This window comes from Perognathus longimembris, chromosome 12 (assembly GCF_023159225.1).
Source record: "Perognathus longimembris pacificus isolate PPM17 chromosome 12, ASM2315922v1, whole genome shotgun sequence".
Classification (NCBI taxonomy): domain Eukaryota; kingdom Metazoa; phylum Chordata; class Mammalia; order Rodentia; family Heteromyidae; genus Perognathus; species Perognathus longimembris.
The window spans coordinates 17735774-17807862 of NC_063172.1; the positions used below are offsets into that span (position 1 = coordinate 17735774).

Here is a 72089-nt window from a genome sequence, read left to right on the forward strand (position 1 = left end):
GTCAGGCTAGCCTCAGAGATGAGAAACATTTTGTTGCTCCCCTTAGGTCACAGAACTATGTTGAGCCACTATCTTGAGAAAGGGCCTCTACTTTCAGACTGAGCGAACATGAAGACTTTAAAAACAAGAATAATCACAATGTGAGTAGATATAAAAGAGAATAAGGAGTTTGAATTTGACCAAACAACTTTATACACATATATACAAATATATGTACAGGGCTGGGAATATGGCCTAGTGGTAAAGTGCTCGCCTCGTATACATGAAGCCCTGGGTTCGATTCCTCAACACCACATATATAGAAAAAAGCCAGAAGTGGCGCTGTGGCTCAAGAGGTAGAGTGCTAGCTTTGAGCAAAAAGCCAGGGACAGTGCCCAGGCCCTGAGTCCATGCCCCAGGACTGGCAACAAAAACAAAACAAATAAACAAATATATGTACAGCAAATAAAGACTATTGTTAAAACCCAAAACTAAGAAAATTAGCCGGGTGCTAGTGGTTCACACCTGTAATCCTAACTATTTGGAAAACTAAGATCTGAGAATCCAGTTCAAAGTTACCCCAGGCAGGGAATCCCTTAAAGTCTTACCTCCAATTAAGTCAAAAGTGGAGCTGTGGCTCAAGTGGTAGAGTGGTAGCCTTGAGCAAAAAAGCTCAACACGGGGCTGGGAATATGGCCTAGTGGTAAAATGCTCACCTCATGTACCTGAAGCCCTGGGTTCGATTCCTCAGCACCACATATATAGAAAAAAAATGCCAGAAGTGGTGCTGTGGCTCAAGAGGTAGAGTGCTAGCCTTGAGCAAAAAGAAGCCAGGGACAGTGCTCAGGCCCTGAGTCCACGCCCCAGGACTGGCAACAAAAACAAAAAAGCTCAACACCAGCACCTAGACCTCTAGTTCAAGCCCCAGGTATGTGTGTATGTGCGTGCGCGCACACACACACACACACACACACAAAAGATAAATGTAACAAACAATTGTGTAAATGCAGAAAGGTATGAGTTAACAACCAAGGACTTGATTTTTTTTCTTAAAAGAGATTAATATACATTAAATGTAGGATACAACAGAAAAAAATCAATATGAAGTTAGCCTATATTCCAATGGAATTAATATTTAGTAAATGCTTATTTTGCCCTGTGACGGGTTCTCCTATTGTATCATTAAAGATTTGAGATGAGGAAGACTCAGAGTCAGATCTGAGTCTCATCTGTTTTGAATAAAGGAAGCCATTTTCCATGTTAGGAAAGCATACATGGGCTTTTAAGCCTTCAGTGAAATAAATTATCTAAAGATAATGTTTACAGAATGTCCATTGCAGAACGTGCTTGATGGAGAATTTTGTGTTTATAGTTTGGTTTGAATTCTAAAAGGTGAGATTATTGCCATAAAGGGAAGTGCTTGAAGGGGACTTTCTCCTTCTCTTTTTAAACAGCTAACAAGTGCTCTTGAAAAGTATCTCTCATCATCTCAAGTCACTTCAGCCTGACAGTCTAATAACAGCATCAGCTCTTTGTGATAGGAGCTGATAAGTAATTGTTCTCTGCATCATCTCCCTGTTAAAAAATATTCCTGAATCCCATAAAGACAACTTCTTAAAGTAATATAAAATGTGAATTGCCTAATTAAATCCACAAGCAAACCACAATCTTTGTCAAAACTAATCTCAGACTAGAAGCAACGAAGTTTTGTTTTGCATTAGGGAGAAAAACTTTCATTCTACCCTGAATTAAGGACAACTGTATGAAACTCGAGTTCCATGAACTGTTCATTTAACAGCTAAGAACTAACTCCCAGATGTTTTGTGCTGTTCCAGGTGAAGGATTCATTGCCTCTAAACTACACTCAGAAAACTTCATAGTAAAAGTCTCATTGACACAAGTGAAATAAGAAAATCACTTGAAAGTCCATTTGTTTCCCTACATGGAAACCTTTGACTTCTGCAACAACAACAACAAAAGTACTAAGCTCTCCCATACATTTATGGATTCAACTATGTGCATTCAGACACCAATAATATATCTTAATGGAAACATTAATGCTAGAAGTTATTTCTGTCATTCTCTAAATCTACATTAGAAAAGAGAAAGGTTCCTTACACTATCCTTCATTTCATGAAACAAACCATTTGGTATCTATTGCCTGTATTTGCAACAAGTCATAAGAGTAATAAATGCAATCTGGATCTAGTTGTTAAACCATCCTAGAAGCGCTGGAATTATACACCTGAGGGAAGAAATGATGGTGGTCATTCTTACAAATTGATAGAACTTCTCTCTGCTTCTCTGGCCTCAACAGTTTTTTCCCCTCCTATCTCTTCATATCATTCATTTATACATTCAAGTTTCTAGAAACTGCTGGTTCCGCCTTATTACAGAATCACATTAAGTGATAGCAGATATTAACAAAGAAAAAAAGTACATAGTGAGAACTAATGTATATTCTTTACATGCATGAATTCATTCATTCTCTCAACAACCTTATGGCTTTGTTTTGTTATAGTCCTTTAAAAAGTACACACAAGAGCTGGGAAAATGGCCCAGTGATAGAGTGCTTGCTCCTATACATGAAACCCTAGGTTCAACTCCTCAGCACCACATATATAGAAAAGGCCAGAAGTAGTGGTGCTGTGGCTCAAGTGTTAGAGCACTAGCCTTGAGCAAAATGAAGTCAGGGACAGTGCTCAGGCTCTGAGTTCAAGCCCCAGGACTGGCAAAAAAAAAAAAAGCACACTCAAGTTAAAGAACCTTTCCACCCAACTAAAGGCAGTAATGCAACCAGGATTCCAAACTAGGCAACATTGCTTCAAAGCCAGGTCTAGATAGTGCCTTCCTAATTGTTCTTTTTGTGATTGTTGAGTGTCTGCAAAGTGTTCTAGGCCCTGGGAATATACAGCACGCATAAAAGAAATCATTTGCTAGTGTGTACCCAGGAGAGGATGAATCCATATAATAAACAAGGAAACACACGTTGTGGGGCAATAAATCTATCCTAATTTCCTCAGAAAGGTAAGGAAGATTAAATTACGCACAAAGAGTAATGTCACTTGGTTCATTAAACATAGTAGCCAGGAAAGACCTCCCTGATAAGGTGACATTTGAGAATAACCTGAAGAGAGTAAGAGTCCTGTTGATATCCCAAGTAGATGAATAACAAGCACAAAGACTTTGAGATACGTATTCTAGGAAGAATCAAAAGCAAGGAGGCTAAGGTGCCTCATATGGAATAAGTCAATAATATATTCCTTCTGGGGGAGGGAATACTAGGGCTTGAACTCAGAATCTAGCCCTCTCATTTGTTTTTGTCTTTTTATTTTCTTTCTCAAAGCTAGTTACTCTTCCACTTGAGCCACATGTCCACTTCTGGCTTTGGGGGTGATTAATTATAGATGAGTCTCAAGATCTTTTCTTTTTAGGCTGGCTTTGAACTGCTATTCTCAGGTCTCAGTCTCCCAAGTACCTAGGATTATAGATAAGTGACACCAGTGGCCAGCCGATAAGCCATTTCTGTTATGGTAAACCATGGCCATGCCAGGCAGATTTAGAGAACTCAGTTACTGATTCATGTTTTGTTTCCTACTTTTCTCCTCAGCCAAAATGTGCTCCATTGAAGCCTTAGATGAATTAACATATTGTATCTACAAAGCAATGTTTTCTTTCAATATCACTTTTGTTTCAGACAAAATTACTATTCTTAAAAAATTGTTTGTGAAAGAAGAGTATTATATTAAAGGAAAGTGTGTGTGAATTGCTATTCCATATAGAAATCAGCTGACTTTCTTACTTCAAGACTTTCTTACTTCAAAGTCAGCCTAATTATTATTCTCTTCCCTTAAGACCAGTCTCATTGATGAATCTCACACCTTGGACTCAGATTTTCTTTGACTCTAATAACTATGCTATTCTAGAGATGAATCTTGTTAAAATCCTCCAAAAGACAGAGTAAAATCATATTACTCATTAGCTTCACACACAAAAAAGTTACATCCAAGACAGATAAGTATTTTTAATTTCTTGTGAAAATAAATCTTTTTTAAAAGAACAGGGAAAACACTAAAGAGACAATAACATTGCTTGTAGCAAGAATAATATTTGACAGCAGAATAGCTTCAAGTATAGTGCCATTGATAGATCTATCCTTGCATTTCAAGTCAAAATCATATAAATAAGCTGGATAACATACGCTCATGCCTATAGTTCTAGCTATTCCGGAAACTGAATGCTAAAGATTGCAGTTCAAGCCAGCCCAGGCAGAAAAGTCCACAAGACAATATCTCCAATTAACTAGCAAAATGCTGGACTGTAGGCATGACTCAAGTGGTAGAGCACCTGCTACATGAGTATAAGGACTTGTAGGGCTGGGAATATGGTCTAGTGGCAAGAGTGTTTGCTTCATATACATGAAGCCCTGGGTTCGATTCCTCAGCACCACATATATACAAAACAGCCAGAAGTGGCACTGTGGCTCAAGTGGCAGAGTGCTAGCCTTGAGCAAAAAGAAGCCAGGGACAGTGCTCAGGCCCTGAGTTCAAGGCCCAAGACTGGCAAAAAATAATGATAATAAGGACTTGCATTCAATCCTCTGTACTGAAAGAAAAAACTTCTGAATATAAGCAAGGTATAGTTGCTGACACCTGTTATCAGAAGACTCAGATCCTCCAGCAAAAAGCCAATCTGTAGGTATGATGCAAGTGGTAGGGTACAAGCCATGAGTCCAAGTATTATAGGAGCTGTACATCAGGAAATGGGGACAAAACTTCAACATATATTTCAAAATACCACAGAAATGTATATATTCCTCTCCCAGAAGCTGAGAATAGTTAAAATTTTCTTAGTCTAATAACTCCTCCTTCCCAATCCGTCAGCATCATGGATTTTAGTGACTAAATATGTTTTCCAGCCCAGACCTTGTTCTGACATACTTTGCACCTGCTAAAATTTCTGCTATAGGAACTCCCAAAAGGCAATCTCGCATCTCAGTAGTTGAATATTTTGCATAATGCATCATGTATGATATTTAAAGCATTTTCAAGACATATACTGGGAAACTCTAAGTCACAAAAATCTGATGTTTGGTTTTTAAAACATTCATTGTAGGTTTACTGTGTACATTAGACACCAATCTTTCTGCTAAGTATGGCTTCTTTTCCTTTTTTGGATGACATTGTTGATGACTTCTGTGATCTGGGACAGCCAGTGGCTGCAAACCCAGCTATTGCTTGCCATCGTTGGAATGTTCTGTTGCCACAGCTAAACTCTTTCCATGTTTACCTGATTTGGGGATTCTTCTTGAGCTTTTGAAATTGAAAACATTTTTTAATCACAAAGAAATATGAGAGGAGAAAAATCTTCCCCATTTATTTAAACAATACCATATACATGAGGACAGACTCCTCTGAAGTAACAGAAAAACTCACAACAGAAAAATAAAATAATGGGATTCGAGATGAAGAGTTCCAGCATTATGTTTGATGGGATATCTGAAAGTTGCCAATACAAACTAATCAAATAATATGTGGGTTAATTATTTTGTACTTTTCACATTGTATTTTTCTACTTATCTAAAGAGTAATTCCACTATTTTTCAAAAATTAGCTCAGAAGGTACAAGCGAAGTAAAAAAAAAAAAACCCACCTCCATAGTACCAAGAAACTATCTGAAAGTTATTAAAAGAAGAGTCTATCTTGCAATCAAAGTCAACATTAAATCCCTGATCAAATGGAAACCTGGCCTTAAAACACAGAAAATGTCACCTTCAAGAGGCATTTTTATATTACTTAATATTCATTTGTTAGATTGAGATCAGAGATGGAGAAAAATGACAATAGTTGTTGCTACTATCAATAGAAATCATACTTTAAGACAATTATAGCACAAATTTGTTACATAAAGTATTACCCTAAATGCACTATACAGTAAATATGACCAAATAGGATAGCATCCAGGATGTACCAGGAAGATCAGACAGAAGAACTTAGGTAAAGGGAGTGGAGTATGGGGTTGGAGAATAACCTTGTTTTGTGCAGTGAGGCATGTAAAAGATAGGGGAAAAAAAAACTTTAGGGGTGTGTACATGTGTCTGTTATTCCAGTTACTTGGGAGGAAAAGTAGAATTGTGTTCCAATGCCAGCCTAGGCAAAACCCTAGATCTTATCTGAAAAACCAACTAAGTGTGGAAGCACTAGGGATATGACTCAAATGGTAGAACAGTTGACTATCAAGCCCAAAGTCCTGACTTCAATTCTCAGTTCTGAAAAAGAAAGAAAGAGAGAATGAGAGAACAGGGGGAGAGAAAGAGAAGAAAGAGGAAAAGGAGAGACAAAGAAGAAGGAAAGGAGGGCTGGAAGAGAAAGCTTCTTACTTGGATATCCTACTTGGATCTGGAGTCTCCTTTTGGGGCTATAGGATTTCCAGAAAGGCCCAGATTATGCATATGTGACTTGTAAATGAATTCTGTAGTCTTTCACATTGGCATAAAGTTGATAATTAAATATTAATTGTATTAAATAGCTAACATTAATTGATGGAAAATTACTTAAACTGAGAGCCCTCACCTTTCCCCTGACAGCATTATGTTAGAACTGCCTTTCTCCCCTCCTTTACCATCTGCTGACTTCCCCCTAACCAAATACAGGGGTAGTTTTGGAAGAGAGTCTGAGACCAAGGCAACATCTGACACTGCTGCTCCTTGTGGAAACAGATGTTGTTGAAACTTTTAAGCCTTCTACTCAAGATTACTCTCCCTGAGATTGGGAATGTGGCCTAGTGGAAGAGTGTTTGCCTTGCATGCAGGAAGCCCTGGGTTCATGCTACTTCTTCCCCCCCCCCCCCCCCCCAGTCCTGGGCCTTGCACTCAGGGCCTGGGCACTGTCCCTGGCTTCTTTTTGCTCAAGGCTAGCACTCTGCCACTTGAGCCACAGCGCCACTTCTGGCCGTTTTCTGTATATGTGGTGCTGGGGAATCGAACCCAGGGCTTCATGTATACCAGGCAAACACTCTTGTCACTAGGCCATATTCCCAGCCCAAGCCCTGGGTTCAATTCCTCAGCACCCCACATACATAGAAAAAGCCAGAAGTGGCACTGTGGCTCAAGTGGTAGAGTGCTAGCCTTGAGCAAAAAGAAGCCAGTGACAGTGCTCAGGCCCTCAGCTCAAGCCCCAGGACTGGAAGAAAAAAAAAAGATTACTCTCCCACCTCAACTTCAGTCTCACCCCACTTCCATCTGCCCTGACTGAGTTTACTTTTTCCACCTAATAAAAAGGAATCCTAGTTGTAAGGAGGAGGGGAGTGCTCCATTTCCCCTTTTCCCCTTTTGCTGGGCTGTAGGAGATTTAGTTGCCCTTTCCAGGCTTTCCTCCCAAAGAAGACCTGTTGGTCTGTTGAGTTTTCCTTTCTGCTCTTTTTCTTTTCTTACATCAATGATGTGTGCTGAGTATAGATGTGTTGGGTAACTCTTTTATTTCTTTTTCTCTCAATGGTAAAATGATGCTTAAAACAGGAAGTACTACCTTCCAACCAGAAAACAAAACAATCTGACTGAAAAATGCAAATGGTATCTGTTTTCGAGGTTATTAATGAGCTGCTTCCTCCTGGTGAGGAGGAGCCAGGAGCTGATGGCTCATACCTGTAATCCGAACTACTCAAAAGTCTTCAGATCTGCACATGGCTGTTGAAAATTAGCCCAGTATAGGAAAATCCATGAAACCCTTATCTCCAACTCACCAATAAAACTCCAGAAGTGGAACAGTGGCTCAAATGATAGAACACTAGACTGGAGCAAAAAAGGTAAGGGACAGTGCCCATGTCACACCCCAGTCCTGGTACACAGGCGCATGCGCGCGCACACACACACACATACACACACACACACACACACACACAGAACTGGTCTACATATTAGCAGCTTTGTGATTACCTGGAAACTGTTTAAAATAATAGTAGACTTTCTGGTTTGACTCAAAATATTGAACTCAATGTAATTTATACAGGATCATAGCGTATATTGGGATGTGAAGTCATCAGCTTTAGGAAAGCCAGCAATAGGGGTCAGTTTCCTTACCCTGATTATTCCCCGGCATGTTAAATGTCATGTAGATCTAGCAACCTGAGATGAAAATTCTTTTCTGGGCTTTTAGTTCCACCCCATCCCTGGACAACATACTCAGACTTCTAGGGTTAGGCAATGCACTGAATATCATTCTTAGTTGTCACAACGCCATACTCCAGAGAATGTCAATATCATTTTGAAGGGACTCAGCTACTGTGAAGGTGCCCAGAAGAACCCTCTAACATCCTCAAGTCAATGTGGAGCTTAGTATCCTTGAAAGGAAAAAGAGGAAACTCTGGACTGACAAATGATGGGGAGATAGGAACTGACTATCATTGGGATTGTCTGTAGTCAGGTACAGGACAGTCAGAGTGTTAAACTGGGCTTCCATTACAATGTAAGGCCTATGTGTGTTCACTTCTTCAGCAATGTTGTTCCAGAGAATGGGTCTCTTGATATCATTCTTCAGTGAGAAATGTATACTCGGAATTCAGGTGAGGATAGGTATTGCTTCTTCCATATCTCAAGCCCAGAAAGATGAATTAATCCTTTAAGAGAATGACACTGAGACTTGTTTCAAAATTAGATGCTTTCATTAAGCAAAACATAACAGTTAAAAACAAGGACAAGGGGAAAAAGTGGGAGAAAATGAGAGAGGGGATAACACTGTTCAAAAATAAATGCACTCTTTACCTGACTTATGAAGCTGTAACCCCTCTGTACATCACCTTTATAATAAAATTTAAATTAAAAAAGTACTGTGCATACTGCCCATGTGCTTATATTATCCTTTAGCCCCAATTACCAATAGGAGCTGTGTCTTTACCCATGCTATGTCTTTTAAATACTTACTGTGGTAGTTTCTCCATAAATTATTCTAGTTTCTCATAATTTAGCAACTACAACATTGCCTCCCATGAAGCATCTTCACATTTTCATAGTAAGAATACTGTATTTACTAGATTATTTCCTCAATGTTTGATTTCACACTTTTTACAAGTCTGCAGGGATTTTTACTCACCTTGTTTGAATTTTTGTTAACTATATTGGTTTTGAGAGTTCTGCATTACGCAGGTGCTGGTGGTTCACACCTGTGAGCCTAGCTACTCAGGAATCTGAGGTCTAAGGTCTGAGGATCACAGTTTAAAGCCAGCCCAGGCAGGAAAGTCCCTGAAACTCTTCTCTCCAATTAACCACCAGAAAACTGGAAGTGGAGCTGTGGCCCAAAGTGGTAGAATGCTAGCCTTGAGTGGAAAGAGCTCAGAGACAGTGACTAGGCCCTGAGTTCAAGACCCAGGACCGGCCAAAGAACAACAAAAACAAGAGTTCTACCGTAATCATATTTTCATGAGCTTATCTAATAAATTTTCTAAACCATTTTGCAGAATGAAGGATCGGTGTGTACCATATCAAAAGCAGTTATCAAACACCTACATTCTGGAATGAATGCTCAGAGGGCCTCAGGGCAAACAACTATCAATCTATACGTACATATTAAATATCTATCACTGTCAAAGATTCAGTTCTATTATAGAAGAAAAACTGGGCACGAATGAAGAGGAAATATATTAAAATGGTCACTGGCAAAAATTCCCACCTGAATAGCTGAAAATGCTCCTAGAATTAAAAAGTCATCAGCATCATGAAGTTTTCTGAGCCAAATCCAAGTAATCAACATGAAGCCTGATCAAGCTTCCCTCTCTGAGGTGTGCCATGTTCACCTCAGTCTTTGACCAGCTACCTGAGAAAACCATTCCTTTCCCAACCTTTACTGGGCCCAGATATCAACATTAAAAGCTCCTGCCCCTGGGGGAATATTTCTAAGCGAGTTCTAAGGAGGTAATAATGACCCTGACTACAACTCTATTTATTTTTTTAATTTAATTTTATTGTCAGGGTGATGTACAGAGGGGTTAAGCTGTTTAACAACTCTATTTCATCTTTCCCGTCCTTGGCAGAGTAGAGGCTCCATTCCATTGTTATCAGCCTTTCCTGATGTTCACTTTTCCTCCTCTGTCCAATGGCTGAATTCCTAACCTGAGATCCTTCCTGCACCTAGATGGTATTGTCTTCAGGGCTAAGAGGCAGAAACTAGACCCAAATGCAAATCATTCCTCCATCTACATCACTTCTTCATATCCTGTTGCATTCGTTATCTTATCCCAAAGCCTAGCTGGCACATGTTGTGGCAGACAGAAGATGTTTTGTAAGTTAAGTATTGATTGACTAAATCAACGAGCTCTGGGATTTCACTGAGCTACTTTAAGGTTTTCATGCCTCTTTCGTGCTATAAAGTCATTAAAACTAATTTCTGCGTCGGGTGAACACAACGGCAGCCCTTTTCTTTAAAACCAGCGCAAGAATAAAACTAAGTCTAATATTCACTCTACTATTCAACAATGCGCCTGCGCTACTCGACCACAACACCCCGCCCCCCGGTCCCCCCCACCCCCCTCGGGAAAGCCTCTCGCCAGAGCAGCACCTTTCGCGCCTGCTCAGTTCCGGGCTCCTCAGCTAGGGGAAGAGCGGAGCCCAGCCAAAAGGAAGTGATCATTGCGCATGCGTCCCTCCTCCCGGAGGCTCCGGCAGGCCGCGCAGGCGCACAGGAACCATTTTGACCGTAAACATCCTGCCGATTTGAACCGAGGATTTGGGCGGCCGGAAGAGTCGCGGCGTAACGGCAGCCATCTTGTTTGTTTGAGTGAATCGGAAAGGAGGCGGCGGCTGAAGCGGCGGCGGGAGCGGCTCCGAGGCTTCACTTCTCAAGAGTTTCCCCCTTTCCCCGCCCCCTCCCCCCGACCCTTTTCCCCCTTCCCCGGGCCACCCAGCCCGCGCCGATCAGCGCGGAGAACCCGGTAAGCGGCTCTGCCGACCCCCTGTTTTTGCTCCGGCTCCGTCCCCCCCCAACCCCTTCCCGCCGTCGGGGCGGCCGACTCGGGGGTCCGGGCGGGCGGGCGGGCGCCTGGAGGGCGGCCCTCGCCGCGCCCCCCGCGTGCGCCGCCCAGGGTCTCCTCCGCCCCGGGCCCGCCCTCTGTCCTCCCGCCCGCCCGCGGCCGGACTCACGCCGGCGGGGCCCGCACCTTCGCCGCTCGGGGTCGGAACGGTTCCCGGGGCCTTCGGAGGTGGGTGGGAGGCGGCCGTGGGGGCGGCCGGGCCCCGCTCGGCTGTCCGGGAGGAGCCGCGGGGAGGGAGGAGGTTTGAACGAGCCCGCTCTGGCGACCGGGCCGCCTACTCCACGGGTGAAAATGGCTGTCGGCGCGGACGCGGGATCCCGGGCGGGAGCGGGCGGCGATGGCCTGGCGCCGCCGGCGGGCGGGCCAGCCCGGCGTCCGCGGGGCGCAGGGGTCGGGAACGCGCGGGCTCGGCCCTGGTGGGACCGGAGCGGGTGGGCGCCGCGCCCCAGCCACTGGCTGCGGCTTCCCACCCACTTTTTTTTTTTTTTAATTCTTAGGTTGGACATTAATGGATAGGCCAGTAGAAAAGGAGACGAGAACTTAGTTCTGATTTTCGCAAAACATGAGTGTAACTAGTTTTCAGCTTAAGTTTTCTAGACCTCTTTTTTATTTTATTTTAACTCATTCAGGGTGTGGAGTGCAGTGGAGACGATTTCTTGCGGGGGCCAGAGATGGGGGGGTGGGGAGTGCTTTTTCGTCGCGGAGGGCTTTGGGAATGACACTGTCCTATGACGGTGCGAGACTTGGTGGCCTTCAAACTTGGAAGAAGGAAAGGGGTTGGTTTGGTCACTCTTGATTTAGATCCCTCTGATTCGTTAGGCTGCCTTCCACCTTCCAAACGCATTGGTGTTGTGAAGGACTCCAGTGGCAAAGGCTTGTATGGAGTTGTGAGTGTGTAAGTACGTATATGTGTATCTATATACACATACACATGCATATAGCCACTACACAAGAGAAAGTTAATATTGGCTCTCACCAGACTTGGAATACAGTAGCCACTGGGATCCAGTAACCATTGGTTTTCAGGGAGGGAAAATCCTATTTTTCTTGAAATGAAAATAACTGCCAGAGACAAGCCGAAGAAACTTTCCTAAGTAGTAGAAGTCACTAAATACCTTCGTTTAATGTTGGAAGCAACAAAATGTTTTTGAGAAGTTATTGGTAAGAATGAAAGCAGTAGCCAGTGGTTAATTTGACAGTGCTGAAGAGGTGACAACAATGAATAACTAATAGACATAGGGCGTTCTGTGCTCGCATCATTTAAGTAGAGCATAATCTCTGCTATTGCTGTATTTTTAAAGGCAATATATTAGTGTGCCTAGAACTACGTTGTCTACTTAGGATGATATATAGGGTAGAGATTCTTGAGACATAGTCATGTAACAGACATGATTGTGCTGGCTGAGTTACTATGTGCATCAACTGTATCACTAGTTAGATATGCTGTGCCTTCATAATTATTCTTAATAAATATTGCCACTTTTTAGAGGAGAAAGCTAAAAATTCAGATTTTAGTATTTTGTTATTTAGTATTTTAGTGTTGTGTTTTGAGATAGGAGACAGTCTCACTTTGTAGCCCAGGCTGGCCCCTAGCCACCCCTTCTGCTTTGGCCTCCTGATTGCTAAAGTTTCTAACCTGTTAAGCCTAGCCTCAAATTGAGACATTAAATAACATCATTGCAAACAGTCATGTGAAGAAAGAGCTTAATTTAAATCTAGGCCTGTCTTAATTGTAAAAATCTTGGGTCTAATATTAGGTCTAAAAGGGAGGGCAGCCATATTGTGAAAGTTTAGAAAAGCCTGCTTACTCTTCCTCCCTCTGCATCCTAAAGAGCCTCATTTTTATGTAAGTTAACTTGATCCAAGGTTAGGAAATTACCAAATGTCATTCTTTTGTATAGGTTAAATGTGTAACTTGCTAGCTGAGGGCAACGCAGATTTTGTTTTGATTGCCAGTGTGGTCACTACTACTTTGACTAGGTGATTACATATGCCCAAGTTACTTTATTGGATACTTTTTTTTTGCCAGTCCTGGGCCTTGGACTCAGGGCCTGAGCACTGTCCCTGGCTTCTTCCAGCTCAAGGCTAGCACTCTGCCACTTGAGCCACAGCGCCGCTTCTGGCCGTTTTCTGTATATGTGGTGCTGGGGAATCGAACCTAGGGCCTCCTGTATCTGAGGCAGGCACTCTTGCCGCTAGGCTATATCCCAGCCCCTATTGGATACTTTTGATCAAGGTGCTTGCACTGTGTGTGTGTGTGTACGTATATATGTCAGGCAATATGAAAAGGTACCTCACTTTCCCTGAAGATTTACTTTGCAGGAATGGATGATTGACACTGGGGTGTTGTGTGTGCACGCGCGTGTGTACTATACTTATTCTTGTTCAAGATGATTTTAAATGTATATATTGGCTCCAGGTTTATGGGGTTCTACATAGGTGGTGGAGTCAACCAATCACAAGTCAAAAATAAACCATATTTTATCATGGAGTAGGCCTCTTAGGGGCTATTGGATTTTTGTTTTTACCAAATGAAGGTTTGTCAGAACTCTGTTGTGCAAATTTGTAGCACCATTTTCCTGGCATTCAGATTATGATTGCCATTTCTTTAAGCAGTATTTCAAGCACATGTACTGGGAATCCAAAAAAAAAAAAAGAAAGTGTGCCTTTATTGTAGTAATCTAGAACCAAGCATGACATATCTTTGAGATGCATGTGTTCTGGTAAAAGTTGGGACCATTATCACTTAGCTGCAGAAGATTGGTCCTAGGGCATACCCCTCTGCCCATCCCCCTGCCATCACCAGAAGAATGTTCAAATATATTCAAGCCCCTTAGAGTGGTATAGTGTTCTGGAGCAATGTATATTCATCCTCCAGCATTCTTTATAACCTCTAGATTGCTTATAATATCTAATATGTAAATACTGTGTATCTGTTATGGTAATTGTGGTTTAGGGGATTAGGAAAAGGAAAACTGCATACTTGTTCAGTACAAACTTTCTTTTAAATCCACAAATTGGTGAATCTGAGGATGTGGAACCTGAAGATAAAGAGGATAACTATTTGTGTATATATTTGTAGTGAGAGCAGCAAAAGATTATCCATGCTCTCCCAACAATTTAGAATTTGTCCTAGAGATTCTTATGTTGGTGCACATTTTGAATCAGTGTTTAAGGCTGCCTTGTATTCTTTTGTATGCATTATTTTGAAGTCAGTAGTAATGAAGTAGCTCATTTCTAATGTTCTGATGTTAAGAGTTAGACGAGCAAGGCATCATAGTATTGTAGTTTGAGGTGTGAGCACTGAAGTTTAAACTCCATTTTTTTCTTTGCTGTTTTCTCATGCAAAATGGACCTGTAGGACACATATTAGGAAATTGGATGTGTAAAACATTCGGTGCTTAGTGTGTTTCTCTCCTCACTAGCTTACACAACTACTGTCCTAATAGAAAGCCTAAGTATTGATAATGGCTAACTTTGTAGAAGAAAAATAAGTTTCTATTTGATTTGGCTTCTTTGGAATCATCTTAAATTGGTCTTCCTCGAATTAGTATGTTCTAAAATGACCGTCCTCAGAACTTTTTCTCCCCTAAGGATTAATTGAAGAAGTTGCTTGTTGCCTTAGAAAATGATTGAGAACTCATGGAAATGCTTAGCTCTGCTGTGGTATCGAATTCAGGCTTTTCTGCCATGGCTTTGTAAAAGATTATCAGAATTTAGAATCTTCAAAAACTGTAGAGATTAACTCGCTTTTTAAAAAAAAATGTTGGATAAAGATTGGTATTACCAAGAAAAAATGAGTTTGCAAAGGCAACATTTTCTCTTTATTCAGATATAAGCCAATAGTTGATCCACCACTATTCCTTTAGTTTCCTTCAGTTATTTGAGTGATTTCCTCTTGCTAATCGTTTCCCAGATTTAATTTTAGCTGACTCTGCTTTACTTGTTCCCCACCCCCCAGTCCCATGCCAAGAAAGCATCTGTTTAGGAATCTGCCTGTTCATAGCTGGGATATTTAGGCCTGGTGCTCTGCCTAGCAGCTGAAATGTTGCTCACAAACTACTGACACCTGTTGAATAGTGTCAGTAGTTTTAATTTTTTATGTATGTTAAATTATGTGGTATGTCCTGTTTATGTACTTATTTAATGCATATTCATTGTCATGTGGCAAACAGGAATTTTTTTAATTTGGACGAAAGTTGTGTCTGTAAGGAAACTTGGGACTTTTATCACAGTGGCTATATTTCTAAGAAAACACCGCCATATTGGATTTGTATAAAATACTCTACATTTTTAGTACACTGCAGGGACAGCTTAGATTTTGCTTTAACAAGCTTTTTACGGCTTGAAGTAGAAACATTGATTTGAATATAGGAGACTTTTTTCTTTTGAAATCAGAAACATTTTATGTTGATCTCTAAAATATTAGGTAAATAAGGGACTCTAGGTCTTGCCATTTAATACTTTAGCCTGGGTGAGGAACTTTTTGTTCTCTGCCCAGGGTCACTTGCTCTTCATAACATTATTTGTGGGTCATAGAAAATTGTGAAAATAGGCTGACAGCCACAAGCAGCTGAAGAGAAGTGTATGGAAAGCATACATCTGTATTTATCCAGTCATGTGCCAAATGATTTCTCACCCCTGTCTTAAAGCATTTGATCCGATACTTTCTAGTATAGTAGTCCTATGTTTTTTACTTCAAATTTGGGAGAAAAAGGTGAGACAGTTAATATAGGGACCCCCTCTCCTTGGAGAAACTTATTATGAATTGATCTCTTAGGAGTCTTTGTTTCAGGACCTTTTGTTATTAGAATATAAAATACAATAAACATGGCTTGCTTGGTGTTGCTCTCTTTGCACTACATTTCACCTCCCCAGTTATTTTTACCATTCAAGAAATTGTTTGCCTATGATATGTTAAATTTTCTTTACATAGTTAGAAAGAATAGGCATACTTTAGTTGAAAGTATAATAAGCAAATCCTAATTTTAAGAACTGTAGTTACTCTGGGCTTTTTTATTTTATAAGCTAACCAAGAATTTTTTTATACCTACCAGTGATCTTAAGAGAGAGATTCTTAACAGCATTTATTACCTGTTTTTTATTTAAACTTCTGTAGTAAGAATCTGGTGCTAACTAATTAGACATCAGTCTGCATTTTCCTAATGGCTAGTCACATTAAATATCTTTTATGTTCTTGTTTGCCATGGATATAATGTCTGCAATGGCAATTTCTCTTCATTTCTTTTGCTCATTTTCTAACTTGATTATTTTGTGGGGGCCTTGAGATTTGTTTCCATATTTGAGTCCCAGTCAAATAAGTGGCTTGTCAGCACCAGTGACTTACCCCTGTAATCTTAGCTTAGGATGCTGAGGTCTGAGAATTCTTGTTCAAAGCCAGCCTGGGCAGAAAAGTCTGTGGCTGTCTTATTTCCAGTTAACTACCAAAACCTGAAAGTGGTGCCATCTTTGAGCAAAATGCTCAAGGACACAGTACCCAGGCCCTTAGCTCAAGCCTTAGTACCAGCCCTCCAAAAATGTCTGTGCACTTCTATATAATTCCAATCTGCAAGTTGTTTGGTCATTCTCTTAGAGCAAGAATTTCTAAATTTGACTAGCTTATTGACTAGTTTTCTATTATGGATTGTGTTTTGGGTATGTTATCTGGAAAAAAAATTTACCACATTACTAGTACCAAAAGATTTTTCCTTTATCTGAAAGTTTTGTAGTTTATATTTAAGTCAGTGGTCTAGTGTGAATTCTTACATAGCATGTAGGTTTGGTTTGAGATTCTTCTGTGTGGGCAGGATTTTGGATTATAGTCACTCCAACCCTCTGTTTGTTGGAAGCTTTTCTTTCTCCATTAAATTGCTTTTGTATTTTTTATTTTAAAAAATAGTTGAACTTATTTGTGAATGTTTCTGCCACCAAGTATTATAGGTAAGTCTTGAAATCAGGTGGGCTAATTGTCATCTTTGAAATAGTTGTAGCTTTTTTAGTTCTTTTTCTCCCCGTATTGGCTAATCTCGTCCAAAGAAAAATCTCAGAAGATCTTGTGTTTGTCTCTTTAAAATTTAACCTATACTTACCAAACTATCAGTATAGAATAAATTGCCCTAGAGAAAACTTAAGTTTATCATAAGTAATCAATATTTATGGCATCCTTATTATTTTAATAGCTAAAACTTAAATGTCTCTTTAGCAGATTAAAAGGTTAAACATACTGCAGTGTGTTACTTGTCTCACTGAATGCTGCATAGCAATAGGGTGGAACATGCTATTGATAAATGATGGATCTCAAGAATGTAAAACTCCATTTATATGACATGATTCAAAATACACAGAACAGTGCTATATGCCGAGGCTTACGAATGGTGGGAGGCAAGGGATGTGTATAACAGAACTTGATGGTGATGGAATAATTCTGAATGTTCCTTTACCTTGTTCTGGTCGTGGACGTTTTTTTGTTTTTTGTTTTTTGTTTTTGCTCAAGTCTAGCACTCTGCCACTTGAGCCACAGTACCTCTTCCGGCCGTTTTCTAGATATGTGGTGCTGGAGAATCGAACCCAGGGCTGCATGAATACGAGGCAAGCTCTCTTGCCACTAGGCCATATCCCCAGCCCTGGTCGTGGACATTTTAGACCGAACTTTATTTGGAAAAATAAGCTTTAAAAGGGAATTAATATAAAGGAAATAAAAGTTTGCATAGGTACTATAGTCTGTAAGGTTTACAGACAACCTTGTGTTGAAAGAAAAGTAAAGTTTCGGAAAAGTAAAGTCTCAGCAGACAAGTGCTCTTCAGTCTAAATAAAGCTTTGTGTGTGTATGAGACTCTTTACTTTTTTAAGCCTGGTTTTCTAAACCTGTAAAAATAGGACAGCATACTTGATTAACTTTGCTTAGTGAATTATGAAGTGCCTATCACAATGGTCTTTTAATCAGTCTCATTTTAGTAGTATTTTTAAACCCCATTGATACCTGTGCCTGAATCCTTTTCTTAGACTGACTTATTTTTATTGAACCCATGATCTCATACATACTAGGCTTAGACATTTTCCTCTTGTCACTCTAGCTACTCTAGGTTTTGTCCAGTAAGCTGACCATTTCTGTCAATAATCAGGATACAAATAAAATTAATACTGTATAGAACTTCTAAAAGAATTCTCTTAGCTTGTAACTCAATTATTTGGAGATTTTTTTTCTTGCCCTCAAAACAATACTGTAGTGTTTTGTTTCTTTTTTTTTTTGGCCAGTCCTGGGGCTTGAACTCAGAGCCTGGGCACTGTCCCTGAGCTTCTTTTGCTCAAGGCTAGCACTCTATCACAAGCCACAGCGCCACGTCTGGCTTTTTCTGTTCATGTGGCACTGAGGAACCCAGGGCTTCATGCATGCTAGGCAAGCACTCTCCCACTAAGCCACATTCCCAGCCCCAATACTGTGTTTTGTAAAACACATTTTATACTTTCAGGCCTTTGATTTTTTTCCATATTTGTTTGTTTTTTCTTCATAAATACCTAAGTTCTCATGTGTTACTTACACTTTTTCCTCCCGCAGGTTTCCTTGTTTCATAGAAAACCAGAACCATGTTCTACGCACATTTTGTTCTCAGTAAAAGAGGGCCTCTGGCCAAAATTTGGCTGGCAGCCCACTGGGATAAGAAGCTAACCAAAGCCCACGTGTTCGAGTGTAATTTAGAAAGCAGTGTGGAAAGTATCATCTCACCAAAGGTATGTTTGATGTTGGTATTTTTATCCACCTTATTGATATCTAAAGTAAAACTTACAAAAACAGTTCTTTCTATCTCTGTATATTGGAGGCAAGGAGAATGCATACGTTTTCCCATTTTTCTTCATTATTTTGTCTTTTATCACCTTTAGATGTGTTTGGATCCAGCAGTTTGATATTCTCTTAGAAGTTCTCAGATATTTTTATTTGCCTATTATAGTAACAAATAAGCATGAGATGGGGTGCACTCAATAATTTTTAAGTGCTTTGATACTTCTGTATAAGTGATACTCAATAATTTCTAAGTGCTTTGATACTTCTATATAAGTGATAAACATTCAAAATAAGGAACTTGTTAATTAACAGGAGTTTGGGGGCCACATCCAATGATCTTTTATTTATTTATTGTCAAACTGATGTACAGAGGGGTTACAGTTTCATATGTAAGGCAGTGGGTACATTTCTTGTATAACTTGTTACCTCCTCCCTCATTTCTCCCCTCCTCCCCCCTCACATCCAATGATCTTATCCAGCTTAGCAGACACTGTCCATTCCACTTGGTTTGCCTCAGCCTCACAGGTCTACTTGCCAGTTCTTAAGAGTGCTAATTTGTTTCCTCCTTGCAAAGCTTTTGCAGTTGCTGTGCCCTTTTGAAGGAACATCCACTAAATATTTGCTCCCTTATTTATGTTTGCCTCTCGCGAGGATAAAAGTTTCATAAATAACCTTACTTGATTTGATTTGTCTTGTTTACAAGTGTGTTTCGAGAGTTGTTACTAACATTCTCTGTAAGTTTTTAAGCAGTGATTTTCATACCTGTATTGTACAAACAGTATATTTACTATAATATGGAAACTTTGTCAAAAAAAGACCTTTAAAACTCTACCTTTACAATTGTCTAGTTGCCATTTTATTGATGGCTAAACTTGTTGAAATCACAAATATGTGAACCGAGCATGGTGTTTCCTCTGTAATCCCAACACTCAAGAGGCTGAGGCAGAGGATCCTGAGTTAGAGGCCAGTCCGGGCTACATAGTGAGACCCTGACTCCCCCCCCCAAAAAAAATTGAAGGATTAATTTCAAAGGAAAAACATTTAAATATAATTCCCATATATCTTTGTATTTGTGTTTTAAAGGTCCTTTCATGCACTATGTTTGCACCAAGAGTACTGTAACAAATTTCCAGATCATCAGCCTTAGAAAGCACTTTCTTAAAATTGTCAGTTTGGACCATGTTTGCATAATGTATTAAAGAATAACTATTTCTTAGAGTCAGAGAATCTTGGCTGTAAACTTGGGGATGTAGTAGAGACTTGTTCAGAAATGTGGAAATATATGTTTATAGGTCGAAGAAGTGAAAATTTGTACTTAGAATGAAAGGTTGTGGGCTTTTTTAACTGGTTCAGAGCTATACCTTACATAACTAGTTGATATTATGTTCATTTCTATCATATTCTTTGAGTCAGTACTAGTTTAAGAAACGTAATAAAATTAAAATACTTAGCAAATACCCAAAGAAAAAAATAGATGACCTTGGTCCTCTTATCTAGTGGAACCTTAAGTATTTTGCTATGCCTAGTAGAATTATGTGGTGCATCTATCATGCACATGATTTCTTTTGCATATAATTGTTGTATGTAGTATTATATAGTATGGTACATTGTATGTTATAGATACTGTATATTATAATATTTGTTAATTAGGCTGTATTTAGGAGTAGCTATGTTTATAGCTGTACCTCAAATTATGATTGCATAGCACCATAATTTGTCATCCACAGAACTTAAGTACAGAATTTGAAATAGACTTCGCCTGGATGAAGTGAAGTAACTCAAGTATTCCTATAGTCTTTATAGAATTACTAACATGTATGGTTATAGAGGAGGCTGTTAGATACTCTTTAGGATGTTGTAACATATGGCATATGTGCTGTATAATATCAGAAAGTGCTGGGTTTTGTTTTCGCACCATTGGAGTGTAAACTCAGGCCTTTTAATTGCTGGGTTTGTACTCTTAATACTGCACCAGGCCTCCTGCCCTGTTTTTCACTATTATTTTTAGGATAGGTTCTCAGTTCTCAATTAGGTATATATCTGAGCCCAAATCTGCCTTCTTAGGCTTCCTACTGGGATAATGATGTTCCCTGCAGAGTTTTCTGCCTAGGCTGGCCTCAAATCATGATCCTTAAGGATTCAGCCTTCTAATAGCTAAAATTACAGTTGTGAGCTATCGGTGCCTGTCTCAAAATGAGCCCTAGGATTTTATATACAGAGTCTCTGACTTATATATAGGCCATTGTTTTGGTTGAACATTATTGAGCCCTTCTTGTATAGTTTACATTATTTCTAATTTTTTGAAATTTAACTCTTCTGGTCCTATGCAATGAAAGTACAATGACACAAAAAGTTTTCAGCAAATTACAGTGGAACATCAACAGGCAGAAATGAATCTACATAAAGATCTTACTACTTTCCAAAAAATCAACAGTTGGGTCATACACATAATAAAACTGCTAGAAGATAACATAATGGAAAATCTGGGTGACCTGGGATTGTGGATATCTTTTTAAGACAACATCAAAACATGATCCATATAAGAAATTAATATTTAAAGCTTGGTTTTGTTTAAATGTTAACTTCTGGGGTATAAGGATATAGGTAGCTCATTGGTAGAAAATATACTACATAGCATGTGCAAGCCCTGCTTCTAAAAGAAAAACAATTGCTCTGTGAAAGACACATCAAGAAAATGAACAAATATTCCAGACTGGTAGAAAAATCATTATAGAAAATTTACATAACTGTTGAAAGACTTGTCCAAAGACACAAAGAACTCTTATATTAGAAAGTGTTCAATAGCATGTAACATAATGTCATCAAAGAAATGCAAATTAAAACAACCAAATGGCTGGACACCAGTGGCTCACTCCTATAATCCTAGCTACTCAGGAGGCCGAGATCTGAGGATTGAGCTTCAAAGCCAGCCCAGGCAGGATAGTCCATGAGACTCTTTAGTTCCAATTGACCAGCAGAAACCTGGAAGTGACACTGTGGCTCAAGTGTTAGAACACTAGTCTTGAACTAAAGAGCTCAGGGACAGTGCCCAGGCCCAGAATTCAAGCCTCATGACCTACCAAAAAAAAAAAGCCAGTACTTAAAAAATTCAAATGGCCAAAATAAAGTCCAAACACTTCTAATAACAAATGGTGGTAAAGATGGAACAAGAACTCCCATTCATTGTTAGAAGGAATGAGAAATGGTATGGCCATTTTAAGAGAGTTTGGCAGTTTCTTATGTTCACTGTTCTCATCAGACAGTTCATGTTCACTGTTCTCATCAGACAGTCCAGTGATCTTGTTCTTTAGTACTTAGAAATTAGTTGAAAACATAAGTCTTTTACAAGCACCTATAGCAGCTTTTTCATAATTGCCACAACTTGGAGGCAACTAAGATGTCCATCATGGATAAAATCAACTATAGTATTTCCAGAGAGTGAAATTATTGCTTTGTGCTTTAAAAAGATAAGCTATCATACCATGGGAAAACGTACTGTATGTATTAGGCAAAACGAGTCAATTTGAGAAGGCTTTATACTGTGTGATGCAGATAAAAGACAGTCTGGCTAAGGCAAATTTTTGAAGAAAGTAAAAAAGATAAGACTGGGGCAAGAGGAATGCGTTAAAGCAGAAAATGGGTTTGTTTTTTAGAGCAGTAGAAATTATTTGCCTTATAGTAAGTATCGTGGTGTGTCATTACTTGTTCAGATTTAAAGAATGTTGAACCAAAAGTGGATCTTAATGTAAACCATGGACTTGGGGTAATAGAAGTTATGTTGATGTAATTTTCCAATTAGAGTAAATGTACAACTGTGATAAACAATGTTGTAAAGGAGGCTATGCCTATGTTGGGAGTATATGGAAAATCTCTGTACCTCTTGACTCTGAAAAGACAGATATTTCAGCTGTAAACAGCCCTTCTTGAGTAGTCTTATAGCAATATATTTTTGTATGTATATATATAGATATGTATATAAGAAAAATTCACATGTACATATAACTCAATATATATGCACATTAAAACAAGCCTAGAATGCATGCCAAAACAAGTGTTAAGATTATGTTTTCTTTTTTAAAATAATCATTTAATAAACATTTCTTGTTAAATCAAGTCTTAAGATTGGCAGGAATATAATTGATGGGTGAAGAAAGATCTAATACATAGAAGAGTGGGAAATTGCACTTCTTGAAATTGAGTTCTTGCTACTCTATCTTTACCATCTATAAGCAAATATTGAGAATGTTTTAGTTGAGAAGGTAACATGTTTTGCTGAGTATATGCCCCACAAGGAGCATGGTAGAAGCATATGAGACAGTCTGATATGTGAGGGCGCACTACTACCAGGCATACAGTTCAAGAGTAACATAGAAGATTGTAACCACTTTATATTTTTAAGCATTTATAAATAGTCCTTTTTTTTCTTTGTATGATACTTGGGTTTGAATATAGGACTTTGCACTCCCTAGGCAAGTGCTGTTCCACTTAAGTCATGCTCTGGGCCCCTTTTGCTCTTAATTACTTTTAGAATAAGGTATTGCTTTTTTGCCCAGGGCAACTCAGTTGTCATTTATGTTTCCCATGTAAGGAGAATGACCTAGTTACCATATCCAGCTTTTTATTGGTTGCATAGGAGTCTCAAATTTTTCTTTACCCAGGCTGCCCATGAACTTCAGTCCTCTCAATGTATACTTACAAGCACCTAGTATTATTACTGTGCTCAACTTAATTTTTTTTCTTTATTGTAATAGTGTGTAAGGATAGTTTCACTTTCACTAAGTGATCTGTACCTGAAGATTTCTAATGTTTGTTTTGATGTGCAATTCCACTAGGGAAGTTTTGGCTTGCTTTGTTTATAACAAAGGTCAGACTTGTGGCTGAGGAGTTAAACTACAAGATTATGTGGTCATTCTTTTACCCATTAGAAGAGCCACTAACAACACCCTATGTGAAGCTATCTTTGAATATGTCTGGTTGTATTGTTTATTATGCATAAAATTTTTTAGCTTGGATTTCTTTTCCCTGCTCTAGAAGGAAAGCCTTTGCCAAATATCACTTTTTGGAAGTTGCTAATTATAGACAAGGGTAATAACTATATAAGACCACATGCAAGTACATTTTCCCTTAGAAGCAATGTCTTAATTGGAAATTATTGTTTGTGTCAGGAATTTATCCCAAGGTAAGTCCTAGACTTGACTTAAAAATGGTTAACATTTTTGATAGCTAAGAATTTATAGTAATAAAGTTCATAAATTATTCTATAAGTCATATAAAATAGCCATAAGTATGCAGACAGTATGAGAGTTTTAAGTAGAATCCTAAAGGAAATAAAACAATTTGGTTGCCTTAGAATTTTATATGTTTTGTGGTTTGGAAAGATTACGTGGAGAAATTTTGAGTTCCTATCACCTTATTCTCATTAAATGTTGCAAATATCCAGAAGAGTTTTCAGTACTTCTACTAGATTGCCCTATTTTCCCAATAATTACTTTTTGCTCCACAGTAGATATCTCAGTTAATATTGATCCATATCTACCTTGAAAGAAAGACCAAGTTGTATATTTTCTATGAAATAAAGATAGAATTGTAGGGGGCTGGGGATATGGCCTAGTGGCGAGAGAGCTTGCCTCGTATGCATGAGGCCCTGGGTTCGATTCCCCAGCACCACATATACAGAAAACGGCCAGAAGTGGCGCTGTGGCTCAAGTGGCAGAGTGCTAGCCTTGAGCAAAAAAAGAAGCCAGGGACAGTGCTCAGGCCATGAGTCCAAGGCCCAGGACTGGCAAAAAAAAAAAAAAAAAAAAAAAAAAAGATAGAATTGTAACATGTACTAGTTAGCATGTTTTCATTCAAATAATTGAAACTAATTCAGGTTGGAGGCATAGTTCAGTTGGTAGAACACCATTTAGTGAGCGAAAGCATCAGACACTTAAGTTTGAGTTCCAGAAAATAAACTAGTAAAAAAGCCACTTGAAAAGCAGCTTTTAGAGCGCTTCAAAGATGTTATCCAAGCTTTCTCTTATTCTCAGTTTGCTACCTTTTTGTCCTCATAATTATAGCATCTTGGTTACAAGGTGACTTGCAAGCAACTCCATGCCTTGTCCTACTCACAAAGCAAGAAAGAGGGAAGGAAAACAGACCTTTCTTTTATTTGGAAAATAAAATCTTTCTCAGACATTGTCCTGCAAACTTCACTCTTTTTTTTTCCCCCTGTGGCTGAATAGCAAGTATTAAGAGACAAGAATGAAACAGTCCTTTAAAGGGTGTAGACATCTTTTGAAACAAAGCCAGAACTCAGCATGGAGAAACGGCTCTGATTTGGAATCCAAAAGGCATGCTCTTTTTAATGTACCGCACTATCTTCATGCCTGTTTTAATGCATGAATTAGCAATGTTTGGGCTACTTTGGTGTGATATTCAAGGAATTTATAAATTGACAGTAAAATATAAACAATTTTATCAAGTAACTTTATTTTTTTTCAAATTTTTATTATCAAACTGATGTACAGAGAGGTTACAGTTTCATATGTTAGGCATTGGATACATTTCTTGTACTGTTTGTTACCTTGTCCCTCATACCCTCCTCCCCCTCAAGTAACTTTAAATGACAAAAGATACAAGAGAAAAAAAGTGAAAACTCATTATAAATAGCACAAAATGCAAGCTTTGATGTATACTGAAACAAATCTATAAATTAGATTAATATGTTTTATTCGAAGGTCAAGATGGCACTGCGAACATCAGGGCATCTCTTACTGGGAGTAGTTCGAATCTATCACAGGAAAGCCAAATACCTTCTTGCAGACTGTAATGAAGCATTCATTAAGATAAAGATGGCTTTTCGGCCAGGTATTGTTCATTCCTTCTTTCCTTCCCTCTTCCTCTTTCCTCTCCCCTCACCTCTCCACCCCCATTTCTTATACCTGTAAGGTCCCCATGCTTTGTGTGCAAAACTGCCACATACATATTCTAGATCACCGTGTTTTGTTTTCATTTCGGTGAATGGGAATATTCAACAATAGGACAGAGTCTCGGCATCTTCTTACTGGAGTGATTCTTTTGGCCCCTTTTTCAGCAACTTATAGAACTGAGTTAACAGTTTCAGATAATGAAAACTAATTGTTACGTGGTGAACTTTTAAAGATAGCTCAAATCTTCTTAGGATTTGGAGGTTTCTTTAAATAAGTTTAATGCTTGATTAAAATCAAATTAATTTAATTAGACTTTTCCTTAAATGGGTTTTGTAAATTTTTTGTTAATATTTGGCTCAGGTATTGATTTGTAATAGAATTGGACTTTACAACCAGTTGTAGGTAATTACTAGGATAGTTACCTGAACTTATACACTGTACTCCTTTGCAATCATTCCTGTTTGCCCCTCATGCTAAATTTGACATTTTAATGGTATTTAAAACTTAAAGCTTAATATATAATAAGCACTTTGACTTCTTTTATAAAGCAAGTAGTAATATGGCATATGATAATAGAAAACCAAGTACTACGTTTTACATGAGTTATCCACCTTTGTAGAATATAAATAGGAAATTTTTCCTGCTTTACTTCCCTTTGGTCCATTGATGATCTGATTTGTTGTAGGTAAGCCATCAAATTTAACATTTCTTTTCTAGGTGTTGTTGACCTGCCTGAGGAAAATCGAGAAGCAGCCTACAATGCCATTACTTTACCTGAAGAATTTCACGATTTTGATCAGCCATTGCCAGACTTAGAGTATGCTTGTCTTCCACTTTTTGTTACCTTAGTCTACAAAGAGCCTATACATTTGGCTTGCAAGTATATAGTTTTCCTTGGAAGGTTTTGGCATACAGTTAAGTAAAGGAAGAGCTGTCAAGATAGAATGGGAAAATTATGTACTTAACACAAAATGTGTATAAACTCAATTGTTATCTGGGTTCTTTACAGAAGGGCACCAGTAAACTTATAACTGTTGCATCAGGATATATTTTTCAAAGTGTACATATTAAAGTCACCTAATGATTATATTCTTCACTAAGCTACACTCGACGACATTTTAAAAAATAGAATTAGTCATTATTGTCAGAACATACATTTTAAAAGAGCATGGTAAACAGAGATAGCCATGCAGAGTACTTTGATATATTACTTTCCTTTTCTCATATACTATGTTAAGATCATGTGACTAGCTTTCCAAATAACCATGTTGAACAGTTGATAATCAAAAACCCTCTATACTAGACTTACTTAAAACAAAGTTCTTTATTTGTAATGCTCTGACTCTTAATTAGAGCAAACTTTTTGACCTAGTTCATACTGAATTTGGCACAATCTAATTCTACTTTTTTTTCTCTCCTTTAGACATTAGTGTTAACCTAGGGGGTGGGTTTTTTTGTCTATCATGGGGCTTGAATTCTCAGCCTGGGCTCTGTCCCTGAGCTCTTCAGCTTAAGGCTGCTACTTGAGCCACAGCACCACTTCCAATTTTTCAGGTAGAGAAACTGAGTCTCAGGAAAGTCAGGTAAATTTAACTTGTTCATATAGCTTGTAATTTACTCAGGCAATGAATGAGTTGAATGAACTTCCAAGTAATTGGGATTGTTTTGAAATTTATCAAATACTGAATTACAGACTTCTCAAATTTGATGGGTTTATGTGTATAGAGATAATCGGGGAGTGGGTTCCTCTTGGCAATGCATGTAGTGAAACTTGAAACTAAAATGTATGTGAACTTCTTTTTAAGTGACATCGATGTAGCCCAACAATTTAGCCTGAACCAGAGCAGAGTGGAAGAGATAACCATGAGAGAAGAAGTTGGGAACATCAGTATCCTACAAGAAAATGATTTTGGTAAAAAAAAAAAAAAAAAAAAAAAATTGCTAACCATTTGTTTTAATATAATTGTATTTTGAGACTGCTAACAATTTCAAAAAGAAAACTAGGCTCCTTATTACATTGATTTTTGACCGTTAACATTGCATTTATTTTCAAAAATGTTTTTGTCTTGCTAAGCAGTATAAAAAGCATCATCACCTATTTTCTACATACTCCTTCCGTCTATGCACAATGAAAGAACTTGTATTTTTTATTTTTGTGGAAAGCCTCAACATTGAAGTGTGTTGCTCATTGTTATCTAATCTAGGTACATTATTGTAAACACTATTTAAAATTTAGGCATTTAAAATGGATTTTAAGCCACATTGTTTTAAAAGTTTTAAATCTGAACACGAATAAACTAACATGTATTTTAAGATTACCTAACATTATTTATGGTAACCTAAATGTAGATTTAAGTCTTGTCATTCATGTCCTAGGATTATTAAGTTTAAACTAGCAGTTTAAGACTTAAGCAGTGTGTCTGTAATAAATCTTTCCCACTGATGAGTAAAATTTGTTTAGGTGACTTTGGAATGGATGATCGTGAAATAATGAGAGAAGGCAGTGCTTTTGAGGATGACGACATGTTAGTAAGCACTAGTGCTTCTAACCTCCTCTTAGAACCTGAACAGAGTACCAGCAATCTGAATGAGAAAATTAACCATCTAGAATATGAAGACCAATATAAGGATGATAATTTTGGAGAAGGAAATGATGGTGGAATATTAGGTAGGTCACCAAAAACTGGCTATTGGGATTTTTTTATTCATTTGTGCCGTTTTGGAGTAGTTACTAATTATGGGTCTTGAGCACACACTTAGAAGGGCATGTGTGTGAATTGTGATCTGTTAGTTTACTAAAAGTTTTCTGTAAAACTAACTTAAAAATGCTTTGCCTGATTTTTGTAAAGAACTGTATTTCTAGGTTCTAAAGTTGAATGGTTCTCTTTAAACTGTACTATTTGTGTTTGATACCTACATTAAGTAAACATACTTTATAATATATAAACTAGATAAATGTAGTAGTTGTTTTATACTTTAAGCTTTTTTGGAAAGAATCATACATTATATTTCCTATTTCAGATGACAAACTGATTAGTAATAATGATGGTGGCATCTTTGATGATCCCCCTGCCCTCTCAGAGACAGGAGTAATGTTGCCAGAGCAGCCTGCTCATGATGATATGGATGAGGACGATAACGTATCAAGTGAGCATTTTTACCTTCAGTGATTCTGGGGTTGATTTTATGGCAGCCAAAAAGATGCACATGGAAGACTACAAACAGAAATTTTCGTGTAAACTATTAACATCCTTGAGACAGTTCTTAAGGTTGATTACTAGTTCTAATTATCTTACATGTTTAACACTGTGCCCTCCCCTTTTTGTGCCCATTTGGATTTAACTGTGGGGTCTACCTTATAAATAGAACAGTAGTTTGTTGGGGGAGGGGGTGTTTTTTATTACCACCGGTGCTTCTTTCCATTTCAGAGAGGGATTTATTTCTTTTTCCACTTGTTTGTAATGTATTATACCTAAGCCTGTTGTAATCATTTGTTTTTATAGTGGGTGGGCCTGATAGTCCTGATTCTGTAGATCCCGTTGAACCAATGCCAACTATGACTGATCAAACAACACTTGTTCCAAATGAGGAAGAAGCATTTGCTTTGGAGCCCATTGATATAACTGGTGAGCAAGTCCTCAGATTTATATACTTAATGTATAGAACAAAAAATTCCAGTTTTGGGCTGGGAATATGGCCTAGTGGCAAGAGCGTTTGCCTCGTATACATGAAGCCCTGGGTTCGATTCCCCAGCACCACATATATAGAAAATGGCCAGAAGTGGAAGTGGCAGAGTGCTAGCCTTGAGCAAAAAGAAGCCAGGGACTGTGCTCAAGCTCTGAGTCCAAGGCCCAGGACTGGCAAAAAACAAAAAAAAAGATTCCAGTTTTGGTCTTTGGCTTCCCACTGGTCTGCTGCTGTTGTTATTTTCTCAATTGTCACAGTCATCTATCCATCTTTAGTACAATTTGAATACTTGGTAGGATATCTATAGGTTTCTATAAAGCATAAAAATATAAAGCAGGTTTTCTAATAATGTGTCTTAGTTGTTTCCAGTTCTTAGAATAGTAACAGTTCAAATGTATAACAACTAGAAAACATCACAGGACATTTTATAATAAGGTACAAGATTAATCTGTTGTCTTCTAAAGTTCTGGATTCTATGTAATTGAGCCACAATCAATCTCGGAAAATCTAAAAACACTTTAGTACTTGTTGCAACACATACTATTGGATAGCTACTTCTTAGTCAAAGAGGAAGCTTGAAATACATAAAAGACAACAGAGCTTTTATTTTTAAATAGAACAAAATTAACTTTTTTTAGTTTCCTACTGGGAATAACCCAATCAGTGAACATTGTACCTTGGGCTTCTGTTGTGTAAGATGCTCACTATGAATCTAGTTCTATTTCAGAACTAAAGATACATGTAAGAAGATATACAAAGATGAACACGTCTTCATGAACATGTTAGATTTATCAAATGCTAATATAATAACTAAGGAAACCTGGAAAATTAAGATTAGATAACATACTATAGAGAAAAATGTAGATATAGTTGATATATATGTGTATATGTATGTATATATGTACATATGTATGTATATATACATATATATATACACGAAAGTGAAAGATCATGGGCATCATATAGGCCATTGAAAGAACTTGTTGCTTTAAGGGAAAGAGACAGAGACTCAGATGGGAAGTCTGTACTGTTTCTTTTGGTAATTTTTCTTTTTTAATTTGAGACCTGTTGAACTCCGGTTATATACCAATCTCCATTCTGAGTGGTACTTGGAAAATGTCAGTTGAAATATTCTGCCTTCCTAAGGCTTGTCTACAGAGGTCTGTAGAAAAGCAGAGGAGACAGACTAGGTCTACTTATACGTATGTATGTTCCATACTAGCCTTTCTAGAAAATGGTCTCTTTTTTTTCTCTCTATCTTTATTGTAGTGAAAGAAACAAAAGCCAAGAGGAAGAGGAAGCTAATTGTTGACAGTGTCAAAGAGTTAGATAGCAAGACCATTCGAGCCCAACTTAGTGATTATTCTGATATTGTTACAACTTTGGATCTGGCACCACCCACCAAGAAATTAATGATGTGGAAAGAGACAGGAGGAGTGGAAAAACTTTTCTCTTTACCTGCTCAGCCTTTATGGAATAACAGACTACTGAAGGTACTATCATTTGCAGGAATATTTTTATTTAATAAACATCTATTTAACACGACTTAAATGTTTCTAAAACTTCTAAGTTGTTTTTGATGGGATAGCACTTCATTCTCAGGTCCCAACTTACAGTGTATAACTTCATCTGTAACACAGTGATAAGTGACACATGCACCTGATAGATACCACCACTAACTTTTTAAATAATTACTCTCTACCCAAATTCCTATAATAAAGTTGGTCATATTGTCTTGATGTATACTATATTCAAATACGCATTCTTCAGATACTGTTTTCTGTGTAAAATGAGAGGTAATTTGTATTTTTCCTGCAGTAAAGAGGTCTAGCTTTTCCTCATGTTGGTTTCATCCTGTTGCAAAATAAGTTTCAGAAGTGCTAATAAGTGAAGCATTGTTTTTAGGCTATTACTGTACTTTAAGTTGGAATATGCATAAAAGCAAATTTTACTCTAGTATGAAGCACACCATCAAGGTTATAATGAAACTACTCTTTATTGGCATCCTTGCCCTAATCAGTCTTGAAGAAGGTTCTGTAGAATACTTATTCTTGGTTTCAGTAGACTCATTCATCAAAATTTTAAAGAGCATTTTAAAATTGGAGAAAACTCCTTCTGTGAAGATGTAGTAGTAAGCAAAGTAGAGTGGGATATTCTTCACCTATGAGATAATTCACAATACTATATAGCCATTTTAAATTTTATATAATCATGCCACTTAATGAAAAAACATAATAACACTGTATGCTTTGGTGCATAACTTCAGTTTGTGATTATGAAAGTAATGGACAAATAATAGCTTAAAATTGAGATAACAAATTATTTCAGTTAGTTGCTACAGTTACAATTTGGAAACATACACTTGAAATCATTTTGAAGATGAAGTGTAATTCTGATCATTTTAAGTAAAAATGCTAACTTATGTATGTTACATACAGTGATTTCAACTTCATTGAACAATGATAAAAAGAAATGTCGGTGCGTTTTTAGTTGATATGATTTATTTTATACTTGTTATTTCTTCGATAGCTCTTTACACGCTGTCTTACACCACTTGTACCAGAAGACCTTCGAAAAAGAAGGAAAGGAGGAGAGGCAGATAATTTGGATGAGTTCCTCAAAGAATTTGAAAATCCAGAGGTTCCTAGAGAAGAACAGCAGCAGCAGCAGCAGCAGCAGCAGCGTGATGTTATCGGTCTGTTCTATTGAGATAGTTCCCAGACGAAGTTGAAGTTAATGTTTGGCTTAGAACACTTAATATTGCCCATATTTTGCCAAAAAGTAAAAGAAATGCAGAATGTGAACATATGCTCAAAGTTTGGGACAGGGAGATATATTGGATTAGATTACCTCATTCAGTAAGCTTTGTCTTCAGAAATGTTTACAGTTTAGGATAAGATAGGTTGATAGTTTGCCTAGTATTGGTGTAGAAGTAGGACTTATTCTTTGTAAGACCTTTTCTTTAACCTCTTTATAAGTTTGTTAAGAGTTGGATAATCTTTGTGGAGGTAAATTTTTATCTGAACTTCATTAGAGAAAGTATATCTTACTCTACTAATTTAGAAATAGATTATTCTAAAATATTGTCAAAAACTACATGCCTTGACTTTTCATATAATCATTTGCAGATGAGCCCATATTGGAGGAGCCAAGTCGCCTCCAAGAGTCAATTGTGGAGGCTAGTAGAACAAACTTGGATGACTCAGCCATGCCCCCACCTCCACCTCAGGGAGTGAAGCGAAAAGCTGAACAAATTGACCCAGAGCCAGTGATGCCTGTAAGTAAGCAAAGCATAGAAAGTTATTAGTGTAGGTATTAAGTGGTATTTAAGGAGCTCTTTTGACATCTCCTGTTTTGGGAAAGAGAAGGACTTGAGTCCAGAAGAATGTGAACTAAAGAAGTGAATATAGTCTGCCTACGTGGGGGAGGTGTTAGGGAGGTCTGCAGAACCTGCCTTTTTTTAATGATCTTGCTTCAGAGTTAATCAAAATGAGCAATTTTGGTCATTGTGGAGTCATAGATCCTAAACTTGGTTTTGGTTTACTGTTTAAGTAATAAACATCCCCATAAGTCTGGTACTAAGCAGTTTTAACGGCTCTCAGTATGGAGCATACATACTTCCTACAAAAAAGGAAAGGAATATCTGGCTTCTTAGTTTATCACTGAATTCGCCTAGGGAAAAAAGTATACAGGAAATAGTAGGTCTGACAGAGCTTCCCAATTTCAAGTCTATAAATAGAATTTGAGTTAAAGGTGGCATTTTGATAATATTAACCTCACATTTCTGTCTCTACTGAGAGGTGTGGGCAGAAGAAAATTAGTTGCCAGTTCTTAGAACTAGTTCTCTAGCCCCCTGGTGATAAGCTGTCAATAATAGAAGCGTTTTTCTTTATGAGCCTAGGTATGGGAATAGGTTGTATAGGTAATTAACACTACTCCCCTGTGATGCTTTTAACTGTTAAGCTCAAAAGGGAGAGAATACAGAAAACATGTTTAGAAATAATCTCCTATTCCTGTTACTTGCTGCCATACGGTTCCACAGCTTTTGAGAGTAAAAGCTTAAGGTAATAACTTACTGTATGATAGTTTTATAACAATTGTGTGCAGTAATACTGAGCTAGTTCGCATTCTTATATTGTCATAAGGGTCAATAGGTTGTGCTTTTTTCTGAAATGTCAGTGGGAAAAGGTTTTTCTTCCCTTTTTGTCACTTTTTTTTATTTTTTGCTTTTAAAAATTTCTTGGAGACTCTTCAGTTATGTGACTTCTAAAAAGAACAACACATTTTAGCATAATCAACTTTTTTGTAAAAGCTAGTTTGACGCTGTTACTTTACAACTTGAAAAAAGATACCAGTATCCATTTCAAGACTGTAGGAAAGTAGAGATGAAACCACAGTATTTTTCAGCTGGAAAACTGAAATTGTTATTTGATATTTGAAAAAAGTTACTCTTAAAGCTGTGTCTTACATTGCCTTATTTTTATTGTCTTAAGCCTCAGCAGGTAGAACAGATGGAAATACCACCTGTAGAACTTCCCCCAGAAGAACCTCCTAATATCTGTCAACTAATACCAGAGTTAGAACTTCTGCCAGAGAAAGAGAAGGAGAAAGAGAAGGAAAAAGAGGAAGAGGAAGAGGAGGAAGTAAGTAAACTAAATTTCTGATAAGTACCTGTTCCAGATTTTTTTTGTGGGGGGGCAGTCCTGGGCTTGAACTCAGAGCGTAGGCACTGTCCCTGACTTCTTTATGCTCAAGGCTAGCACTTTACCACTTGAGCAACAAAGCCACTTTCTGGCTTTTTCTGTTTATGTGGTGCTGAGGAATCAAACCCAAAGCTTCGTGCATGCTAGGCAAGCACTATGCTGCTAAACCACATTCCCAGGCCCCTATTCCAGATTTATCAGTAGTCTGGTCCCGCTTTTACTTTTTGTGTTAAACTCCTAAATTGATATTAAACATCAGAGTGATGAAAAGTTTCAAGTAGAATTAATAAATTCCTGATGTCATAGATCATCGTTGAAGAGATCAGATTTTGTGTGCTGTAATTCACGGGTTTCCTTGTAAGTTTTTGAAGGACACAGGACTTCCCTTACATTTATTTGTTGAGTTCTAAATTAGTATAGTTTGTTTAATACTATCTTAAAGTAGTCTTGGTAAAGGCTCCAATGCCTTTTATCTATTAAAAAGCTAAAGATGCTCTAAAAAGTGAGTTTCATTTTTTCATGGAGCATGTTTTAACTATTCAAGGTAAAACAGTTGTTTCTGGATTGTTGAGGTTATAGCATGACTGAATAAGTGCTACTGGGTGACATTGAAGACTTAGTATTAAGTCAGTATTGAAAATTGTGTTTTCTGCAGACCCACCCCTCCTTGGGTTTTTGGAATGTGTTATGTAGTGCCTGCACAGCTAGAGAGCAGCACAACTCCTATCTGACACCAGCTTGAGAGTTGAAAATCATTTATCCAGTGGGTCTGAATTAATATGGACTAAGGATTATATTCCATTTCTTTTAATGCGCCATGTAGACCAGTACTAGGTACTCTTGCCAATTTGCAGGCTCTTCAGTACTGATTCATAATGATGCTAGGAGCCTGCCAGAATAGATTTCATTTGTTAAATCATACTTCAAAAAATCATTGCTGGGTGCAAATGGTGCTTATGCCTATAATCATAGCTACTCAGAAGGCTGATATCTGAGGATCACAGTTCAAAGTCAGCCAAAGCAGGAAAGTCCATGAGACTTTTACTTCCAATTAATCACCAAAAAAGCCAGAAGTGGAACTATAGCTCAGGTGTAGAGTGCTAGCCTTGAACAAAATTCTCTGGGACAGCACCCAGCTCTAAGCTTCAGGACTGGCACCAAAGAACAAACATTAAGCATTTTCAGGAAATGTAGAAACACTTTATTTTGCGACAAAGCAGTCTTTGACCTTTTGCGGGATCATTTTCATTCAGGATGAAGATGCTTCAGGGGGTGATCAGGATCAAGAAGAGAGAAGATGGAACAAAAGGACTCAGCAGATGCTCCATGGCCTTCAGGTAATACCAGTATAAGAGAAAAATACTCCATCAAATACTTTTGACATTATTGATAATTGTTAGGCCAAGAGGTATCCAAAAAGAAAAACAGGCCCTTGGTGGTATTTTAGCCAAGCTCCTTTGTATACTTGCATCTTATTTTTGGTTGAGTGAATTTGATATGTGGATTAGTTATGTACCATAAGACGTTACTAGCCCTGGGCCTTAATGACCAGATGGAGAGAGGTTGTTCAGTGTGTCCTATAAAATAGATTCATAGGGAATAGTTGATACTTTAATTTTTGTTTTGTACTTCACAGTTCAAAACAGCTAGAATTCCCCATTCTGATGACCAGATGGAGCTCAGTGTGTCCTATGAAATAGATTCATAGGGCATAGTTGATACTTAAATTTTTTTGTACTTCAAAATTCAAAACAGCTAGAATTTACCATTTTGTCACATTGGATATATGAAGAGATGACTTACTCAAAGAATATATATTGTAGCAAATTCATTCATTAATTTTTTTAAAGTTTCTTCAGTTTTCTTTTGCTTTATATATACTATACATACTATAAAAACAATAACATGAGGTCACTACATACAAATTAAAAAGTATAATCCCAATTCCCAGAAGAATACATAGTTCACATTTTCCAGTACCAAAATAAGCATCCTTTTTCAATTATTCTCTGGTTTACTTTTATCTTTTTTTTTTTTTTACAGCGAGCCCTTGCTAAAACTGGAGCTGAATCTATCAGTTTGCTTGAATTATGTCGAAACACAAACCGAAAGCAGGCTGCAGCGAAATTCTACAGCTTTTTGGTTCTTAAAAAGCAGCAGGCTATTGAGCTGTCACAGGAGGAACCATACAGTGATATCATTGCAACACCTGGACCAAGGTTCCATATTATTTGAGGAGCTAGTGTTCATACACTAGTGAATACAAATTGCCCCCATGTGTAGGGCACACAGAACCCTTTAAGAAAATTGTTAGATTTTTGTCTGTATAAAACCTCTGCATTTTCTTTTTTTTTTTCTTTTTTTTCCAGTATTTTTTATTTGCCCATTTCATTGTTAAAGGAAACTGCTTATAGGGACTAAAACTCAGAAGATTATTGAACTACTTTCAGAACAGAGGTGTGCAATATTGGTGCACTGAATAATACTGAAAAGCAGTCAAAAGTGATTACTTTTTATCTTAATTCTCAGTTACTATGTTGAAAAGGAAAGCCTGTCCAAGCAACTACCTGACAGTTGAATTAGAAACTATGGTGTCTGTCCTTTTGACAGAAAGAGACTATAGTCTCGTCCTATCAGTAAAAGCAACAGTCTGATTAATCCAGGGCTTGGGCATCATACCTGAAACATTAGAAAGATTGTTGTCTTGGGATTTTCAAGATGTAGTTCCCTAAGGAACACAAGTATGTGAATTTCTATTGTGCCTGACTGACCTTCTTTGGCTACCAAAAAATAGATCTCAATTCTGGTTTGCCAATCATTCCATTTAGCCTTTTATGGTAAATTTTGCTGTCTTAAACTCTGTTGGTTTAGTGATGCTCCAAAATAAATAAAAATGGACTAGGTAAAGTAGAAGGATTGTTAAAGCATTTCTGACTTTCCAGGAGCTATACTAGATTTAAAGATGTTTTGAGTATTGATATCATCAAAATATAAGACCCCAAAAGGGCATACTGATGGAAAATTAAACAGGTTGATTTAACCTGTAAAGCAAACAATGCTGTAAAAACTAATGGCTTCTCTGATATTTATTATAACTGTTAGTACCCATCTCTTTCCAGTGCTGCACACTTCTGTGTTTGGAATTCTTTCATTGCTCTGTGACTGAAATCCTGTATTCGGTTTCCTATAATTTAAGTAAAGAAAAACACATCCAGATAAAAGCTTTATTATTAACAGACCAGATAGTACCACAAATTATATGACTATTATAATTATCAAAATACAACTTAACTTTTAGGGCAAAATCATGCTAAAAGTTCTAGCTTAAGTGTTGGCACTTTTGTGGGAAAAGAAATCACATTTAAAATTCAGACTTCCGTGTATACCCAGTAATTTAAAATTGTGTGAAATATTTTGAATTTGTGAACTCGTAATTACTGTTTAAATAATTCAGTTTAAGAATGGTAATTGTTTAAAATTGCTATTGAAGTTTTATTTTCAATATGATGTGCCTGTAAACCATGGGTTTTCCCCTTGTAAAAAGATATTGTAGATAATTGAATGTTTGATTATAGAAAGGTCATTAGTTTCTTGTTACACATTTTGTTAGTCTGGTTTTTGTTGCTTTTTTGGGTTTAATATTGTTCTTGAAAATAGTTGATGCTATGTTATGTATAACTTTTCTAATAAAAGTTGTGTTTATAAGCTGTACATTTTGGAGAATTATTCACTTAGTGGTTGTCCCCAGGGAAGAGTTGTATAGGAAAGTTAACATTTCACGGTGCCTCATTTGTTCACCTTATTTAGAATAACTGGGAACAGAATGAGTTTCAGAATTTGCATTGTACAGAAGACCTAACACTATTCTCACCTGGCATCAAGAGGCTTTGTAATCAATGTTAAGGGGATTCAAAGCCTTGGCACAAGGGTGCTTATACACCCGTCTTATACACCTCATGTTCTGTCATGAAGACAAATAATGATAAACATTGGTTGAAAATCTAGAATAATTAGGTTTAGTTGCAGTTTTTATTGTAGGGTGGTTAGGACAGGTAACTTGGGGAAGGTCAAGTTCTGAGAAGCGAAAAACATGAAGGAGTTTTAGACATGAGGTTGTAAAGGAGCTGAAGAGAGAAAAGGTAACCCTCACCTGGTGAAGATAAGGCAAGACCAATGTGGCTGGGCAGAGATCATGTCCAGAGGGGATTGTCAATGCCATTGATCAGCCAGGTTGCTTCAAAAAGTATCAATGTCTGGGCCCACTCCCACTGGCTTTTTGACTACCCATTTAGTGCAGAATGGGTGAATAAGATGGAAGAAGTTTATGAAGGTTGTGGGTCACCTTGCCAAAATCTTTGAGCCACTTTGATATTTCTGGAATGTGTGTTCATACTCTTAAGAAGAATCCCTGACATGGCACGACACTCACCTGCATTGTTAAAGAGGGCAACAGGAAGGTTTTGAAGCCTCATTGGTGGAGTCTTGAATCTCCATGAAGTAAATAACTTAATTAGCAATACTTTTTCTACCACCTTAAAAGGGAATTTCAGATTTTTAATATCTTTTTTTAAAAAATCTTCCAAGCAAACTACAGTTGTGCTCAATGAATAGAAAGTACTCACAAACAACTGGAATTCAAGAGGTCTAAACCACCAGGGAGGAAAAAAACCCTATCCAAAGACAGATCACGCTGTCGAGAAACATCATGCCTGTGATACTTTGTACATTGTTTCCCTCATGATTTAGAAGCCATGCTTTGAAAAAAAAAATGAGATAATATAAAATTAGACCTCCCTGTAGCAAATCATTAAATCATGAACATCTGGATTAAAAGCTCTGTCCTATCACTGGCAGGCCCTCCCTGCACACATTTTCCCCCTTTCTGAACCTTAGCTGCTGTGTTAAGAGATGAATGAGATACTAATTGAAAGTATCAGTGACCAAGCCAGGCCTATAGTACCTAGAGAGTATTGGTAGGTAAGTGCTTACTATATCCCTGTAAGTTCAGTGTGTTAAATTTATAATATCAAATCTGCATCTACTGTAAGATCATTTTCTCTAGGTTTTACTTAAGATTATATAGTGGAAATTTTATAAGGACTTTTAAAAATTCATCTTTTGTAGAGCCAGAGGCGATGACCTATGCCTGTATTCTGCAGCTATGTGAAAGTAGAGGTAGAAAGATGATCTGAGGCCAGACTGAGCAAAAGGCAGGAGGAGACCTTATCTGAAATGTCAGCATTTGAGGCAGGGGGGAAGGAAGAAGTCAACTGGTAGAACACTTGACAGCCTCAGTTCAAACCCCAGTACTACAAAAAAGAAAAATGTGTATCTTTCCTAAAGTTAACAAGCCGAGCCCAGGGAAAATGCAGAGGAGTTTCCCAGACCCTGTTGAGTGTGATAGTCAGCACTTGGCCTCTGCCAAGGAAGGAGGACCTAACTACCTTCTTTCCCAGTCATCAACATCCTTACACTATATCCAAACTACTGAAAAAGACAGGAAGTGAGACACCTAATTTAGTTAAGACACATAATTGGGCTACAGAATGATGTTTCTGGATGTGTATGTTGTATAGTGATAAAATTGGTGGCGGGGTAGGGGGCAGCAGTTACATATTCATTCATTACTTGATGTATGTTTTTTTTTTTTTCCTGGAGTTCATTTCAACATATGATCAGAGCCATATATGCATTGTGCCTTTGTGTTCCTCTCCTACGAGCATTTTTAACTTTAGCCATACAGCTATGTAAAAGGTTGTCAAAGTTATTTTTCCTCTCTAGCTCTTTATCTCTCCCCACTCTGTATGCATAGCTTCTCTCGATGTCACCTAAGTGAAATCATGCAGGATTTGGCTTTCTCTGCCTACCTTACTTCACTTAATGTCTTTTCCCCTGACTCATCAACTGCCACAAACACCCAGACTTCATCCCTTTTTATGGCGGAATAGTATTCTGTTGTATATACACACTACATTTTCTTCCTCATCCACTTATTCAAGACCATTTCCCCTTTGCTCCCCTTCAGCTGTGCTGCAATGCCATGGATATAAATGGTGGCAATGAGTGGTCAGGAGTGCAAGAGGGGGGGCGCATACCCTGCTAGAGGGAGAGCAAGCAACAACTGGTAAATTTTAAGCCACATTTAGAGATAAGGATGGACAGATATGGGCCGGGGATATGGCCTAGTGGCAAGAGTGCTTGCCTCCTATACATGAGGCCCTGGGTTCGATTCCCCAGCACCACATATACAGAAAATGGCCAGAAGTGGCACTGTGGCTCAAGTGGCAGAGTGCTAGCCTTGAGCAAAAAGAAGCCAGGGACAGTGCTCAGGCCCTGAGTCCAGTCCCCAGGACCGGCCAAAAATAAATAAGAATGGACAGATAAGGAATACAGAAAGGGAACCCTTTGTTCCCTTTTCCCTGTTGTTGGGGATGTAAACTAGTCAGTACAGAAGTCGAGTTACCACAAGAAAAACAAAAATACAAGATTCAGCTCTTACATTGCTAGGTATGTGTCCAATCGGATTGTCATCTGTATGTTAAAGCATGTACTGTATATCGCACCAGTAATCACAATAGCAAAGGTAGGAAAACACACCGTCCACTGACAGATGAAAGAAAATGTCCACCAAGCACCTGTGGCTCATGCCTGTAATCCTATCAGGAGGCTGAGAACACAGGATCATACATAGTTCAAGGCCAGATGTGCAGAAAAGTTCTGATACTCCACCTCCAATATCACCAGCAAAAAAAAGTCAGGTTGGAGGTGTTTCTGAAGTGGCAGGCTGCTAACCACACAAGTGCAACTCTAAATTCAAACCCTGTTACCAGCAAGAAGAATAATGTGAATATTAAAGCACAATGGAATATTAGTTAGCACAAAAAGTGAAAATCTGTCATTCCCAACCACGTGGATGGAATTGAGGACATTGTACTATGTGGAATAAAGCACCAGAAGATAACTAGGGATTTTTGTTTGTTTTGTTTTGTACTGTTCCTGAACATATTTTGCTCAAGGCTAATGCTCTACTACTTTGAGCCACAGCTCCATGTCTGGCTTTTTGGTTGTTAATTGGAAATAAGACTCACAGACGTTCCTGCCCAGAATGACTTCAAACAGCAGTCTTCAGATCTCAGGTTACTGTGTTACTAGGATTACAGGAGTGAGCCGCTGGCACCCAGCAAATAATAACTGTGTTCCTATGTATGGAAAGCAACAGATTGATCTGGAGGTAGAGAACAGAAGACTGGTTACCAGAACCTGAGAAAAGTGTGGAGGGAAGAGATAGAGCGTGGTTAGTTAGAAGAGCTGGGGAGGAGAAATGACTTCTAATAGTCTATACTACCAAAGAGTACCTGGATGATAACTGAATATTTCAAAATAACTAGTAAAGAGGATTTTGCACATTCCTAACCAAAAAGTGATACATTTTTGAAGGCAATGCATTTATGTATACATATTTGGCTGTTAGACATGATATATACATATGATATCTATGCATTAACATATCACACCATGCGCTATCCATATGGGGTTAACATATATCAATTAACAATGAAAGTAAGATGGATTGAAAGATGATTAAAAATTGGTTTCATTGTAACACTGCTTAGTTAAATAAGCTTGAACATATTCAATGTAGTTTCTTTTTGATGATAAACTATGTAAACCAAACTAGCCTTAAGCTCCCTATTTTACCCCAAGCTAGCCTTGAAGTCTGACCTCCAACCTTGGCCTCTTGAGTGCTGGGATTACAGGCATTCACTGCTGCTCCTGGCTCAACCCTCATGTTTATGGCTTCTGTTGAATCAATTCTGGACTACAAGGAAGAGTTGTTTGTGCCACCAAAGCAAGGTTACCTGGGCCCGTTAGTGCTGCCTCAGAAGCCACAGACTGGCTGTTTCCTGTTTAGCAACACACTATTAATTTTTCCCAAGGTCTTTTAGTGACAAAAGTAACATCTTAGGTCTCCCAAGCCACACAAAGTAGGGATTCCCAGAGGCTAGCGAGCCCATCAACGTAGACAATAGTGTCATGCAAGGTTGATGGTTGGCCCAGGAATCAACATTGCAGTGTTTCTGACACAGGCAGGTAATTCTCTGATGGCCATTTTCATTACCAGAATGTAGCATCATCCTCTGAGTTACCATTTCAAATGTGGGCCAGGCATCTGGAGCCCCCATTGCTGGAAGGAAGTGCTCTCTGTGATCAGCGATTAATTATACTCCGGGACTAATTAGTTCTCCATTGGCTAACAGCTGTTCAACAGGAAACTCTACAATGCAAGGATGGAGCCCTGCTCTCCAAGTTGAGCACACTGGTACGTGTTATTTCCAGAAGACATCTGCCCAGCGGGCCCTTGTGTCCCGTTCTAATTATCCCAGCTGCTGAGACAGTCTCGAGACCTAAGAGCTATGAAAATGAGTCAGGGCAGAATCAGTGCACAATAGTGTTATCCACAGTGAACCTCAAAACAGCAGCACAGATACTGTTTAGGAAGTGAGCTTGGCCTCATGCTTGAGATGGGTTTGGAAGAGGCAGAATGAGAGTCTAGTATCAGCTCTACCTCTAACTAGAAACCATGGTGAACATCTTAACTTCCCAAAGTCTTCTGAGGACAGTGTTCAACCCCTGTGGCAATTAGCTAACAGAATTCAAGGTCAGCTCTGAGCATAGTATGTGGCCTCTAGGGGCCACTCTAGGACTCTTAGCTGGTTTTCAGATCACAAATATTGAGTGTTCACCCTAATCAAGGAATGACTGGTTCTGGGAGTACTACAATAAATAGAACAGACATGGTCCTAAACACTGAAAATAAAATAACTGGTGAACCAATGTATGCAGAATCAGTGGTATTAAGATTAAAACATGAGTGGGTTTTTTTAAGTCTTTAAATGATTGTATAAGAAAGTTAAATTTTAACCTGTCCATCTATGTGTCCTTTGCTTCTTGATATCATTTGATGCTCCTGTGTCATTTGAATATGAGTTTCTATAGTTTTTCTAAGCTCACTGCTTTGCTTTAAAAAAAAAAAAAGACAGAGTAACAAAAAATAGGAGAGTAATTTATCTGTCATCTTCCCATCTTCTAGCAGCCAAAGGTTTGTTCCATGGAACACTAGCTAACCACCTTTCCCAGAACCACTAAGCAAGAACCCTGCCTCACCGGCCAAGCCAGGAGGCATAAGTCTTCTCCAGGGCAGGGCCTTTTAATATTAGGTTAGAACAAATGGCCAAAGGCCTAGGTTCCGGTAGAACGCTTCCGGTTTGGAAGACAACCCTGTAGAGTTTAAATGATACAAGACAGGAGAACTCTTGATTTGGGATTCCAAATCCCCACAACTACTATTGGCATGAAGCTTTGCTTTCTAGAAAACAGTCATTTTTGTCCTTTTGTTCAGAAAGTAATAGCAGCTGGTAAATTCTAAGTTCCTCCCCCACCACCAGCAGCCATCCTAAATTTGTTAGGATTGTGCTGAAATCAAAGAGACTGCCACATCTGCTTGATTATAGAGGCTGCATCTGAAACCCCACCCCACTCTATAAGCCCATGATCCTGAAGAGCTCTGATCAAGGTAATGCATGTGCAGGCTTTGCAATCTGGAAAGCTCCACAAACATAGTTACAATAATAACAGCACAGCTTCCTCAGACAGAAGAGTCCTCCTTTCTAACGATGAGATGTTAGGCCTTAATTTGAAAGTCAATTTCAGCAAGGCAAGAAGATGCAATATAGTTAAGGTTGATTTCTGGGGGGGAGTACTACCAGCTTAACAGCACTCAAGGATTGATTCCCTTGAAGGAAACTGCAAGCAAAACCAACTTCCACACACTCCTGAAACTTTGTCACCGTGGATGGTCTCCATAAACATTCACAAAACAGCGTATTTATACAATCCTTGCAATTATTCCTTCAAAAAGTATTACAGCTGGGCGCCAGTGGCTCAGGTCTCTAGTCCTAGCTACTCAGAAGGCTGAGCTCTGAGGATTAAGATTCAAAGCCAGCCTGTGCAGGAATGTCTATGTGACTTTTCAATCAGCAACAAGCTAAACTCACCGCAAAGCTGTGGCTCAAGTGGTAGAGCTCTAGCCTTGCACACGAAAGGTCAGTGACAGTGCCCAGGCCCTGGTTTAAGCCCCAGGATTGGCACACACAAAAAAGAGAAATATAAGGAATTAGTGAGTAGCAAGGAAATTAGGTCTTGAAGAATGGAAAGGGGTTTTGTTCAACAGGTGGCAGACAGAAAAACAAAGAGGATAGAAGCAAAGGTTGTTAAAGGAAGAAGATAACATAGGCAAAGGCCTGAAGGTGATAAGAAACCAGGTGAATCTGGAAATCCAAATCTAAGGATGCAAAGCCACAGGAGATAGGATTCACTCTTAGGTTGAGAAGTCTCACTGGCTTTACTCTGATCTCCTGCTCAAGCCTCCTAGCATATAATACAATAACCAACTGTACGCTCCCATACTTACCAACAACATCTTGAGAGACATTTCTGCTTTGAATAAGACCACGTGTGGTCGTTATATGCCAACAAGAAAGGTACAGAAGAGATAGCTAATAACCCTTCCCAGAAGTCCTTGTATAGAGCCATCACTTCTCTCTGTCTGGCTCCAGCTGGGCTTGCATAGAATTCTTACTACCAAAGAATCCCAGTAGTCCACCACCACTCCTGGGGCCACAGTGGTGTCTGACCCCTTTGGAGCACTCTGGAAAATCACGTCGAATAAAGAAATAGCAGTTTCCAGTGTCCTACTTAACACTGACCTGCTGACAAAAGCACTGTGGCCAGGAATGTTGGCCAAGGGTAAATAGCAGCTGTCTCAGCAATAAATTTTTCAGGAATTTCTCAATTATCAAAAGATCACCCTTTGTCTTGATTCTGGTTAAATGTAAGAGCCCAAATAATTAAGCACTTCATAATCTTTGTTTGTTTGGTTTTGTTTTTGTTGCCAGTCCCGGGGCTTGAACTCAGGGCCTGAGCACTGTCCCTGGCTTCTTTTTTGCTCAAGGCTAGCGCTCTGCCACTTGAGTCACAGCACCACTTCTGGCTTTTTCTATACATGTGGTGCTGAGGAATCGAACCCAGGGCTTCATGTATATGAGGCGAGCACTTTACCACTAGGCCATATTCCTAGCCCCTTCATATTCTTAATCAATGTCTAAGAAAAATGGAACACTGGGTAAAGAAAATGTGGTGGTGCCTATACACAATGGAATGCAACTTGACCATGAAAACACAGGGTGAAATCCTGTCCATTGTGACAACATAGGCAGATGTAGAGGACATTATGTTAAATGAACTAGGACAGGCACAGAAAGCCACATACTGCTGGGTCTCAAACATGGAATGCGTAGAAACAGTACAAGGTGGCTACTAGAGGCTGGGAGAGGCTGGTTCATGGGTACAATCGATGTGTTGTAAGTGAATTAGGATGACTACAGTTAACAATAATGTTAATTCCAAAATCACTACAAGAAAGGAGTTGTTTTCTGGGTGGTTTTTTTTTTTTGTTTGGACATTTTGTTTTGCAGTTCTGGGGGTCAAACTCAAGGCCTTGGGCATGCTGGGTAAGGGCCCTACCACTGAGCTAACATTCCCAGCCCAGAAGACAGCTATGTGAATGCTTTCACTGCAAAAAAAAATAAAACTAACAATGTGGTGATGGATATGCTAATTACCATGACTTGTTCATTACATAATATAGATATGTACGGTCATCACACTATACCCCACAAGTATGTACAAGTATGTGTCTATTTTTTTAAGTTAAAAACAAGCTCAAGCATAGTTACTTCTGCCATTTGGAGAAACATATAATAACAAATGAACACAAAAATTTTTGTCCACATACACTATTTATCATGACTAAAAGTTGTGAAATACTTTCTATGGGCCAAGCTCAACAGTAGGCATATCATGTAGATTAGCTCATTGAAGTCTCCCAACATCTCTACGAGGAACATTTTATTATGAGAGCGTGATGGTGGGAAGGCGGAGTGGAGTGGGTAGCCCTGTCTTTTGGAGGACAAAAATGTGGACCTAAAATTCCATAGCTCTTATTTTCCCAGCACATAGAAAAGCCCTGTCGACAGAATGAAACAATGCAGAAAAGAAAAGTAGAAGGAAATAAAAAGGAGGGCTCAGAATTTGGCCTAGTGGTAGAATGCTTGCCTCCCATACATGAAGCCCTGGGTTCGATTCCTCAGCACCACATATATAGAAAAAGGGAGGAGGGGTGCTGTAGCTCAAGTGGCAGAGTGCTAGCCTTGAGCAAAAAGAAGCCAGGGACAGTGCTCAGGCCCTGAGTTCAAACCCCAGGACTGGCAACAAAAGAAAAAAAAAGGAGGCAGAAACCGAGTGGCATGAAATTCAGTTGCCAGTTTGTGAGGCCCAAGTTCCTACAGCAACCCCTTCCTTTCTGCTTTGTCAGTTTAATTTCTGGTAAGGGATCCAATAGAATCCCCTCTCCTTGTGCTCACTTGGGTTTCCACCACCTGCAACAGCGTGCAATTAGAAACCTTGTAAGAGCTACTAAGTAAACTCCTCTTAGCATTCTAGTCCAAGCGCCATCCTCCGCTGTCAACTCTAGAATGCTTTAAAAGTCTGCGGAACAAAGTGCTGTCATGGAGGAGGCATGGAGAAAGAAGGAAAAGGAGACTGAAGGAAATGAAGGGACCGTTGGGATAAAGAAACTGGACAGGATGAAAAATTACCTCTCAGAATGTCCTGACAGAAGAGGAAGGAGACAGATAAATGAGAGACTTTTGGCAGCCAAGAAAGTAAATGAGAACCTAAGAAAGATGACATAGAATACTAAGAACAGTATTACCTGAAACACTCCGAGCAGTAAGAGCTCTTCTCAGTGACTTTGGCGATGTCAGAGGTTGTCTTTGTGGAAAAATATACTTAAAATGATCCTAAAGAAGGAAAAAGAAGAGAAGGAGTGATGAACTAGCTACCGCACTGCACATTGAAATGAAATATGGGTTATAAAGAACACTACTTCTTGATTGAAACAGGGCCTGTAACTCCTAAATGTGGCATTGTATCACAAATCTATGAAAGTGATACATATTTATCCTTCGATACAGAAGCTGTGTCATATAGAGTTTTCCCAAAAGATGATACGGTAAAGTATCCTCTAGGGGAATTACGTCAACATCCTGTTCCCTTGGGCACATAAATAAATTTATTCACAGCTACCTAGTTTGCCAGAAAATATCACCTTCAACTTTTTCTCTCCTACTTTTTAATTTTTTTTCCATTTGGTCAGCAATGTCCCCCAGGATCTCAGTGCAGTCACACGCATCCACTAACCAGGAAGCCCAGACTTCCATTTTCAAACACAACACTCTTGATCTTACCCTGAAATCATTTCTACTATAATGCCAAACAATGCTAAGTACTGCACTTCATTGTGTTCAGGAATTGTGCTAGTCTCCAAGCAGTGTGCTCTTAATGCTTCAAGCAGAGACGGAAGGGCTTTTGAGAAGATGAGGGAAGCGTAACCATTCCTGGCCAGCTATAAAGAAAGAATCTTTGGTCATGCTACCAGATCTATTTGCACCTGAAATATGTGAAAATACTTCGAAAAGGAACTCCAGGCTAGATGTGGCAGGACATACCTGGAATCCCAATATTTGGCAGGCTGACGAAGATGACAGGTTCAAGGACAGCCTAACCTATGTATTATGACCCTGTCTCAAAAAGAAAAGTAACTCCAAAAACACAATAACATGAACTATACATTAATAGTTCCTCCTTTCATTTGTTCATGCAGTATTGTTTGTTTCTAAGTTACACAGAAGGATTTCTTGTATAATGACATACTAAGTTTGTGGCATAATGGTACTAATTAATCTGTCCTTAAGAGGTAAAGACATTGTGGAGATATGTGTACCTTTCATTATCTTATTTTTTTTAATTCCAAGGGAAAAGCCAGTTTTATAAGATTAAGTCCCTACTAGGAGTACAATGTTTAACAGTGTCACATTCAAGCCTAGATTTTTGTTAATGGTCTCTTACACTTCTAGTTTACAGATTAAAAAGGCCAGTAACATGGGGTTGGAGGCATGGCTCGGTTGGTAGAGCACCAGCAGAAGAGCTGAAAAAAAGAAATAGAGAGAAAGAAAAGAATACTGAACAATTTCTAGATCCCTCTCTTAATCCACTTTAGCCTGCAGTAAATGGAATTTCACAGTCTGTGTAATCGAAACAGATACCTTGGTCTGGCTACTCAATTGCTTTCTGTGTTCTTTTAAATGAATCTTGAAACATAACAATATTAAAGTTGTCAATAGTTACAAATCTTTAAGTCTCACAAAACTCAGATTCATGGACATTTTCCCATTTAGATGAGTTGGGTATCCATTATCGCAAGGCACCTATGAGCTGGGGCTGAGTGACAGCTGCTCCTTTCAAACATGTGTGAATTTTAGGGGGATGGAGTCTCTACCACTCTCTGTTTCTCCCAACATTGAGGCTCAAGTGTCAGTTTTCATTTACCATTACCTTTATGGTGTTCCTTTTTTATAGTTGAATGACAGAAAAAAAAAAAGAATTGGAACTTATTTCTATCTCAAGAGTGGGAAAACAAAGTCTAGACTTTCTTGTGGATATTGTAGGTGTTAAACTAAACTATTTTTTTTTAATCCTCAGAAATCAGAGGCAGTGTTATTTTGGATCTCTCTCTAAGACTTGGTCTAGAGGAAGTTAGCATGCATCTGGGTGGAGAGGACAAGTAAGACCCACTATCAAAATGAGTGAGTACCATCCAGTTGCACAAGGGACCAAAATGAAGAAATAAAAGTGGGGAACTGGGATTTTCATTCTGACAGTTAAGACATCACAACCTCAGATTCATCAGCCTTTGGACTCCACATTTCTCACTATCATCCCAAGTACGTGGGCTTTCAACCTCAACTAAGAGTTATACCATTAGTTTTTCTCAGTCTGAAGCCTTTGGACTTGGCCTCAGCCATACTACTGACATTATAAGGCCTTCAGCCTGCAGAAAACCTATTGTGGAATTTTTTGGTTGCCATAATCCTATGAGGCAATCTCCCAATAAGTCCCCGGTCCTGCATCTACTTACACATCATGTGGGGTTGACTTGAACCTTTCTAGGCTTAGGGATCGCATTAGTCAGATGGTAGTAAGAAAACAATGCACACAATTGCTTTGAGGACTAAATTAATCACAACTAGGAAAGCACCACAACTGCAAGATGTTCTAATTAAGTCTAACTAAAGGAGAAAATGTGTGTGTGTGTGTGTGTGTGTGTGTGTGTGTGTGTGTGTGTGTGTGTGTGTGTGTGTATTCAGGTAACAGAGGCCAGAAGGTTTTGTCTTTGGGTTAATCTTAGAAAAAGAGAGTTCTGGGTCAGAGAGTTCTGTGGTCAAAGCATGACAAGATCAGAGACTTCCACTCCATGTGGCCTTTGCTTTGGACTTGATTTTGTTGTTATTCTCTGTGTCAAACAGTGCGAGCTGATGGCTTATCTCAGCAGGGCCCTGCAAGGCCTGACTCTGCAACCCTCTGGTCTCCTGGCAGCATCACCTGCCACAGCTGGAGAGCATGTGGACAGAGGAGGAGGAGCATTTGGATGGCAGATGCAGAGTCAGAGATCAGTGAGCAGATTCAGGCCCTGTGCCCTGAATTTAATGGATTCCAAGACAAGATGGAATTGTTGCTGATTAAATGAAAGGAAGCCCCAAGCCAGAATGTCAGAGTTGAAGCTATTTCATTGATGTCAAAAGTCATCTTGGCGCCAGCTCATCAGGAAAGAAGAGGAGCAACTCTGTCATCAGCTAAGCTTTACAGAGAAGCTTCAGCTCCGAAACTTAGTTAAGTCCTGGCCCCAATGGAAACTATCACATCAGATGGATAAACTGCTGGGTTCCATAGTTCACTGAGCCTGAAATAAGAGAAGAAGGTCAGATTCTCTCAGGGTTGGGTTACAGCTTCGCATCTCCCAGCTGGGGAGGAGCTATACATGAAAGCTAGGAACTTCCTGTTGCTATTTACCCGTTCTCTTCTTGAGGTGACTCCCACCAGAAATTTTGTGAGGTGTAACTGTCACAGGAGATCCTAAATTATTTCATCACCTTAGACATCTTAAAAGCTTGTCAAAATAGTGTTTCTAGAAGCACAAAGTAATTACAGAGAAAATGAACTACATTAAAATATAATTACCAAATGACTTTCAACATATTTGTGATAAAAATGCTCTTTATGAATGAATGTACATACTATGCTCTAACACTAAGTAGGAAATCTACTATAACTTTGAAGTATCAATGAATAGTAATGAACAGAAATAATACTTTGCACCTCTGCAGTCACCATGCTGGGGTACGAAAAAATATATATGGTTTCTCTCCCTGTTGGTAAGGCCTCGGGGTTTTACTAAGACTCTTTGTGATTTGTTGCTTGTGTTTATAATGAAAGGAAATACTTCATTTCAATTAGAAGTCTGTTTTTAAGTGATGAGATCCCTTAGGAGTCTGTAGACTTCAAACTAAAGTATCCCTATTATGAAACTATAAGAATTAATTAGATTCATTCCATTGCACAACCCTTAGTTCTCTTAGCAGAGAAGCAAATGGCCTTACTATTCAAATATCTCACTTTGGGAGGTCGAAAAAGAGAAAAATAAGAGAGGAAAAACGGGAGGGGAAGGGGAAGGAGGGGAGAGGGGAAGAGGGGAGAGGAGAGAAAAAGAGAGGATGGCAAGGGAGGGGAGAGAAGAGGAGAGAGGAGGGAAAGGAAGAGAAAAGGAGGGGATGGCAGGGGAAGGGAGGGGAGGGGAAGGGGCAGGAATGCCATGCCTGTTGTGGCTCATGCCTATAAACCTAGTTAAGTGGGAGGCTGAGCTAGGAAGATCAGAGTTTAGGTCAACCTGGGAAGAGGTAGAAAGATGCTATCTTGAAGAACAAGGCTGATAAAGACACTTGCACATCCATGCTCATTTCCCCACTATTCACAATAGCCAAGCTATGGAAACAGGCCAGAGGCCTTACTATAGATGAATAGATCCAAAAACTGTGGTAGTGATACTCAATGGAATTTTACATAGACATTAAAAAGAATAATATGTCATTTGCAAGGAAATGGATGGACCTAGAACAAATCATGTTAAGTGAAGTCAGCTAGCTCAGAGAGACAAACTGGACATGTTTTCTCTCATATGTAGAAGCTAGATCAAAATACACTGGGGCATGATAAACGACAAAGGATTCTAGGCATTCACATACGGTGAGACAAAGGGAAACTGCTCTTAGGAGATGAACACAGAGCAATGCAATACCTCTGTACCTCTGATCATATAAAATAGTGTTTATAGAAATGAATTCCAGGAAATGGAAACATGAGGTTTTGTTTTGTTTTTCAAAACAAAATAACCAAAAAAATAATAATAAAAGAACCAGCCTCCAGTGGTAACCCATGTCTGTGATGCCAGCCATACAGGAGGCGTAAGTAGATGGAGTTCAGCCTTGGTAAGAAAATTAAAAAGAGCAAGACTCCAAATCTAACTGAAAAATAACAAAGCAAAATGCAAGGTTTTGGAGGCATTGTTCAAGTGGTAGAGCATTTACCTAGCAAACACAAGACCCAGTACTGAGAAAAAAAAAATGTATAAGAATAATTATTCAGCATCTAGCATGGTAAAATTCGTAGATCCTAGAAGACACTCTCAAAGTTCAGATATGCATTAAAAATCAGTATATAATGAGTTAAAACTGATGCAAAGCAAGGACTTAGTGGAGAAGAAAGACAAGAATTTGTGGACTATATTCCATACATTGAAGAAGATAAAAACTGAATATGTTAATTAAAATAGAATATTTTGAAAGATCAGAGAAGCTGGGAATGTGGCTTAGTGGTAGAGGGTTTGCCCAGCATCCATGAAACCCTGTATTCGATTCCAATTTTAAAAATTATTGAATGTTTAAAAAATATTAAATGGGGGCTGGGGATATAGCCTAGTGGCAAGAATGCCTGCCTCGGATACACGAGGCCCTAGGTTCGATTCCCCAGCACCACATATACAGAAAACGGCCAGAAGCGGCGCTGTGGCTCAAGTGGCAGAGTGCTAGCCTTGAGCGGGAAGAAGCCAGGGACAGTGCTCAGGCCCTGAGTCCAAGGCCCACGACTGGCCAAAAAAAAATATATATACATATATTAAATGGAATTATTAAAACATTAGACACTGCAGAAAAAAAGATTTGTAAACTGAATGACATAGCAATGAAAGATACAGCAATGAAAGCTATATCAAATAAGATACAGAGAGAAAATGACTTAAAAAAAAAACCTATGCCTTTTAATGAATACAATAAACAGAAAGTGATAGATGTCACTTCTGAGGTTATGTTCCCCAAATTCTGACTTCGATTTTGCTCGCCTTCTCTTCCTTATTCTGAGCGAAGCCAGCCACCATGCTGTTATCTTCTCTGCGGTAAGACCCAATGGGAAGTTACTGAACTGCCAGGCAAGCCTGCTGAAGAGACTGCAGCCCAAACTAACACCCTGACTGCAGCCGAGGGAGAAACCTGAGCCAAGGACATCAAATTGTCTGTTCCTATACTCCTCACATAGAAATTGTCGGGTGATAAACATTAGCCTCTGAGTAGGGAGAGAACTTGGTATTGTGAAGAATAAAAGAAAGAACAAATACCTTGGTAAGCATTGGGGGAAAAGAGAGCATAAGCAAGTTTCAAATACGAAGAAGCAAGCAGGTCTCATGATACTACACACATGGAGCCACGCAGTGAAGCAAATGATGGTCACAGGAACCAGAGGTCATAGGTGTGCTTCCAGACTCAGAAGCCCAGTGATGATGTCACTTTGTAAGGCAGGCTTCCCCGCCCCTTTTCTACTGACATAAATCTTTAATCTCATCAGAACATCAAATGTAAAAAATGGCTGTTCCTTTCAAACTAGATTCAATGTAAACAACCCAAACCAGTACTACTCCATCAGCCACAACCTCCTTTCGCTAACAGTGATGCAGAGAACTATTTTGCACTAATTATTGCCAAGTCTTGATGTGCCGTCATGATAAATGACTCCTTATTAAAAACTTAGGTCTTAGGTGTGGAAAACTTCTAGCCCCAGTTCCTTGTTTCGATAGTGGCAAGCCATCCTTTTATCTGACATATTTTGTAATCATAATTTTCTTCGACATACCTGTGGAAAGCATTATTCAGTTTGTGTGTTGGCAGAGTCAAGGGCATGCAATCAGAGCTTCCTCAACTACTCTTCACTTTATCTCTCTTCATAATTAGCAGTAGCTCTCCTGTCTTGCTCTCCTGTCTCCTGTCCCTCTCCTCTAGAGCTCTTAACCCAATTCCTTTCCCTCTGAACCATCCATCACCTCCACCCCATCTTCTTGCCACTTCTTTTTTTTTTCTTTTTGCATTTTTTCCCTTTATTGTCAAAGTGAAGTACAGAGGGGTTACAGTTTCATATGTAAGGCAGTGAGTACTTTTCTTGTTCAGCTTGTTACCTCCTCCCTCATTCCCCCCCCCCCGTCACTCCCCTCCCCCGCCTTTCGTCCCCCCCCCCCCATGAGTTGTTCAGTTGTTTTACACCAAATGGTTTTGTATGTATTGCTTTTGGAATCATTTGTCTTTTTATCCTTTGTCTCTCAATTTTTATATTCCCCTTCCCTTCACTAGTTCTAATACATGTATATACAGTATCCAGGGTACTCAGATGAGATACAGTGATAGTGGGGGTACAACCACAGGAAGGGAATACAAGAGAAACAAAAGAAGCTACAGTTTCACATGGCATGTTGTAAATAATTACAACAATGATATAACACTTGTTTCCATAACGTGGAGTTCATTTCACTTCGCATCATCTTATGTGTTCATAAGGGTTTAGCTATTGGGCCCTTGTGATCCTCTGCTATGACTTGCCTAAACCTGTGCTAATTATTTCCTATAAGGGAGACCATAGAGTCCATGTTTCTTTGGTCTGGCTCACTTCACTTAGTATAATTTTTTCCAAGTCCTTCCATTTCCTTACAAATGGGGCAATGTCATTTTTTCTGATAGAGGCATCGAATTCCATTGTCTTCTTGCCACTTCTTCCTCTTAATCTGCAGCCCTTGCTACCAACAGGTACATTCCCACCAGCAATGCCCCGTCTAGCTACCTCTTTCCCTTCTCTCATCTAGATTATTTCTTGACCTCTCATTCACTCTCTGGCCCAGAGCAATTTGTGCTACTTGCCTACCGTTCTGCTAAACTGGATTTGAAAGCAGGATTGAAAGCTGGATGATAACAGGGTAGATTCTGAGTAGCTATCTATTCTGATGAGCTTACAGATGTGCCTGTGGTTCAATCATTATCTCATTGATATGCCTACTGCTTGCATGTGCCAGACATTATTCTCTAGCTGAGCCAGGAATTATAAACCCATTATGAATACAGAGGTAAGCAAAGAAGACCTAACTCCTGGAGCTTGCAGTTTAGTGTGAAAAAACAACTCCAAAAGGAAAACTAAGCATCATGAAGCAAGAATAAAGAATTTTGGTTATAAGAAGTGCTACCACAAAAATAAAACAGGACAGGGGTTCGGCAGTGCAGTGGAGGTGTGATAAATATAGTGGCAGAAGTTTCTAGGGAACCCCTAGGGCACAATGGCTAGGGAAGAAAATTCTGAAGGCAAGGCCTTGTTCTTCCCACACTCATGCTCTTAGACAAGTCATTTTTCCTCTTCATGACTTCACCGTTATAATGATTAAATGAGTTTCACACATGAAAATATTTAGAATAGTGCCTCAATTCACAGTGAGAGCTCAATAAATGTTAAGTACGACACCAACAAAGTCTGCATCTAAATCAAGAATTTATAATCAAGGCTTTGAGTCTGTGCAAATGACTTTACCTCCCAAAGCTTCAGTTTTCCCACAGGCCAAACAGGAACAATTAATTTCAGTTGCCAGAGTGAAATGAGACAGTGGTGTATATTAATCTCTTTGCATTTGTTTGGCTCTCAAGTAGTAAGAGAAAGAGTGAAATGATAAGTTTTACTAGGTCTTCTGTTACTCCCTGTTTTGAGATTTCCATGTACAAGTTTTATATCGTTTTCGTTATATCTATTACTAAAAGTGTAGTGATCTGTTGCTATTTTTAATAGATTTTTAAATACAGCATACAGGCCATATTTATAAATGTATATGAGATCTTTCTTTTCCTTTTTTCTTTATTTTTAGGTCTGTCCTCAAATCTTCCCACCAAATACTGCTTCCCTCAAAATGCAATCTCTTGAAAAGATTTGTGCAAACAGCAATTTGTAGATTGTGCCAGTGGAAAGAGGGAATCTGACCATATAGAGAATCTGAAAGGCAATGGATTGTGACTAGATCGCCTCCGTTTGCCTAGTTCATTTGTTTTTAAGGTGTCGTTTTTCAAATACTCAGCTGAGCTAAGGCAGCACACCTGACAGAGGCAAACCTGATTTTCCTTCCTGGCAGAGGACAATGAGAGGCCCCAGGGAGGCTTAGTGTCTGACCGACAGAAGGGTCTGAAGAGAGAAAGAGAGAGAGAGACAGAGAACAGAAAAATATGACTATTTGTAGCAATGCTTAGGAATCACAACTTCCTTCATCTTGGGAAAGTTATCTGTGGAAAACTATTCTTTTCCACTGCTGGGTGCTTATGGCTCACACCTATAATCCTAGCTACCCAGCCAGGCTGAGATCTGAGGACTGCAGTTCGAAGCCAGCCCTGGTAGGAAGGTTCATGAGACTCTTTAATTCACCAGCAAAAAGTTGGAAGTTGAGCTGTGCTATCCTTTTGTTTTAAGACTTCCACCAGAGGTCTAAATCCTTAAGAGAAAAAAGAAGAGGAGCACCTGTTTGGGGCCCACTAGGAGAATGAGAAAGGAAGATGCCCACCTCCTTGGTTGCCATGGAGCTAGAGGGTCTTAAACCCTGAGGACCAAAGTGGCTCTCCATGTTGGAATGATGAAGCCCTCCCTGCTAGTGGCCTGCTGGAAATAGTGACTTCTCTGGCCCCTGGCTACCCTCACAACAACCCAAATTATCATCAGTGGCCTTGGTGAAGCAGTCCTCCTTCACATCCTCCTGCTTCCTGAGCTGTGTGATTATCAGGCGGGAGATCCTTAATGTCTTCAACCACTGCATTGGGATCATGCTGCTATAGGCAAGCCTTTATAATGATGGTTCTGACACTGATGAAGCTGAGATAGGAGCAGCCATGGACCAGAGTCTCACATAAAGCTAGGGCCGTGCGTGTTAGCAAAAGGCAGTGTTTGAGCAACATGAAAGATCCCTGGGGGATTTGTTCCTGTGGAGACGTCCTTGTCAATAGAAGATGATAAGAGGCTGGGCACTGGTGATTCATGCATGTAAGCTTTGCTACTTGGGAGGCTGAGATTTAAAGAATCAATGTTCAAGGCCAGCCTTGGGCAGAAAAGCTCAGTAGACTATCTAAAAAAAAAAAAAAAAAAAACAACCAAAAAACTGCTAAAAGCAGGTTGAAGGAGTGGCCCAAGTGGTAGAATGGCAGTCCAACAAGAACAAGGCTTTGATGACTCCAAAAGCAATACTTGCAAAACCATTTGGTGGGCTGGGAATATGGCCTAGTGGCAAGAGTGCTTGCCTCATATACATGAAGCCCTGGGTTCGATTCCTCAGCACTACATATATAGAAAGCAGCCAGAGGTGGCGCTGTGGCTCAGGTGGCAAAGTGCTAGCCTTGAGCAAAAAGAAGCCAGGGACAGTGCTCAGGCCCTGAGTCCAAGCCCCAAAACTGGCAACAAAACAAACACCATTTGGTGTAAACCAACTGAACAACTAATGGGAGGAGAGGAAAAGGGGGAGGGGGAGGGGGAGTGAGGGAGAAGGTAACAAATAGTACAAGAAATGTACCTATCACTTTGATAATAAATAAGTAATTTAAAAAAAAAAAGAAGTTATACAACATGATTTAAAAAAAGAATGAGGCTTTGAGTTCAAACCCCAGCACCATAAAAAACATCATAGAGGGGCTGGGGATATAGCCTAGTGGCAAGAGTGCCTGCCTCGGATACACGAGGCCCTAGGTTCGATTCCCCAGCACCACATATACAGAAAACGGCCAGAAGCGGCGCTGTGGCTCAAGTGGCGGAGTGCTAGCCTTGAGCGGGAAGAAGCCAGGGACAGTGCTCAGGCCCTGAGTTCAAGGCCCAGGACTGGCCAAAAAAAAAAAAAAATCATAGATAGATAGGGAGATAGATAGACAGATAGATAGATAGATAGATAGATAGATAGATAGATAGATAATAGAAAGATTAGACAGACAGACAGACAGAGAAGGTTGTGATCTAAATGAATTACTACCATGAATTAAGGAAATGTAAAATATATGGTTGGTTTTTTAAGAGAAAACACTCAGTCAGAAAGCAGTAACTTTACTCACCACCCTCCATCACTTATTCAATAGAAGGAATAGAACCAGGGCTTGAGCATGGGTATTTTAGCTCCGAAACATATGCACATAACTTCATCATGGTACCGCAGCATTAACATGTCATTTTAAAAAGTAATATCAATCACCTCATTGATGATCTCTTAGCCAAGCACGCATCAGGTGCTCCAAGATGGCATATGTGCAGCTACACACATGTACCTGTACACAGGCACAAGCACAAGTATGTGTATAAATGTGCATATGTGCTATAACTGTATTCTTCTTACTTATTGTACAAAGGGGTTACAGTTTCGTATATAAGACAGTGAGTACTGTAACTGTATTCTTAACCTAACAAGATTTGCAGAAGGCAATACCTTGTCTGTCCACACTGCCTGTCCACACTGCTGATGGTGGTGACTTCACAGTCACGTGAAAGCTAATAAAGGATCATCCATGATAATCTCCTATGATCTTAGTCATATTACCATGCATCCAGCATTTAAGTCATTGACACAGGAAGCCTAGCTTTGGGTTGAGTTCCACCCCTTGTACTACTTCTCATCTGATGTTCCAATTCATATTCTATGGGTCTAGAGATTCTGTCCCCAGATGTCTCCTCATCTGTCCCTTAATCAGTACCACAGCCATTAAACATTTACCATTTTTCTTTTAGGTAACTGGGTAAGATGCCTTACCATTCTCCCTGACAGTATTCCTGCCCCCTGCCATCCTTAAAACCCTACATTTTCCTCATCGTCATTGAAAAATCAGTCTGGGCCACAAATCTTACAAGGTTAAGCCCTATATAAAATCTCAGCTGTTACAAAATGAAGTTCATACTCCTTACAAAGATACATAAGCCTCTTTTTTTGTTTCACCTCTTCTTTTCCCTCTCACTGATAGGTGTGACTTTGGGAGTATTTTCACTGCCCTCTACCCCCTTTTATGACTTTTCTGTCCCATAGGCTTCATGGAAAATCCTTATTCAGTAACTAAGGTTGGCTTAAATGTCATCATCTCTTCTGCAAAGCCATCCAGGATTCTTCCCACAGAGTTAGAAGTCTTCACCTCAATGTCTATAACCGGAGAATTTTAACTTTCCTGAAGGCTTACGTATGAGTTCTTTTTTTTTTTTTTCTTGGCCAGTCCTGGGCCTTGGACTCAGGGCCCGAACACCGTCCCTGGCTTCTTCCCGCTCAAGGCTAGCACTCTGCCACTTGAGCCACAGCGCCGCTTCTGGCCGTTTTCTGTATATGTGGTGCTGGGGAATTGAACCTAGGGCCTCGTGTATCCGAGGCAGGCACTCTTGCCACTAGGCTATATCCCCAGCCCCACGTATGAGTTCTTGATGTGAAAAATATTGTACTTTTGTAAATGTGTCCTCAGCCCAGGACAATCTCTGGTACATAGAAACAGCTCAAGAAATACTTAGTGTATTATCACAACTCTATCATATTAAAACATAGTTTCGTCTTGAGTGTCTGCTCCACAGGAAGCTAAGCTCCTAGGTAGGAGGTGGGGGCAGGTTTCAAAGATGGTCCCATTTACTTCTGTAGCCCCCAAGTTCTCACCACGCTGGGCAAAAGTGAATACTCAGGGTTTGTTGAACAAATTCATATACAGACAAATAAATGAATAAGTCATATGGACCTCCAGGATTGCCTTTTCTGTCCAAATAACCTCAAAGCTGCTGTTGCAGTGGTGTCTAGAGGGAGTTCTCATCAAAAGCAAATCAAGGCCAGCTGGAAGAGGCCAGCATTTATAAAGCAAACCAGATTCCCAAGACTAAAAGGTGCATTGACTGCACATGTCATGAATGCAAATAATAATGCTTCTATAAGAAACCCCTACATCCAGTCATAATTCAACAGAGAGCATTTGTAAAGCTGTGATTTGATTTGTGGTCAAAATGAGGCAGAAATGGCACTCCGTTGAGAGTCCATAGAGAGTCATTTTCCAGCTGTTTCAAGACCCTTCCCGCTCATCCCTTCCTCTTCATATGAGGCAGAGATCGGATCAACACACTGGTGGATGAGGATAGGACCCAGAGGTGTGGAGAGCTGTCAGCTTCAAGGCAAACTGTGTCATCATGTGTAGGACGGGTTCAGTGGACCAAATAATATAGTTATGTCACTCAAAACTCCAGAGTGACCGGCCTTTTCTTATAGAAAAGGGTTCCTGAAATGAGACCTCAATGCTTGACACTGCTCTTCTCATATCTGTCGAACTTTCTCCTTGACACCTGTGCTGGCTGCAGAAACAGCTGACTTGTCTCTCCCTGTTCACATCATTGAGCAACCACAGTATTCATTGAGTACCTGCTTGGTCTTCTCTCATGAAGCTTTGTGTCATTGAAATCTGTGTGGGTGTATCCTTGTGTCGTGCATATTCCATAATGATAGTAAATTATATTTCTTTCTCCACACGGCTGCCAAGTATTTGAAAACAGCTATTATTCAATTCAATTTACAGATAAAAAAGATGAGGCCCAGAGCTCTTAAACAGCCCACCCAAATGTACCTAGCTAAGGGTGGCAGAATCATTTCCTGTGTCAGCATACCACATTCTCTCTTGGAGGAGTCCAGTCTCACTATGAATAAATAAAAGATATCCGCAGAGAGGAGACACGTGTTAGTAATTTCTATTGCTGAAAAAAAGTACTCATTCCACGATAGTGTTGCAACCTCCTAATTTTCTTGTTGAGACTTAACATTTTCCAGACTCGCTGATTTATTTACTGTCATAACCTTAGCCACAGTTTGAACCCCAGCTCCGTTTTCTTTCTCATTTTCATCACTTCTAAGATTAGTTGGAACCCCTCTGCTGTGGTTTTTTCCTTTGGTGTTGATTTCTTTCCTTTGTTATTCCAGGCACATCCTTTCACCATGAAATGCCACACACTCTCTCTCAGGTTTCCCCCCAGATTCATGAGGTGTAGGTTCCCCAAGGCTAAGCTCACCACCCCGGGTGCACCTGGCTGTCTTGGCCCCGTGGCAGCCTGGCTGAGTGGGCACATTTGTGCATGGTGTACATCTGCGCATGAGTGCTGCACCTGGGCAAACAGGACACACGCAGGGGCTCCAAGGGCAATATTGCTCTGCCGGATCATTTTACTGGCGGCATCCTCAGCCATCCCACGGAGAAATTCCTTCCCCACACTGTCTGTGAAACCCCAAGAACGCCTGCCTGCCTCTTAGGAGCAAGACAGCCTTCGAAAGTGGTTTTGGCAATTTGGAAATCCCTCCAAAGTGATAGTTGAATGATTTTCTGTGTTTTTCTTCTTGAGCCTCCTGTTTCTTCAAGACCCACGGGCCTGTTATTTTTAGTGGGGCTGAGCGGTGTCCTTATTTCCACAAGAATCCTTCTAGCTAACGAAAAAATGATCAAGCAAAAGTACCTAAACCCACAAAATTGGAGGGGAAACCCACTACATGCCGCCTCTCCCATGCACTCACAAAACCAATGCGGTTCCCACCTGGCGGTGAGTGGTATGCCGGTGGGCGGTGGTAAGCATCTTTGAATGAAGAAGCATCACAGAGGGAGTGGATTAGGGGGAAATGGCTTGGAGAGGAAAACTCCTTTCAGAACCGCAGCTCCAGCTGTGAGGACCAAGGGCCCCAAAGACGCCACACTAGGAAGGAGGCACACTGCCAGTCTTAGTCTTTGCTTGCTCTCTCCTCTCTCTCTCTCTCTCTCTCTCTCTCTCTCTCTCTCTCTCTCTCTCTCTCTTTCTCTCTCTCTCTCTTTCTCTCCCTCTGCCCCCCCTCTCCATTCCCAGTGTGAGGGAATACAAAACACACACGCGCGCGCGCACGCACATGCACACTTTTGTTGAAAAAATTACTAAGGGTTTTAAGGCCAACACAAGACCCTGTGAGATTGTCGGGGTGTCATACCAGGAAGCCTTCCATGAGAAGAGCATGGCATTTCTGGGCCTACACTGGCCCTGACAGAATCATTAACAACCTAAACCTCACTTACCTTCCAACTTCATTTTCTATAACCCTGTGGGTACTGGTTTCCAGGTTCGAATATTGCTATTTAAGTAACATTTCTATAGCATTTACTATATAAGAGGTTCTAGACTAATCTTCTGCCCCCCCCCCCCGAAAAAAAACTTAAACAGGAAATAAGGACTGCATTCCTATTTTGCAGATGAAGAAACTGAGGCTTAGAAAGGATAACTTACTTGTCCGAGATAACTTACTAGAAAATAGCACTTCACCTGTGTAGGGGGAAAAAGGGGGCAAGAGGAGAGGCATTTGCCATGGGAGAAAATTTGAGGGAATGCAAAAACAACAAAAACCAAAAGACTGCAGTTATCAAGAAAAATATCAACTCAATGTAATATTTTCATTAAACACTTTATGCTAAGATAATTCTAGACTTACTCACAATGATAGAAATAACACTGGACACTGGAGATAATGATGCCTATGATCTCACGTTCCACAAGACTAACATCTGAGGATTGCTGTTTGTAACCAGCCTGGGCAGATAAATGCAAGAGACTTTTATTTTGAATTAACCAGCAAAAAGCCAGAAACTAGTGGTTTACTTCAAGAAGTATGTCAACTATAATTTTAAAAAATAAAATCCAAAGTGGATATGAGGTCCTGAGTTCAAATCCTATATAGCAAATCATCATCATCATCATCATCTAGCTATCTCTTACTCAGCTTCTTCCATTAAGAACATTTTGCCAAAACATAATCAAACACCAAAATAACTTATCAGTATTAATATATCATAATACAAAAACATCCTTCACATTTTCCTTTTATAATACTTTCAAATTCACCCCAACACATTCTAGATCCCTATTCCATTCTATTTTGATCTGAAAGAGCCTCAGCGCTCCACTACCTGCTGGAGAAGCAGAAGGAAAATGTAAAGGGATCCATTCCCTGAAATGCCTTGTTATATTCCTGATTTTTTTTCTACCACTGGTAATATTTCATTGTGCTGTTTAAGTAAGCCATTAGGCAAACTGCCTTGTTGATACAGAGAGTATGGGTTGGGGCAGCTGTTCCTTCTCAAATTCTTCTTTAGAGCCACACAGCACTATCACCGCCCAAACCTATGACCCACTGTCAGCTGCCCGGCCCAAGATACATGTAGGCCCATTGTTTCCTCTTTGTATAATAGAATCCTCCTTCTTTTTCAGTCCTTGCTTCTCTGAGCATGCTATTTGGCTGAGAAGACCAGGTGGAAGTCCAGTTTCCATTTGTCTAAGCCAGTCGAATGGCCCAATTCCTTTTGCTTCTGGAGCAACACAGGCATTTGATGAAATTTGAGCAAGGAATTTTGAGGACTAATGCATAGAACACCTGTGGCCATCTTGTCACCCTAAAGATGAAGCTGACACACAGAGGAAGGCATAACCAAAAGAATTTCAAGGAGAAACACACATCCCAGAGATCCAACGGCAGCAGCAGCCCTGCCTCTAGACAGGTGTTGGTCAAAAGACTCAATGATTCAGTTTGTTAGTTTGCTGATGTTGCCACCAGCAGCCACAGTCATCTTTTCTGATTGGTCCTAATATCCTAAGATTCAGACACAGGTGTGGAGGAATCAAAACTCTTTTAGTTTTTATTTTATCTTTTTGCCAGTCTTGGGGCTTGCACTCAGGGTCTGGACATTGTCCCTGAGCTTCAAGGCTAGCACTCTACCACTTGAGCCACAGCGCCACTTCCAGCTTTTTCTATATATGTAGTACTGAGGAATTGAACCCAGGGTTTCATGTATACTAGGCAAGCACTCTACCACTAAGCCACATTCCCAGACCTAAACAGTTGTGGTTTTTTTGTTTGTTTTTTGTTTTTCACTCTATGATAGTACATGTATCTCTAGGAATAAATTCAGACCATCTAAGACTGAGATTTTGCTTTTTATTAAGGAGGTTGGCTAGACCTGGGTAAACAGATTATTGTGAGCCCGTCCCTCACCAGTGGTAGAAATCATGGCTTTAGGGAGAGAGAGTAAAAAGCAGGGTGTAAGAGCATGAAAAGGATATGGAGATGGAGTAAGAACTGATACTGCTGGAGTTTCGTGTGTCAGGGGATCCTGAAGCCCTGGAGAACATATGAAGCCTTCTTTAGGCCTCATCCACTTGTCAGAACCAACAACTTCCTCTTTAACCACCTGGTGAGCATTGGATTGCTATGAATTATAATCAACATTCCTAATACATACAAATTATAATATAATGACTGAATTGTGATCTGTTATTAAGATCTATTCTTAATAATGCCTTTATACTTTAACATTGTTTGAATTTTGTTGCATTCTATGATTGTAGAGTATAATCACAGCATCAACGAACTTCAACTCACACTTGAGAAAGTTATCCTCTTCTGTTAGTAGAATTCCAAGCATATCATTCTGATTGTTTCTGTTGATATCCAATGGGATACTGAAAAAGGTGTATTTATAAGACCAATTCTGTTGAGAACCAAAAGGTCCAATGACATACTCCAGCCCCAGACGGTGATTAAAGCTGAAAAGCCATGAATGCCATTTAGAATTCTCCATTTTCCTCTCACTAGATTACTAGCATTAAGAACCCAGAAATTCATGTAGAATCACTAGAAACAAAAAAAGAAAGAAGGGAGGGAGGGAGAGAAGAGAGAGAGAGAGAGACAGAGAGACAGAGACAGAGACAGAGAGAGACAGAGAGAGAGAGAGAGAGAGAGAGAGAGAGAGAGAGAGAGATTTTGAGGGACTGGGAATGTGGCTTAGCGGTAGAGTGCTTGCCTAGCATTCATGAAGCCCTGGGTTTGATTCCTCAGCATCACATAAACAGAAAAAGCTGGAAGTGGCGCTGTGGCTCAGGTGGTAGAGAGCTAGACTTGAGCAAAAGAAGCTCAGGGACAGTGCCCAGACCCTGAGTTCAAACCCCTGGGCTGGCAAAAAAAATTTTTTTTCTTGAAGTGACATGATCAGTACATACCTAGAGCAGTGTAGTATAATATTAAAAATCTTGAACTGGAATATTATTTAGGGAGCAAACAGATAAGGATGAGAACCATCCCAGTCTAACCTTTCCAACTCCAGGCTGTGATCTCTGGCCCCTCCTCTGAGCCCGTGTTATTCTTTGTATATGTTTCTTCTGTCATATTTATTCCATCCTATCCTAATTATTTGTTTATGCCTCCATCTCTCCAGCTAGACTTGTTTCCTCCAGGGTAGGAATTGTGTCTTATTCCTCTTTGATTTCCTAGCCTAAAACGCACCTGGCAGAAACAAGTCATTTAATAAATGTTTGTTGAATTAGATTAAATTGAATCCTGGTTTCAGCAACAGAACCTTAGAATTCTTACCCAATATAATAAAAATTCAACTTTCTTGATTCTAATTTTCAAAGAACTTGTGCTAAAGTGGAACAACATGACATCTTGACCAACTCAGCCCCAGGCTTTGGGCAAACATGAGATTTCTTCTAAGGGAAAACTGTCAATCTCTGTTTAACTTCAGTTTAGATTTCAAAGGGCAAAATTTAGTCAGTGCCCTGGACCTCCAAATGAATTCATGATGAGAACTCTATTCAAGTCCCCTGGTGTTGCTTGCCCTGGATTGATTCAAGCCAGGCTGATACTGGCTGATGACAGCTATACCCCTGTCTCCTTTGCTAAATGTGGGTGGAGATACAAAAACTAAAAACACCTTTTTTAGCTAGGCTTTTGCTATGTAGCTCACGCTGGTCTCAAATTCACAATACTGTCTCTGTCTCCCCAAAGCTGAGATTGTAGATATGTATACCACTATACCCAACCACAAAAGCACTTCTTAATTTCTTTCTTGATCTTTTATTGATGCTACCTAAGCCCAGGTATTCCGAATTTAGAGAATATATCTCCCCAGGTCCTTTTTCTTCTCTATTTCCTCATCTAGACTGAGATCATAATGATACATGAGTTCATCATGGTCCACAGAATAACCTCAATTAAAGAGAGAACACTCATTTCTAATAACCTACAACCCTGACATTCCCATCTAGGCTGACTTGACACATAACCACACAACTCTCCTCCTCCTTTAAAAACAAAACCATGTTTCACCTCTGACTTCCCACCATTCTCTAACAATAATCACCAATACTTGGAGTTTAAAGTCTCAAAGTACCCATAGTTGAGAACATTCTATTGTTAATCAAGATGAATAACATCTACTACTGCTACTCTCACAGCTATACTAACTGAAAAACAATATAGATGAAACAATGGTTTTGAAGATATTGAACATTCACAACAAAAGGACTCTGTTACCTAAGAGGTGGAAATAAATGAAATGATTCCTAGGAGTGTTGTAACTTTCTGTTTGGAGAGTTTCTGGGCAGCGGAGCCTAGAAGCAGAACCCAGGAACCCATCAACACTGCTGGAGATAAAGAGAAGATGTATGTGGGAAGTCCAGAGCAGATAAGGTGGCTACAGTTTCCTAATCAGACCTCCAAAGATGTCAGAGCTGCAGAGGAAGCTTGGGAGGTCTGCAGGGGGCGTTCCTGGAGTCTGCAGTTGGGTACTTTTGAGCACCTGTATAAAAAGAAACAATGTGGAAGTGGGAAAAAAAACAAACAAACCTCAAAGCATTATAAAAACAACATTTGGGATTCAAACAGGGCTAACAAGTAGTTCCTGCTCTAGCCAGTCAGAATGAAGGCTATTCACTGGATATTGTATAGATACTCAAGGGGGTTTTGTCTTATTAATGGGAACAGAGTAAGCCTTCAATGGGCTGGAAATGTGACCTAGTGGTAGAGTGCTTGTCTAGCAGGCATGAAGTCCTGGGTTTGATTCCTCAGCACCTCATAAACAGAAAAAGCCAGAAGTGGCACTATGGCTCAAGTGGTAGAGTGCTAGCCTTGAGCAAAAAGTAGCTCAGGGACAGTGCACAGGCATGAGTTCAAGCTCCAGGACTGGCAAAAAAAAAAAGAATAGGCCTTCAACAAAACATTGTTCAGGTATCACTTAACAAATCTGGGAGGAGGTAACAAACAGTACAAGAAATGTATCCAATGCCTAAGGTATGAAACTGTAACCTCTCTGTATATCACTTTGACAATAAATAAGAAAAAAAATCTGAATTTACTGAATTGTTACCAAGTAACTGTATTTTTTTAGTCTCAAAAAGGAACAGAACTTAAGTATGTAACTTTAACTCCTCTGTATATCATCTGAACAATAAAAAGAATACTCCCCCCTCCAAAAAAAAAAAGAAGGAATAGAAAACTAGTCACCCAGCAAGGCACAATTGTCAATGACTAGCACTGAATTACAAAATGAGTCAAGCAATGAAGAAGAAAAATATAACCTAAGATAATGAGGAAAAATGATGAATGGAAACAGACCCATAAATGACACATCTAGAATTAGTAGTCATAGATATTGAAACAGCTATCATAATGCATTCCATGTGTCCTAGAGTCAGAGGAAAGATGGAGCACATTCAAAAGAAGTATGCAAAACAGTTTTTAGTACCTTAGGCAAACATCTAGAAACAAAACCATGATATCAAAATGGCAAACCAAATAATTAAATGAGAGTAATGTCCATTAGACCTCACAAAAGAAAAATTTAATAAACTTAACAATATACCAACAGAAGCTATCCAAAATGAGTCTCAGGTAGAAAAAGACAAAAGTTAAAATGAAAATTAATTAATAAAAAGAATACCATTAACTACCAGGGAAGAAGGAGACCAGTTGGAGAGGTAAGGGGGAACAAAAGAGGGCAATAGAGAAGGTAGATACAATTTAGGAATAGTGTGTGTGTGTGTGTGTGTGTGTGTGTAAGTGTTCTAATGAAACCCATTATTCTATACAAGAAACAAAGAAAAAGTAACAAAGGAAAGCAAATGTAGATTAAGAAAGAAAGTTTTCAAAATACAGCTGGTGGGGCCATATTAATATTAGATTAAATATATATTTTTTTATTTTGCTGGACGTGGGGCTTGACCTCAAGGCCTAGGCACTGTCCCTGAGTCTCTCTGTGCTCATGTTTTACCACTTGAGCCACAGTGCCACTTGCAGCTTTTTCTGGGTAGTTTATTGGAGATAAGAGTGTTCAGGCTGACTTCAAACCATGATCCTCAGATCTCAGCCTCCTGAGTAGCTAGAATTACAGGCATGAGACACTGTGTATTCACTTAGACAAAGCATATTTAATAACAAATATATTGCCAAGGATAAAGAAGGTCACTTCATAATGATAGAAGTAGTAAATGTTTATGAGCCTGGTAATAGAGCTTCAAAATCCATAAAGCAAGAAATGACTACAAATGAAAGGCCCTTGATCAACAGATTAATTTGAAGAACACTCCCGCTTAGTACCTATCTTGCCATTGGTAAAGCAGGGTTGTTAGGAACAATCTTGTCACAGGTTAGCACCTAAAGAGAGAGCTGAAGTGAACAGCAGCTATCCTGAAGAAACAGATGCATGGGGCAGCATGTTGTTAGCCAACTCCCAGGATGACTGGAAGCCACCAAAGGAAGAATCATATTTATCTTTCTTAATGGAGGTGAGAACCTTAATCCCATCAGAGCACTTGTTAAAAATATACTTTCCAGCCTCTTTATAAAAGTGTGTGAAAGGTCGGCACTGGTAACGCACACCTGTAATCCTAGCTACTCCAGGAGGCTGAGATCTGAGGATCGAGGTTCAAAGCCAGCCTTGCCAGAAAAGTCTGTGAGACTCTTATCTCCAATAAACTACTCAAAAACAAGTCAGAAGTAGTGCTGTGACTCAAGTGGTAGAGCACCAGCCTTGAGTAAAATGAATCTCAGGAACAGAGTTCAGGTCTTGAGTTTAAAGGAAGGGCCTGAAATGATTCAAAAAGGTAACATCAAAGGGCAGTTAATATTAAGTAAATACAGAGTATGTAACTTCAGAAGGCATTAAGCCCCTTAAACCATGTCCTAATGCTGCCAGGTCCTTAGGAATGGCCTAATAAGCTAGTCATGGGGCTAAAACTAAAGTTGCTGGGTTCCATCTCACCTGTCAAGACCTTAGTGTTGAGCAACATACATTCATTTGGCCTGAATTGGGCAGTTTGTGCTATATTCATTTATCTGCTCAGTTATCTATTATATATAATGAAGCTTGAAAAGTCTGTGTCCACCAGAGTGGACATAGTTTAAATAGGAGGTTCATCTCTTTTATGGGTACAATATTACAGATACAGGTCTTGAGAAAGGCTATGTCATTGGCTCATTTAAGAAATATTAAATTTTGGGCTGGGTATATGGCCTAGTGGCAAGAGTGCCTGCCTCATATACATGAGGCCCTGGGTTCGATTCCCCAGCACCACATATACAGAAAATGGCCAGAAGTGGTGCTGTGGCTCAAGTGGCAGAGTGCTAGCCTTGAGCAAAAAGAAGCCAGGGACAGTGCTCAGGCCCTGAGTCTAAGCCCCAGGACTGGCAAAAAAAAAAAAAAAGAAATATTAAATTTTACTCATCCACTAGAAAGAATGATATTGTACCATTTGTAAAGAAATGGAAAGATCTGGGGGAAAAATTATGCTAAGTCAAGTAAGTCAGGCCCAGAAAAACAAAGGATAGATGTTTTCCCATATATGTGAAAGCTAGATTTAGCTTATAAATATATAATAAATATGTTGGGTAGTATGCAAGTGTACACAAGTGTATTAACTGAAATGCAGCAGACTCAAGGGACAACTCAAATAGTTTAATGCCTTAGAAAGGCAAAGGGAAACTTCAGCAAAATAAAACACCAGAAAGTGGGTACTCAAAAGAGGTAGAGAGGTCAAGGGGAAGGATGGATGAGAATGTTGAAAGGGGTGACACTGATATCTCTCTCTCTCTCTCTCTTTCTCTCACTCTCCATATATAAATATATTTGTATACACACAGATATATACATATATGTATATATATTGCATTCATAAATTCTTTTAAATGGCAACTCTTTTGCACAACTACTTGAAAATAAGAAAGATGAAAAAAGAGAAAGATATTAAGAATAAAAATTTTAAGAAACATTTATTCACTTGGGGCAAGATATAGTGGTGCTTCATGCTTTTAATCCAAGCTAGTCAGAAGAAGTAGGAGGCTCTCAAGCAGAGGCAGTGCTAAACGCTATCTGGAAAATAAACTAGTAGCAAAAGAAGAAGGGGGCATGCTCAAGCAGAGAGTAGTTGCCTCCCATGTATAAGGCAGAGAAGAGAGACAGAGACAGACATAGAGACTATCAGTCAGGAAACTAAGGCAGAAAAATCACAATTTAAGGCTAATCTCTGCCTCAAAAAAGTCCAACCAAGAAACAAAACCATTTGTTGACTGCCTTTTTTGCCCCCGTATACATTATTTTCATTGTTGGTGCAGTTCTGGGGCTTGAACCCTGGGACTTTTCAGGTTAGGCACCTGTTCTACCACTAAGCCACATCCCCTTACCTCTTGGCATACAACTTTATTAAATGATCTTGAGTCCTAGCTCAAATGTCGCTTTCCTGGCCAGCTTTTCCCAAAGCTCCTAGGCAGATACATTTCCAAAAAACTTTACAAATCAATATGCTTATTTACTTGTTTATAATCTTACCTTGTACGAAAACATTAATACTGATAACACACATTTTATAATCAAAGGATTTTTATGGCTGGAAAGAGCTTTTTATAACACAAATCCCATTGTAATGAAATCCACTGTTTACCTATCTACCTTCCCAAGTACATCATAAACTTCATAAGAAGAGACAGAATCCTATTTCTCATTGACTCCGACTCAGAAAAAGACGTGTCGATAGATCTATGTGAACAGATACTAAGTTAATGTTTTGCTTCAAAGCAGTCTCTTGGGGGAAGAAAGCTTATTTTTCTATAGTGCTGATATTGTATAAAATTCCTCACAAATTTGAAATTGTCTTCAGAACCAGTTTCAAAAGCACACAAGCAAACAAAACTACTCATACATCTTGCATTTGCTTTTCCCCCAGAACACTATTCTCTAAAATTAGTTACAAATTTCTTGAGGCTATTTTCTCCCAAAGTCAAATTCATAGTCATAGGACTCTGACTTTCAACGAGGAAGATAGATTTGTAGAAGGCCTTCAAATATTGTAATCCTGTCCTACCACAGTGGTTTCACTTTGCCCCTTACTTCCCTGTGACCTCAAACCACTTTGATTTTGAGATTTGGCTTCAACTCCTTCAGGTCTCCCACTGGACTGTTTAAATGTAAACCAAGTATTTGAACTTTCCCATTCTCTGATGTGAAATCGGGAAAGAAGAGCCAATATGTTGTCATCTCTGGGCTAAACATTTTTATTTATTTTTTTTTGGATTTCTTTTTTTTATTTGTTTATTAATTGAACACAAATTTTTTTACAAGGTGTTGTGCAAAAAGGGTACAGTTACATAGTAGGGCAGTGTGTACATTTCTTGTGATATCTTACGTCCTGTTTTTCTATCCCTTCTCTAGGTCAGGTAGACATATATACAATATACAATGTATCAAGAACATATATAGTATTTACAGACTTGGTATCTACTGTCTCTCCGTCTCCCTTTGTTAACAGTCATATATCAGGGAGATCATACCCCTTTGTTTTTTGTGTTCTAGGCTTGTCTCGCTCAACATTATTTGTTCGAGTTCTGACCATTTCCCTGCGAATAACAATATTTCACCATTCCTAATCGCTATGTAGTATTCCATTGTGTATAAGTACCATATTTTTTGGATCCATTCGTCTGTGGAGGGGCATCTGGGTTGTTTCCATATTTTGGCTATTGTGAATTGTGCAGTGATAAACATGGAAGTACAAATGTCTTTTTAATATCTTAGGTTTTGCTGTTTAGGATAGATGCCTAGGAGTGGTATGGCTGGGTCATAGGGTAGGTCTATATTTTTGAGAAACCTCCATACTGTTCTCCAAAGGGGTTGTACTAATTTGCACTCCCACCAACAATGGAGAAGGGTTCCTCTTTCCCCGCACCCCCTCCAGCATTTGTTGTTGCCTGAGTTCAGAGTATAGGCCATTCTAACTGGGGTGAGGTGGTATCTCAGGGTTGTTTTTATTTGCATTTCCTTTACTACCGGGGATGTTGAGCATTTCCTCATGTGTTTCTTTGCCATTTTTATATCTTCTCTTGTGAAGTCTCTCTTTAGCTCCTTTGCCCATTTCCTAATAGGTTTATTGGGCTTGGAGGGGCTTAGTTTTTTGAGTTCTCTGTAGATGACAGATATCAGGCCTTTGTCTGTTGCTGTGCTGGTAAATATCCTTTCCCATATCATTGGCTGTCTTTCTATTTTGGTGGCTAAGTCCTTAGCTGTGCAGAAACTTTTTAATTTGTAGTAGTCCCATTTGTCGAGTCTTTCCCCTATTTGTTGTGCCCCTGGGACTCTATTCAGGAAGTTCCTTACTGTGCCTATAAGTTCTAGCATCTTTCCTACTCTGTCCTTCAGTAGTTTCAAGGATTCAGGTCTGATATTGAGGTCCTTGATCCATTTTGAGTTGATCTTGGTGCATGGTGATAGGTTTGGGTCTACTTTGAGTTTTCTGCATATGACTGCCCAGTTCTCCCAACACCAGTAGTTGAAGAGGCTATGTTTATTCCATTTA

At 39.3% G+C, this 72089-nt stretch overlaps 1 protein-coding gene across 1 annotated transcript; it reads left to right on the forward strand.

Moving 5' to 3' along the window:
• The first annotated feature begins 10730 nt into the window (after window positions 1–10730).
• Rad21 (RAD21 cohesin complex component) lies at window positions 10731–37790 on the forward strand. The gene is made up of 14 exons (XM_048358526.1): window positions 10731–10899; window positions 18554–18726; window positions 25498–25627; window positions 26407–26506; window positions 27495–27601; window positions 28151–28357; window positions 28711–28836; window positions 29193–29315; window positions 30646–30869; window positions 31906–32071; window positions 32505–32653; window positions 33870–34019; window positions 35333–35416; window positions 36123–37790. The coding sequence occupies exons 2-14, from the start codon at window positions 18583–18585 to the stop codon at window positions 36312–36314; spliced, it is 1902 nt and encodes a 633-aa protein (XP_048214483.1). The 5' UTR covers window positions 10731–10899; window positions 18554–18582; the 3' UTR covers window positions 36315–37790.
• Window positions 37791–72089: the final 34299 nt, after the last annotated feature.

Excerpts from the sequence above, each read along its gene's own strand:
- Rad21 (XM_048358526.1), top strand. The coding sequence starts at position 18,583 with ATGTTCTACGCACATTTTGTTCTCAGTAAAAGAGGGCCTCTGGCCAAA. Across the intron at positions 29,316-30,645 it reads GGAGCCCATTGATATAACTG|TGAAAGAAACAAAAGCCAAG; the intron begins GTGAGCAAGTCC and ends TCTTTATTGTAG. Across the intron at positions 34,020-35,332 it reads AGGAAGAGGAAGAGGAGGAA|GATGAAGATGCTTCAGGGGG; the intron begins GTAAGTAAACTA and ends ATTTTCATTCAG.